This window comes from Triticum dicoccoides, chromosome 4A, assembly GCF_002162155.2.
Source record: "Triticum dicoccoides isolate Atlit2015 ecotype Zavitan chromosome 4A, WEW_v2.0, whole genome shotgun sequence".
Classification (NCBI taxonomy): domain Eukaryota; kingdom Viridiplantae; phylum Streptophyta; class Magnoliopsida; order Poales; family Poaceae; genus Triticum; species Triticum dicoccoides.
The window spans coordinates 598,441,189-598,508,119 of record NC_041386.1 but is presented as its reverse complement, the minus strand read 5'-3'; the positions used below and the strand labels follow the sequence as shown (position 1 = coordinate 598,508,119).

At 46.3% G+C, this 66,931-nt stretch overlaps 2 protein-coding genes, 1 long non-coding RNA gene and 2 pseudogenes across 4 annotated transcripts; 3 read left to right on the top strand and 2 right to left on the bottom strand.

Annotated features, from left to right (window-relative positions):
- Nucleotides 1–12,676: 12,676 nt before the first annotated feature.
- On the bottom strand, nt 12,677–13,192 carry LOC119283745 (serine/threonine-protein phosphatase 7 long form homolog). Its single transcript, XM_037563161.1, has 3 exons — nt 13,138–13,192; nt 12,835–13,055; nt 12,677–12,758 (listed from the first exon to the last, which is right to left on the bottom strand). Exons 1-3 carry the CDS (start codon nt 13,183–13,185, stop codon nt 12,677–12,679), a joined length of 351 nt encoding a protein of 116 aa, XP_037419058.1. The 5' UTR covers nt 13,186–13,192.
- Nucleotides 13,193–18,532: 5,340 nt separating this feature from the next.
- Nucleotides 18,533–22,355, top strand: LOC119287182 (receptor-like protein EIX2). Of its 2 annotated transcripts, XM_037566705.1 has the most exons (2): nt 18,533–21,992; nt 22,061–22,355. In XM_037566705.1, exons 1-2 carry the CDS (start codon nt 19,137–19,139, stop codon nt 22,097–22,099), a joined length of 2,895 nt encoding a protein of 964 aa, XP_037422602.1. In that variant the 5' UTR covers nt 18,533–19,136; the 3' UTR covers nt 22,100–22,355. The 2 variants fall into 2 exon arrangements, with proteins under 2 accessions (XP_037422602.1, XP_037422601.1); XM_037566704.1 differs by having other exon boundaries at nt 18,533–22,355.
- A 1,627-nt stretch (nt 22,356–23,982) lies between these two features.
- On the top strand, nt 23,983–25,956 carry LOC119287181. Its single transcript, XR_005140760.1, has 2 exons — nt 23,983–24,085; nt 25,464–25,956. It is a non-coding gene; the product is annotated as an uncharacterized LOC119287181 (long non-coding RNA).
- Nucleotides 25,957–26,693: 737 nt separating this feature from the next.
- Nucleotides 26,694–35,541, top strand: LOC119287180 (annotated as a pseudogene).
- Nucleotides 33,932–34,070, bottom strand: LOC119290317 (annotated as a pseudogene).
- Nucleotides 35,542–66,931: the final 31,390 nt, after the last annotated feature.

Below are 66,931 nucleotides of genomic sequence, written 5' to 3'. Positions count from 1 at the left end.
CGTGGTGGTGGTCTAGGCCATGGTGGCGGTAGAGGTCATGGTGGCGGTAGAGGCCGTGGTGGTGGTCTAGGCCGTGGTGGTGGTATAGGCAGTGGTGGTGATCTTGGCCTTGGCGGCGGCCGTGGTGGAGGAATGTTCACTTGGCTCAATGGACCATTGCCGTATGTGACTTACTATGATCTTGTTCTTTTGGCTCAATGCTTGTGTTGTCATTTTGCATTGTGTGACTAACTATTATATTGACATTTTCATAGGTATGGAAACAATGAAGGGGGTGGAGGACACGGAGGCGAAAGGTGAGATCCCTTGGTGGTCGGAGGAGGGAGAAGAAGAAGAAGAAGAAGAAGAAGAAGAAGAAGAAGAAGAAGAAGAAGAAAGGAAGAAGAAGGGACAAGGACCATGACCTTTTCTATGAACCAAAACGTGTGCTACTATGTGATATGAGACGTAAATGACTATGTCTTTTTGGCTAAATGTTTGTGTATGACTATCTGATTGGACAACTCTATTGCTATGTGTGTATGAGTATGTGATTTGGACTACTACATGTGATTTGGATATGATTATGTGCCATCTATGTGAATCACAAAACATAAAAATCACTTTGTATATGAAAACAGCAGATAGTGCAGCGCCTAAGGCCGAGGCGCTGCACATTACAGTGCAGCGCCCCTCCCTTAGGCGCTGCAGACTGACTTAACAAATTTTTTGGTGCAAAAGCTCCTGGAACGCTTCTGTTGCTCTCTGGACTGGGATGTCCAGCAGTGCAGCGCCTAAGGGGGAGGCGCTACACTATGGTGTGTAGCGCCTCTCCCTTAGGCGCTGCACTGCTGGACATCCCAGTCCAGAGAGCAACAGAAGCGTAGTGTAGCGCCTCTCCCTTAGGCGCTGCACTGCTGGACATCCCAGTCTAGAGAGCAACAGAAGCGTTTCAGGAGCTTTTGCACCCAAAAATTTGCTAAGTCAGTCTGCAGCGCCTAAGGGAGGGGCGCTGCACTGTAATGTGCAACGCCTCACGCCTGGGCGCTGCACAGTACAGAGCAGCGCCTATCCCTTGGGCGTTGCACACTCACTTAGCATTTTTTTTGGGCAGAAAACATACTGAAAGCTTCTGTTGCTCTCTGGACTGGGATGTCCAGAAGTGCAGCGCCTAAAGAGTAGGCGCTGCACTATGGTGTGTGGCGCCTCTCCCTTAGGCGCTGCACGGCTGGACATCTATTTGCTGCACTCACCCCCTCCCACCCATCCCCACCCCACACACCCCCACCCCCACACAAACCCGAAGCTCAGTGCCTCCCCTCTGCCCTCCTCTCTCCCCTTCTCAAATCCTCCTCAGATCCGGAGTATTTGACCGTGGATTTCGAAGCCAAACCCTCCCTTAAGGTAATCTCCTCCGTTCCCCTCGTTTTCATCCATAGGAATTGTCACATTTGCTCAAATCTTGCTACTTTGGGGAAACCCTAGTTTTGGCTTGGATTTGCAAATATTTGTTGAATGATGTTAAGTTTCTTTGCTAATTTGGGTTGGTTAGGCTTTCATGGTATGCTAGGGTTAGGGGTATGTGTGTTTGATGTTGGTGTTAAGGTTATGCTATGGTTAGGATTGTGTTATTGTTAAGTGGGGGTTAGGGTTAACCAAGAATTATCAGTTTTGTAGGCATGGCTTCATCCGGTTCCATGACGAGGCCACCGTGTGCTAACCAAGAAGACATGCCGAACAAGTGGGAGGACGCATCTTTGGACAAGGTGAAGGAGAAAGATGCCAACATCCCGCCATGTTGGTGTGGAGATGTTTGCAAGGTGAAGGTATCCACCGACCGAAATAAATCATGGACGGAAGGGCGGAGATATTTTGTATGCCCGAACTATGCTTATGATCGTGCACTTCCAACTAACGCCTATGACCAACCACCGGTAAGCTCAAGAAGTAAAATGTTACTATCAAATGTGTGTCAACACTAACAAAAATTTTGAATGCAGTCACCGCCTCCTCTATGCAAGTACTTCACGTGGATAGATCTTGAAGTGCCAGAAGATGACAAAAAGGACCAATACCAAGATTGTCTTAGGCGGCAACGGCGGTTCGAAGAATCGTTTCGAAGAGGCTTGGAGGAAGAGCGTCGTCAGAAGGAGAGGATGGAGCGGAAGAAACGAGACGAGGAGAGGGCACGCCAAGCGAAACTTGCTCGTGAGGAGGAGAGGGCAAGAAAGCTTGCAAAGGCTCGCGAGGCGCAAGAGGAGGACTCGGCCCGTGACAAGAAGGGGAAATGGCCTCGCTCTACTCAGTAGGGACTTCGGTTCGGTGCACTCGTCGTGAACTTGTGAGGGCATGTAAGATGTTGGTGAACTATTTTCTAGGGCAAGCTACCATTTGTCATTTGTAATGAATGTGTCATGAACCATGTCGTAGTTCAAATTGTCTTAAGTTATGAACTTGTCGGCATAAAATTTTTGTTTGTTCAAATTGTTGTGATGATGTAGTCATTGTAAGTATTATGATGTTCCAGTGAAATGAATGTGCCGTCAACTCTGTTTTTGCAGTAAGGTGCAGCGCCTAGGCTTTGGGCGCTGCATAGTACAGTGCAACGCCTGACTGTCAGGCGCTGCAGTGCTGTTAACTGCCAAACTGCAGAAACAGATTCCATTTTGGCAAATACAAATACTGAACAATTCAACTGAACAAAGACAAAATCATTTAGGACAAATACTGAACAAAGACAACTAATAATTTGAACATCACATCTTTTAGGACAACACAAATACCACAATAGTAAGAGTTCACCAACATATAACATAACCAAACAAGTTCATCAACCTAACGAAACGGCTACAAGAGAGCACTTCCATAGTAACAAACACTAATGCCTTCCGCGCGTGTTCCTGGTGCCACGCCTGCAGGCAATCTTCTTCTTCCTGGATGGACGAGCCTCCTCTTCCTGCACTTCCTCCTCCGCCTCCGCCTCCGCCTCATGATCCAAGCTAGCCATCCGCGAGGTCCCTACGACCACCTTTGGGTTGCCTCTGTTGTCAAAGTCGTTGGGCGTGTACTGGCGTCTGGGCTGCCTAGGCTTGAACACATATGGGGACCGAAGTTGAGCGTCCGCCAAAGTCATGTCATCATCAAGCTCATCGCCCTATCACACAATCAAACAATATGGTGAAGACCGACGTCGTAATCAAGTGAGAATCACATCTAAAGGATTAGTCATACCTCTTGGGTGACCGCACCCTCATCATCCTGATAAGCATATGAGGAACTCACATCGTCCCTCTGATGGTGAGATGAGGGGTCTGATGGTGTACCAGACCTAGAGGCAGATGGTTCATCAATTTCGGGATCACGGCAACCGAGAAGATTCGATAACCGCCTTAACTTCCTGGCCTGACGCTGTAACATGAACAAGTGTGGAAGATATGAAACTCCGCAACATAGACTACCTCTCATAGTGAATGCGATTTGTACCTTGAGGAATGCTCGTAGTGGACCATCATCATTGCCTTTTCCAACCGGTGTTTCCTCCAGAATAGACTGGCTCTCATCAGCTGCTTTCTTGATCTCGGTGCGCTGCGGATGAGAAAGAATGAACACGTTAGCCATTCAAACATGTGTAATACGGCCAACGAGAAAGTAAAGAAGAAACACTTTACCACATAGTTAATCACCGGAACAGCAGGGACTCCGTGCCCTACCCTGACATCTCTGTTGTACTTCCCCTTTGATAGATCCTCAAAGTTTTACGGGTTCTTCAAGAATATCCTCATTATATGCCGGCGGGCATATCTCAACTCGAGTATTTTCAAGAAGCCATCGTATGTAGTTATCAAAAGCAAGTGGACTATGCTCACGAAGCTTGGCGCGTGCACTGCTACGAGCTTCCTCCACACAAAGCTGGAAGCGGGTAACTGTTGGGGAACGTTGCAGAAAATTAAAATTTTTCCTACGGTTTCACCAAGATCCATCTATGAGTTCATCTAAGCAACGAGTCTAGGGAGAGAGTTTGCATCTACATACCACTTGTAGATCGCGTGCGGAAGCTTGCAAGGTGATGATGTAGTCGTACTCGACGTGATTCAAATCACCGATGACCCTAGCACCGAACGGACGGCACCTCCGCGTTCAACACACGTACGGAACAGCCACGTCTCCTCCTTCTTGATCCAGCAAGGGAGGGAGGAGAGGTTGAGGGAGATGGCACCAGCAGCAGCACGACGGCGTGGTGTTGGTGGAGCTGCAGTACTCCGGCAGAGCTTCGCTAAGCGCTATGGAGTTGGAGGAGGTGTTGGGGAGGGAGAAGGAGGCAACCAAAGGCCAGGGCTCAAGGTATGAAGTCCCTCCTCTCCCCCCACTATATATAGGGGTGCCAAGGGGGGGTGGCCGGCCCTAGGAGATCCAATCTCCTAGGGGGTGCGGCGGCCTAGGGGGGTTTCCCTCCCCCCCAAGGCACCTAGGAGGTGCCTTCCACTAGTAGGACTCCTCCCCCTTGGAAACCCTAGGCGCATGGGCCTTGTGGGGCTGGTGCCCTTGGCCCATGTAGGCCAAGGCGCACCCCCTACAGCCCATGTGGCCCCCGGGGATGGGTGGCCCCACCCGGTGGGCCCCCGGGACCCCTCCGGTGGTCCCGGTACAATACCGATAACCCCGAAACTTGTCCCGATGCCCGAAACAGGACTTCCCATATATAAATCTTTACCTCCGGACCATTCCGGAACTCCTCGTGACGTCCGGGATCTCATCCGGGACTCCGAACAACATTCGGGTTACTGCATATACATATCCCTACAACCCTAGCGTGACTGAACCTTAAGTGTGTAGACCCTACGGGTTCGGGAGACATGTAGACATGACCGAGACTCTCTTAGTCAATAACCATCAGCGGGATCTGGATACTCATGATGGCTCCCACATGCTCCTCGATGTTGTCATCGGATGAACCACTATGTCGAGGATTCGATCAAAACCCTGTATGCAATTCCCTTTGTCAATCGGTACGTTACTTGCCCGAGACTCGATCGTCGGTATCCCAATACCTTGTTCAGTCTCGTTACCGGCAAGTCACTTTACTCGTACCGTAATGCATGATCCCGTGTCCAACACCTTGGTCACATTGAGCTCATTATGATGATGCATTACCGAGTGGGCCCAGAGATACCTCTCCGTCATACGGAGTGACAAATCCCAGTCTCGATCCGTGTCAACCCAACAGCTACTTTCGGAGATACCTGTAATGCACCTTTATAGTCACCCAGTTACGTTGTGACGTTTGGTACACCCAAGGCATTCTTACGGTATCCGGGAGTTACACGATCTCATGGTCGAAGGAAGTGATACTTGACACTTGCAAAGCTCTAGCAAAACGAACTACTCGATCTTTTATGCTATGCTTAGGATTGGGTCTTGTCCATCACATCATTCTCCTAATGATGTGATCCCGTTATCAACGACATCCAATGTCCATAGTCAGGAAACATGACTATCTGTTGATCACAACGAGCTGGTCAACTAGAGGCTCACCAGGGACATTGTGTGGTCTAAGTATTCACACGTGTATTACGATTTCCGGATAATACAGTTATAGCATGAATACAAGACAATTATCATGAACAATGAAATATAATAATACTTTTATTATTGCCTCTAGGGCATATTTCCAACAGTCTCCCACTTGCACTAGAGTCACTAATCTAGTTACATTGTGATGAATCGAACACCCATAGAGTTCTGGTGTTGATCATGCTTTGCACGCGAGAGAGGTTTAGTCAGCGGATCTGCGACATTCAGATCCGTGTGTACTTTGCAAATCTCTATGTCTCCATCTTGAACATTTTCACGGATGGAGTTGAAACGACGCTTGATGTGCCTGGTCTTCTTGTGAAACCTGGGCTCCTTTGCGAGGGCAATAGCTCCAGTGTTGTCACAGAAGAGCTTGATCGGCCCCGACGCATTGGGTATGACTCCTAGGTCGGTGATGAACTCCTTCACCCAAATCGCTTCATGTGCTGCCTCCGAGGCTGCCATGTACTCCGCTTCACACGTAGATCCCGCCACGACGCTCTGCTTGCAGCTGCACCAGCTTACTGCTCCACCATTCAACATATACACGTATCCGGTTTGTGACTTAGAGTCATCCGGATCTGAGTCGAAGCTAGCGTCGACGTAACCCTTTACGACGAGCTCTTCGTCTCCTCCATAAACGAGAAACATGTCCTTTGTCCTTTTCAGGTACTTCAGGATATTCTTGACCGCTGTCCAGTGTTCCTTGCCGGGATTACTTTGGTATCTTGCTACCAAACTTACGGCAAGGTTTACATCGGGTCTGGTACACAGCATGGCATACATAATAGATCCTATGGCTGAAGCATAGGGGATGACACTCATCTCTTTTTTATCTTTTGCCGTGGTCGGTGACTGAGCTGAGCTCAGTCTCATACCTTGTAACATAGGCAAGAACCCCTTCTTGGACTGATCCATTCTGAATCTCTTCAAAATCTTATCAAGGTATGTACTTTGTGAAAGACCTATGAGGCGTCTCGATCTATCTCTATAGATCTTGATGCCTAATATATAAGCAGCTTCTCCAAGGTCCTTCATTGAAAAACACTTATTCAAGTAGGCCTTAATGCTGTCCAGAAATTCTATATTATTTCCCATCAGGAGTATGTCATCTACATATAATATGAGAAATGCTACAGAGCTCCCACTCACTTTCTTGTAAACGCAGGCTTCTCCATAAGTCTGCATAAACCCAAACGCTTTGATCATCTCATCAAAGCGAATGTTCCAACTCCGAGATGCTTGCACCAGTCCATAAATGGATCGCTGGAGCTTGCATACTTTGTTAGCGTTCTGAGGATCGACAAAACCTTCCGGCTGCATCATATACAGTTCTTCCTTAAGATGCCCGTTAAGGAATGCTGTTTTGACGTCCATTTGCCATATCTCATAATCATAGTATGCGACAATTGCTAACATGATTCGGACGGACTTTAGCTTTGCTACGGGAGAGAATGTCTCGTCGTAGTCAATCCCTTGAACCTGTCGATAACCCTTAGCGACAAGTCGAGCTTTATAGATGGTAACATTACCATCCGCGTCCGTCTTCTTCTTAAAGATCCATTTGTTTTCTATCGCTCGCCGATCATCGGGCAAGTCTGTCAAAGTCCATACTTTGTTTTCATACATGGATTCTATCTCGGATTTCATGGCTTCAAGCCATTTGTTGGAATCCGGGCCCGTCATTGCTTCTTCATAGTTCGAAGGTTCATTGTTGTCTAACAACATGATTTCCAGGACAGGGTTGCCGTACCACTCTGGTGCGGAACGTGTCCTTGTGGACCTACGAAGTTCAGCAGTAACTTGATCCGAAGTACCTTGATCATTATCATGGTTTTCCTCTTCAGTTGGTGTGGGCATCACAGGAATGGTTTCCTGTGCTGCGTCACTATCCCGCTTAAGAGGTAGTACTTCATCGAGTTCTACTTTCCTCCCACTTACTTCTTTCGAGAGAAACTCTTTTTCCAGAAAGCATCCGTTCTTGGCAACAAAGATCTTGCCTTCGGATCTTAAGTAGAAGGTATACCCTATAGTTTCCTTAGGGTATCCTATGAATACGCATCTTTCCGACTTGGGTTCGAGCTTTTCAGGTTGAAGTTTCTTGACATAAGCTTCGCATCCCCAAACTTTTAGAAACGACAGCTTAGGTTTCTTTCCAAACCATAATTCATACGGTGTCATCTCAACGGATTTAGACGGTGCCCTATTTAAAGTGAATGTAGCTGTCTCTAGAGCGTATCCCCAAAATGATAGCGGTAAATCGGTAAGAGACATCATAGACCGCACCATATCCAATAGAGTGCGATTACGACGTTCGGACACACCGTTTCGCTGAGGTGTTCCAGGCGGCGTGAGCTGTGAAACGATTCCACATTTCTTTAAGTGTGTACCAAATTCGTGACTTAAGTATTCTCCTCCACGATCTGATCGTAAGAATTTTATCTTTCGGTCACGTTGATTCTCCACCTCATTCTGAAATTCCTTGAACTTTTCAAAGGTCTCAGACTTGTGTTTCATTAAGTAGACATACCCATATCTACTCAAGTCATCTGTGAGAGTGAGAACATAACGATATCCTCCGCGAGCCTCAACGCTCATTGGACCGCATACATCGGTATGTATGATTTCCAACAAGTTGGTTGCTCGCTCCATTGTTCCGGAGAACGGAGTCTTGGTCATTTTACCTAAGAGGCATGGTTCGCACGTGTCAAACGATTCATAATCAAGAGACTCTAAAAGTCCATCGGCATGGAGCTTCTTCATGCGCTTGACACCAATGTGACCAAGGCGGCAGTGCCACAAGTATGTGGGACTATCGTTATCAACTTTAAATCTTTTGGCATCTACACTATGAACATGTGTAATATTACGCTCGAGATTCATTAAGAATAAACCATTGACCATCGGAGCATGACCATAAAACATATCTCTCATATAAATCGAACAACCATTATTCTCAGACTTAAATGAGTAGCCATCTCGTATTAAATGAGATCCAGATACAATGTTCATGCTCAAACTTGGCACTAAATAACAATTATTAAGGTTCAAAACTAATCCCGTAGGTAAATGCAGAGGCAGCGTGCCGACGGCGATCACATCGACTTTGGAACCATTCCCGACGCGCATCGTCACCTCGTCCTTTGCCAGTCTCCGTTTATTCCGCAGCTCCTGCTGTGAGTTACAAATATGAGCAACGGCACCGGTATCAAATACCCAGGAGTTACTACGATTACTGGTAAGGTACACATCAATCACATGTATATCAAATATACCTTTGGTGTTGCCGGCCTTCTTATCCGCTAAGTATTTGGGGCAGTTCCGCTTCCAGTGACCCTTCCCCTTGCAATAAAAGCACTCAGTCTCAGGCTTGGGTCCATTCTTTGACTTCTTCCCGGTAACTGGCTTACCAGGCGCGGCAACATCTTTGCCGTCCTTCTTGAAGTTCTTCTTACCCTCGCCCTTCTTGAACTTAGTGGTCTTATTGACCATCAACACTTGATGCTCTTTCTTGATTTCAGCCTCTGCTGACTTCAGCATCGAGAACAATTCAGGAATGGTCTTTTCCATTCCTTGCATGTTGTAGTTCATCACAAAGCTCTTGTAGCTTGGTGGGAGCGACTGGAGGATTCTGTCAATGACCGCCTCATCTGGGAGGTTAATGTTCAGCTGGGTCATACGGTTGTGCAACCCAGACATCTTCAGGATGTGCTCACTGACAGAACTGTTCTCCTCCATCTTACAACTGTAGAACTTGTCGGAGACATCATATCTCTCGACCCGGGCATGAGCTTGAAAAACTAGTTTCAGCTCTTCGAACATCTCATATGCTCCGTGATGCTCAAAACGCTTTTGGAGCCCCGGTTCTAAGCTGTAAAGCATGCCGCACTGAACGAGGGAGTAATCATCAGCGCGAGTTTGCCAAGCATTCATAATGTCTTGGTTCTCTGGGACGGGAGCGTCACCTAGCGGTCCTTCTAGGACATATTGTTTCCTGGCAGCTATGAGGATGATCCTCAGGTTCCGGACCCAGTCCGTATAGTTGCTGCCATCATCTTTCAGCTTGGTTTTCTCTAGGAACGCGTTGAAGTTCATGTTGACATTAGCGTTGGCCATTGATCTACAAGACATATTTGCAAAGGTTTTAGACTATGTTCATGATAATAAAGTTCTTAATCAAATTATGAACTCCCACTTAGATTAGACATCCCTTTAGTCATCTAAGTGTCACACGATCCGAGTCGACTAGCCCGTGTCCGATCATCACGTGAGACGGACTAGTCATCGTCGGTGAACATTTTCATGTTGATCGTATCTTCCATACGACTCGTGTTCGACCTTTCGGTCTCCGTGTTCCGAGGCCATGTCTGCACATGCTAGGCTCGTCAAGTTAACCCTAAGTGTTTTCGCTGTGTAAAACTGTCTTACACCCGTTGTATGTGAACGTAAGGATCCATCACACCCGATCATCACGTGGTGCTTAGAAACGACGAACTGTAGCAACGGTGCACAGTTAGGGGAGAACACTTCTTGAAATTTTATAAGGGATCATCTTATTTACTACTGTCGTCCTAAGTAAACAAGATGCAAAATACATAATAAACATCACATGCAATTATATAGTTGTGACATGATATGGCCAATATCATATAGCTCCATTGATCTTCATCTTCGGGGCTCCATGATCATCTTGTCACCGGCTTGACACCATGATCTCCATCATCATGATCTCCATCATCGTGTCTTCATGAAGTTGTCACGCCAACGACTACTTCTACTTCTATGACTAACGTTTAGCAAAAAAGTAAAGTAGTTTACATGACGTTATTCAATGACACGCAGGTCATACAAAAAATAATGACAACTCCTATGGCTCCTGCCGGTTGTCATACTCATCGACATGCAAGTCGTGAATCCTATTACAAAGAACATGATCTCATACATCACAATTCATCATTCATCACAACTTCTGGCCATATCACATCACATGATCAATCGCTGCAAAAACAAGTTAGACGTCCTCTAATTGTTGTTGCATCTTTTACGTGGCTGCAATTGGGTTCTAGCAAGAACGTTTTCTTACCTACGAATCACCACAACGTGATTTTGTCAACTTCTATTTACCCTTCATAAGGGCCCTGTTCATCGATTCCGCTCCAACTAAGGTGGGAGAGACAGACACCCGCCAGCCACCTTATGCAACTTGTGCATGTCAGTCGGTGGAACCGGTCTCACGTAAGTGTACGTGTGTTGGTCCGGGCCGCTTCATCCCACAATACCGTTGAGCAAGAAAGGACTAGTAGAGGCAAGTAAGATGACAAAATCCACGCCCACAACAAAGTTGTGTTCTACTCGTGCAAAGAGAACTACGCATAGACCTAGCTCATGATGCCACTGTTGGGGAACGTTGCAGAAAATTAAAAATTTTCCTACGGTTTCACCAAGATCCATCTATGAGTTCATCTAAGCAACGAGTCTAGGGAGAGAGTTTGCATCTACATACCACTTGTAGATCGCGTGCGGAAGCTTGCAAGGTGATGATGTAGTCGTACTCGACGTGATTCAAATCACCGATGACCCTAGCACCGAACGGACGGCACCTCCGCGTTCAACACACGTACGGAACAGCCACGTCTCCTCCTTCTTGATCCAGCAAGGGAGGGAGGAGAGGTTGAGGGAGATGGCACCAGCAGCAGCACGACGGCGTGGTGTTGGTGGAGCTGCAGTACTCCGGCAGAGCTTCGCTAAGCGCTATGGAGTTGGAGGAGGTGTTGGGGAGGGAGAAGGAGGCAACCAAAGGCCAGGGCTCAAGGTATGAAGTCCCTCCTCTCCCCCCACTATATATAGGGGTGCCAAGGGGGGGTGGCCGGCCCTAGGAGATCCAATCTCCTAGGGGGTGCGGCGGCCTAGGGGGGTTTCCCTCCCCCCCAAGGCACCTAGGAGGTGCCTTCCACTAGTAGGACTCCTCCCCCTTGGAAACCCTAGGCGCATGGGCCTTGTGGGGCTGGTGCCCTTGGCCCATGTAGGCCAAGGCGCACCCCCTACAGCCCATGTGGCCCCCGGGGATGGGTGGCCCCACCCGGTGGGCCCCCGGGACCCCTCCGGTGGTCCCGGTACAATACCGATAACCCCGAAACTTGTCCCGATGCCCGAAACAGGACTTCCCATATATAAATCTTTACCTCCGGACCATTCCGGAACTCCTCGTGACGTCCGGGATCTCATCCGGGACTCCGAACAACATTCGGGTTACTGCATATACATATCCCTACAACCCTAGCGTGACTGAACCTTAAGTGTGTAGACCCTACGGGTTCGGGAGACATGTAGACATGACCGAGACTCTCTTAGTCAATAACCATCAGCGGGATCTGGATACTCATGATGGCTCCCACATGCTCCTCGATGTTGTCATCGGATGAACCACTATGTCGAGGATTCGATCAAAACCCTGTATGCAATTCCCTTTGTCAATCGGTACGTTACTTGCCCGAGACTCGATCGTCGGTATCCCAATACCTTGTTCAGTCTCGTTACCGGCAAGTCACTTTACTCGTACCGTAATGCATGATCCCGTGTCCAACACCTTGGTCACATTGAGCTCATTATGATGATGCATTACCGAGTGGGCCCAGAGATACCTCTCCGTCATACGGAGTGACAAATCCCAGTCTCGATCCGTGTCAACCCAACAGCTACTTTCGGAGATACCTGTAATGCACCTTTATAGTCACCCAGTTACGTTGTGACGTTTGGTACACCCAAGGCATTCTTACGGTATCCGGGAGTTACACGATCTCATGGTCGAAGGAAGTGATACTTGACACTTGCAAAGCTCTAGCAAAACGAACTACTCGATCTTTTATGCTATGCTTAGGATTGGGTCTTGTCCATCACATCATTCTCCTAATGATGTGATCCCGTTATCAACGACATCCAATGTCCATAGTCAGGAAACATGACTATCTGTTGATCACAACGAGCTGGTCAACTAGAGGCTCACCAGGGACATTGTGTGGTCTAAGTATTCACACGTGTATTACGATTTCCGGATAATACAGTTATAGCATGAATACAAGACAATTATCATGAACAATGAAATATAATAATACTTTTATTATTGCCTCTAGGGCATATTTCCAACAGTAACATACGAAGCGTGATGCTTGTCCCAGTCCTTTATCTTCCGCTGCCTTCTCCTGTCCAACCTGCATGGTACAAAACCAAACATTAGCAAAATCAAGGAGTGACGATGCTTAGTCAATACGGTTCATGCTGTCTTACCTATGAAGTGCTTTGTCCGTATCCACCCATTCCGGCGGGTGAGGCTGGAACAGACCAAACTGACGAGACACGCGATGTGGCAAATGAAACTCAACAGCCCAGTTGCATATCAGTGGGCACCGCATACGCCAGAGATCCCTATCCCGCAAGCACATCGGGTTGATGGTAAACTCCGGGGTGTACCCAAGTCTGTCATCGGCGCCATATGGCTGCCATTCCACCTATGAAATAGGGCAACAATGCAAAATTGGTGAATCTTTTTTAGGCAAACATGAGAAATGACTGAAGTAATGACCTCGTTACCTGCTCAGGCGTAATCGTGTCCAACTCGGCAACGTACTTCTGGTACATGAGATTGACATCGTTCGTCATCTCGGAAACCACATCCCACTTGTAAGCCCAAGTGGGGCGCCGTAATTCGTCATCTTCATCTTCATACCAAGGATTAAACCTGACGCTCTTCGGGCGTCCAACAGGCAGACGCTCCCAGCTCCATACAAAAAGTAGAAGCATATTACCACCAATGCCTGCACTATCTGTGATCCTGCAACACGCATCGTCCAGCTGCATATGAAAGAAAAACAATGTTAACTTGACAGCAAGCTTGCATTGCTAATGAAGAAATGAGTTGATCACAAAACAGACCAACTACCTATCGGTACAAGTAGGCAAGAGTCGCTGAACCCCAGCTCCATTTGCTATCGAAGACGGTCAACGCCTTCAGCCACATCCATGGAGCTTTCTTGCCAGTGGAGTCAGGAAACAAAGTCCTCGACACAACATACCACATGTAGACACGAGCATGTGTCTGGATCACGTCATCAGTGGCATCCGGAGGGCACGTCGCAAAGTGAGTTTGAATCCACGTGAAAGCAGCTCCGGATGCTTTCCTTTCCTTCTTCTTCTTCTCTTCTCCCTCCTCTACATCAGCCTCATCCTCGGTAGGAGCCATACTGATAAGAGCAATCATCTGCTTGCGCCACCCATCAGAATCGGTGCTCATACAGAGAGGCATCCCGTCGATAGCAAGACCGGTGATCAACGAGACATCCTCGAGCGTCACGGTCATCTCCCCAGTCCGAAGATGGAAACTATGCATCTCCGGCCTCCACCAATCAGTAAGAGCGGACACCAGTGGAGCGTTCAGATTCGGCGTGGACCGAGTGACCAACTGAATCCACGGGAGTAGTCCTGCCTGCTTGATGTACGGTGTGTACCGCTCATCGTAAGGCATGGCAGGACCAGAGACCCCGTGATACCGAATCTTCAAAGGTTCAAGCTTCTGCAAAAAACAAGTAATGACAAATCTTAGGGCATGTAAATTTCAACTTAAGGCAAAATATTTAGATTACTCGTTATTACCATCTCCTTCTCGCGCATCATGTAGGCCCGGTGTTTCGTGTCGTAGACATCGTCGAGAAGCCAAACCATCCTTACAAAGTTCAAACAATAAACATATATGAGTTCATCTTCATCTCAAATATCGGTATACACTAAACATCTAATATGTGTTCAATTACAAAATCTCAACATCTCCTTCTCACACAATGAATATGTCATATGTGTTCAAATAAACTCAACATCTAATATTTCAAATAAAATCAACATCTAATATATATCTAAAAAACAGATCATATATCTCTACAAAACTCAACATCTCATTGTTATCTATATAAATAGGCATCTCATATATATATAAACAAAACAATCTAGGGTTTCACTAACAAGAACTATATATTGTGAACTAAGCAACAACACTACGGTACTACCACTATGACTACACATCCTAAATCAAGCAAATCAAGGGTTCCATCAAATCTTGGACAAATCTCTAAAATGGCAACAAATTTACGGAGGAAAAGAAAGGGAACGGAGGAGTTTACCTAGTAGGATAGATTGGAGATCGAATCCACGGATCAAATCTTCAGATCTGAGAGGGATGTGGGGGGGATTCGATGGGGGCGCCGCCGCTGCTCTCTGTCCAGAGAGCGGAGAGGGGGAAGAACTGCCTGGCCGGGCTAGGCCGATGCGCTCTAACTCACTGTGCAGCGCCCAAGAGCTAGGCGCTGCACATTACAAGTGTGGCGCCTAAGTCTGAGGTGCTGCAGTGCTGTCTGTGGGGCCGCAACTGAACCAGGGCTGCCACGCTGGCACGAGGTGCGACGCCCAATAGAGGCGTGTTGGGGAACGTAGTAATTTCAAAATTTTCCTACGCACACGCAAGATCATGGTGATGCATAGCAACGAGAGGGGAGAGTGTGATCTACGTACCCTTGTAGATCGACAACGGAAGCGTTTGGTTGATGTAGTCGTACGTCTTCACGGCCCGACCGATCAAGCACCGAAACTACGGCACCTTCGAGTTTTAGCACACGTTCAGCTCGATGACGATCCCCGGACTCCGATCCAGCAAAGTGTCGAGGAAGAGTTCCGTCAGCACGACGGCGTGGTGATGATCTTGATGTACCACTGCAGCAGGGCTTCGCCTAAACTCCGCTACAATATTATCGAGGACTATGGTGGAAGGGGGCACCGCACACGGCTAAGAATATGATCACGTGGATCAACTTGTGTGTTTCTGGGGTGCCCCTGCCTCCGTATATAAAGGACTAAGGGAGGGGGTGCGGCCGGCCATGGAGAGGCGCGCCAGGAGAGTCCTACTCCCTCTGGGAGTAGGATCCCCCCCCCCAATCCTAGTTGAAATAGGATTCGCGGAGGGGGGAAAGGAGAGAGAGGGGCCGGCCCCCTCTCCTTGTCCTATTCGGACCAAGGGAGGGGAGGGGGGCGCGGCCCATGTTGGGCTGCCTCTTCTCTTTTCCACTAAGGCCCACTATGGCCCATATATCTCCCGGGGGGTTCCGGTAACCTCCCGGTACTCCGGTAAAATTCCGATTTCACTCGGAACACTTTCGATATCCAAACATAGGCTTCCAATATATCAATCTTTATGTCTCGACCATTTCGAGACTCCTCGTCATGTCCGTGATCACATCCGGGACTCCGAACAACCTTCGGTACATCAAAATGCATAAACTCATAATATAACTGTCATCGTAACCTTAAGCGTGCGGACCCTACGGGTTCGAGAACAATGTAGACATGACCGAGACATGTCTCCGGTCAATAACCAATAGCGGGACCTGGATGCCCATATTGGCTCCTACATATGCTACGAAGATCTTTATCGGTCAGGCCGCATAACAACATACGTTGTTCCCTTTGTCATCGGTATGTTACTTGCCCGAGATTCGATCGTCGATATTCCAAATACCTAGTTCAATCTCGTTACCGGCAAGTCTCTTTACTCGTTCTGTAATACATCATCCCGCAACTAACTCATTAGTTGCAATGCTTGCAAGGCTTAAGTGATGTGCATTACCGAGAGGGCCCAGAGATACCTCTCCGACAATCGGAGTGACAAATCCTAATCTCGAAATACGCCAACCCAACATGTACCTTCGGAGACACCTGTAGAGCTCCTTTATAATCACCCAGTTACGTTGTGACGTTTGGTAGCACACAAAGTGTTCCTCCGGCAAACGGGAGTTGCATAATCTCATAGTCACAGGAACATGTATAAGTCATGAAGAAAGCAATAGCAACATACTAAACGATCGGGTGCTAAGCTAATGGAATGGGTCATGTCAATCAGATCATTCACTTAATGATGTGATCCCGTTAATCAAATAACAACCACTTGTTCATGGTTAGGAAACATAACCATCTTTGATTAACGAGCTAGTCAAGTAGAGACATACTAGTGACACTTTGTTTGTCTATGTATTCACACATGTATTATGTTTCCGGTTAATACAATTCTAGCATGAATAATAAACATTTATCATGATATAAGGAAATCAATAATAACTTTATTATTGCCTCTAGGGCATATTTCCTTCAAGGCGCTGCATAGTAGTGTGTGGCGCCTAGCTGTCGGGCGCCACACAAAAGGGTCAGCAGAGTGAAATTTTTTCGGAACGAAGTCAGTTTGTGATTTGATTTGGACCTCAGGTCAAATATGTGATTTCCGCCTTACGTCGCAGCTCGGCCATTCCAGGCGATTTCCTGTGACAGGCAACCTGCCGCCTGGGCTTGTGGCGGCAAGGGCTGCCGCCTCCGCGCGTGGTGGCAGATGCCATGTGTCGGTTGGCGCATCTGCCGCCACGAGTTAGGTGGTCTTTTTTGGCAATTAAATTCAGAGATGGTCTCTTTTGTCAATTACACTAGGCAGGTGGTTCTTTTGGGAAAAAAAAATCAAATGACGCTCAGCAGTGGCACTGCTGCTAGTTGCGTTTCTCGTCTGGTATTTGGCGTCGCGGTTGTCGCCTCAGGAGAGCCATACTCGAAGTTCTATGTCGGTCGAACATATCGCCGGACACCTCGGGCTCGAGGCCGCACACTCGCGGCACACACTCGCATGGGTTGACTCGGCCGCCGTCTACATCCATCGGCTCGACGAGGCCAATGACTGCATGCGAAAAGGTTACTCGTCGTTGGCGTCGTCTATGCCCGACCATCCAAGAGCCCAGCGGCGAACTCCATGAGCCCGGCCTCAGTCGGGCTGAAGCTTACAAGGCTGTCTTGGAAGAAGTGAACCGGCGCCGACGTCGCAACTACCTTCGACGGGTTCTTACGATGCCTCCGTCGTCATCACTTCAGCGTCGGCACGAGGTGCCCGGCGCTCATGGCCTGTGAGCGCGGGTCCGCCACTTGCACTTGAACTACGCTAGTACGAGCTTGTCGCGGCGGCGCGTCTCAGGACCGCTCCGGTAGCCCGACGGAGCAGCAGTGACGTGGGTTGTAAACGCACCCATGCATGCCTCCCAGATATTTTATGCCGGTTTGTGCGGCTGCAGCGGCCAGGTATGGCGGAAGACTTGAGCCGGTGCACTGCACGCATGGAATTACCAATATGCCCTAGACCGACAGTTTGCTCAATCCACATCCACCTTGGATCAACTAAATACTACTCATCATACTGAGTAGTATGATGCACCGTACGGCACAGCCAAGAAAATAGCTGATATAAGTGATCTCCGGAACTGCCTGAAGTAACTCATCTTGTGGAAATTACTAGTTTTCTGTTCCTTGAATCAGTCTTTGATAGAAATGGTGGTGTCCTAATCGCATCGCCATCCATTGATTGGTGCATGATCCTTTGAGATCCTCATTTATTCCGCTGCCGTGCATTACATGGTGGTTGTCGTAATCATAAGAACTTCCAGCCACAGCTTCTTGTGTGGATTTCCGAATTCTGATCACCTGGCTCACATGGTTATGATCTGGCACCTTGTGAAGCCCTGTTTAGTAGAGATAAAGGGCCCAGGCTCATCGTCGCGTGTGTTAACCCCAAGTCACCTGTCCACGCGGCCCGGCCGGCCAATGGACGAGCCTCGGCTTGCCTGCTCCGGCCGCCCTTACTGCCTCTTCTCTGGCTGCAGCAGTGGCTCCGGAAGGAGGTGCGCGTAGCTTCTCCTGACTTTTTTCGATTAGCTCATGAATGAGGACCCCCTTGAATAATTTAGGAGGTTGCTTTTTTGGGTTCAGATCCTAAAGAGCAACCTCCTAAATGCTTCTGAAAGCTCATAATGTCTAGTTGTTAACCTTGCAACGAGTGACCCATGAATAATGATGCAGTACAGTCAGATTTAGATCTGAATTGTGACGTGATAGTTTTTATATTACATAGTTGCTGAGTGATGATGCGACAAAGACAAATCGGATTAGGTACAACCTTGTTGATTAGCATGTTTTATATTAGATACCTGCCACTAGCATATTTAATCTTGTTGATTGAGACCTGCTAGTTATTAGAGACAACCAATTGGTGGGAAGTTAGGTACAGAAGATTCCCTGACTTTGATTGGAAATTCTGGATTGAAAATGTTATACATTTTTTTTTTGTATGGGCCCCTCTCTTTTGTGGGAAAAATATTTCTTTTTTGTGGATTTCTGGTCACATGGTTCACTTAAATATCATAAACCACACCGTGTGGAAATTACTCCAGTTATGATCTCAGGATTATTACAAAGGGAAACAGGGGAAGCTCCAGGCAATCTGTCCATTGAGTCGGTCTTTGGTATAAACCAGGCAATCTGTCCATTGAGTCAGTCTTTGGTATAAATGGTGGTCTCTCGCCAGCAAACTTTTGAGATAACCATAAGAAATTCCACGCGTCACTACTTCTGAATAAGACCAAAATATGGGATAGCATATCGTAGACCATATCAGCTACTCTCGCTGGTTATTCCATTGTTGTTCCCATTCGCTAGCTAGCTGTTTCCTCCCTTGTCCAACCAATATGGCTGCTGAGCTTGGGCATCTCGCCCGAGGAGCTGCAGCAATCCTTTGCCTGCTGATTTTCCATGTAGCACCATCTGATTCCCATGCCCAAGTGAGGATATCAGGCGGGAATGGAACCTGCATCAGCAGGGAGCGGGAGGCTCTTATGTCCTTCAAGGCAAGCCTTTTGGACCCTGCTGGCCGTCTCTTGTCATGGCAAGGCGAAGATTGTTGTCAATGGGAGGGAGTCTGGTGCAGCAGCAGAACAAGCCATGTCATAAAGCTTGACCTCCGCAACACCTACATGCCTGACTACGATGACCTTACGGTTCGCTACATCATGGACAACAGCCTCAGCTTGTCGAGAGATGAGATGAGCTCCTCTTTAGCAGCTTTGCGACATCTGAGGTATCTTGATCTAAGTGGGAATGACTTCAACGGTGCTAGCATACCTGTGTTCGTGGGCTCTATGGAGAACCTAAGATATCTCAACCTCTCTTCATCACAGTTCAATGGGAGAGTACCTTTCCAACTCGGTAATCTCTCAAAATTGCAATGTCTTGATATTAGTAGCAAGAATTATTGCCATAAACTGCACGCGGCGGATCTTGCATGGTTGGACAGCCTCCAATTGTTGCGTAAACTTGACATGAGTGGTGTGGACCTCAGTCCTGTGCAGGATTGGGTTTACATGGTTGACATGCTTTCTTCTCTGAGAGTGCTTCGCTTGGTAGATTGTGGCCTTACTAGCACATTGTCTGGTGCATCAAAATCAAACCTCACACATCTCGAAATCCTTGATCTGTCATCCAACCTGTTTAAAACATCACTAGAGAACAACTGGTTTTGGAATCTCACAAACCTTAAGGAGCTTCACCTCTCCCGGTGTGAGATGCATGGACCTATTCCTGAAGAACTGGGAAACATGACGTCCCTTCAAGTCATAGATTTAAGTAAAAATGATCTAGTGGGTTTGATACCAAGCAACTTAGAGAAAATGTGCAATTTGAAAGTGTTGATTTTCGATGATAACAACATTAGTGTGAGCATAGGGGAGTTCATAAATCGATTGCCAAGGTGCTCATGGAGTACAATACATGTATTGTCAATGGATAGGATGAATATGACCGGGAAATTACCAATCTTGGTTGGGAACATGACAGGTCTCAGTGTTTTTAAAGCCAGTCGAAACAAGATAGTTGGTACTGTACCACTAGGATATGGAGCACTTGGTAACTTGACAGTGTTGGATCTCAGCAACAATGAACTCAACGGTGTGCTTAAGAAGGAGCATTTCTCAGGTTTACTACATTTAGAGTCTCTGGACATTTCGCATAACTCCTTGAAAATGGATATTGAACCAAATTGGGCTCCTCCTTTTAGACTGAAGGACATAAACTTAGATTCATGCTTGGTGGGCCCTCATTTTCCAGTCTGGCTTAGATGGCAGACCGACATGTATACTCTTTCTATCAGAAATGCAAATTTGGATGATGTTATTCCTGATTGGTTCTGGGTGACATTTTCCAGAGCTTTAATCTTGGATGTATCTGTAAACATGTTGCATGGTTCATTGCCGGCAAATCTACAACACATGTCAGCCACCAGTATATCTCTCTGGTCCAATAAACTGACAGGTCCGGTTCCATGGCTCCCTATAAATATATCCATCTTTGATCTGTCTTCAAACTCTTTCTCGGGGTCACTGCCATCAGAGATAAAATCTCCATGGCTTGAGGTGTTCTTGCTGGCAAATAATCAAATTACAGGCACCATTCCATCATCCATTTGCCTGTCGACTCGTCTGAGACGGTTGGACATATCACGAAACAATTTAACAGGAGATGCTTTGCAGTGCTGGAAGGAATCAGACAACAATACTTCAGTGTCCAGGGCAAACTCTACAGATCAATTTGGTTCTGTCATGTCTATTCTAGCCTTGAACAACAATGATTTCTCCGGTGAATTTCCTAAATTTCTTCAGAGTGCCTCACAATTGAAGATCCTTGATCTTTCTTACAATAGGTTCTTTGGAACATTGCCAAAGTGGTTACCAGAAAAAATGCCCGACTTGGAAATCTTGAGGTTGAGATCAAACATGTTCAATGACCATATTCCTAACAATCTTACTTTCCTTTTACATCTTCGTTATTTGGACATAGCCCATAACAATATATCGGGAACCATACCATGGTCGCTATCAAACTTGAAGGCAATGAGATACGTATATTATAATGACGATTATGACTATGCTTTTAATAGTCCCGTTTTTGATGAGAGCATGTCAGTAATCACAAAAGGGACAACACGTGATTATACCTTTGAAATCTACAAGCTACTGGTGATTCTTGATCTGTCATGTAACAGTTTAACAGGACATATTCCGGAGGAGATAAGTTTTCTCATCGGGCTTACCAATTTGAACTTATCAAGTAATCAGTTGATCGGTGAAATCCCAAGCAAGATTGGTGATCTGAAGCAGTTGGAATCCCTGGACCTGTCCTACAACAAGTTTTCTCATGAAATCCCATCAGGTTTGTCGGCTCTAACCTCTCTGAGCCACCTCAACCTGTCATACAACAATTTATCAGGCGTGATACCATCCGGGCCACAGCTGCAGGTTCTCAACAACCTGAACTATACCTACATCGGCAACCCCGCTCTCTGTGGCTACCCACTCTCCAAGAACTGCTTTGCTACTTCTACTGATGCAAAGCAAAGTGTCAACCATGAAGATGCAGATCATATCTCATATCTCTACCTTGGGATGGGCATAGGATTTGTGGTCGGTCTTTGGGTGGTGTTTTGCACCATGTTACTGAGGAGAACATGGGCGATTGCCTACTTTCAGATCATTGACAAGCTGTATGACGAGGTTTATGTGCGGGTTGCTATAGCTTGGGCTCGCTTAATGAAGAAGACCCATGACGACGGAGGCGTGAGGTTTATGTGCGGGTTGCTATAGCTTGGGCTCGCTTATAGCTATAGGTTTATGTGACGGAGCATGTGCAGTTGAACTTCTCAAGAACTGTATGTTAGTACTTTGTAATTTGGATAATAAATGGCACTTTGGTGTGTGTACTGCTACTACTATGTAGTACTAGTCCAGGTGCTACCAGCTACTGTGAAGGCACTTTGCTCGGTAAATTACTTACGAGATATCTTATTCTGTGGATCGATTCCACATTGTAATCAGTACTGCTCTCTATTTCTCAAGGACCATGTTTAATGTGATGTAATATTCGAGTATTAATGTGTAATATGATCGATCCATATTTTCTTATCTGAGTGGGAATAAGTTTGGTTTCTTGTGTGCCCATAAGCTCTTTGACTGCGGCCTTTCACAAGAACCACTGATGGACTCGTGACGAGTAATTTACTCACTGTAATTCGTATCTTTGTTGCTCGAACCTCTCATAATAATACAGTAGATGGTTCAGAACCAAACAACCGTTAAACTGAGTGGCACTTTGAGTTCCCTCTGTTTGTTTGGTTTTTAAATGTTTTCTGCTGTTTGTTTGCATACCTGACTACCTTCACCGCTATGCACTTGTGACTTGTTCAGTTCAGTCCCCAGTCTGAGCACTGAATAATTTCAGATTCAGTCGGCGCTAAAGCCAGTATCACTTATTCATGTCTTTCTGTACCTATGTTATAAAGTTCAGCGGTCAAAACTTGTATTGGAGTTTTAGCTTATTAGATGTAGCTCCCCGAATTAGTAATGTGTTCAACCCGAGAAGATTAATGTACCTGAGTTATAAAGCTCAGTGGTCAAAACATTTATTGGAGTTGCATGGCCGGTCTGCTGCCTTGCAGATTCCTCTGAGCTCTCACCTTATTTACTCAAGCTTCTGTGGCTCACGTCCAGTTGATTACAGTAACCAAGTGAGTATTAACAGTTGTTGCTTGGAGCCGCTGTATTTCCATTTTCTGGGACGGCCAGTTACTCATTCCTCTTGTTCTCCTTGAACCTGTAGGTTCATCATGAAGTTGCAGCAAGACATCCCATCCCTGCCCACGGACTTCCTCTCGACGGGGTGCATCATGCCCAAGCAGGGTGCGCTGCAGGGCAACACGTACTATCGATGACTGAATATTACCTGGCCTACTGAACCTGGTGGCATGGAAGGACCCTCTTAACAAGACGGCAATGTATGAGGAAGGCGTTGAAGGATCCTCTGATTGAGACGGTGGTGCCAGATGGCTATGATCCTGAATCTCCTTTCTGCGCTCTACTCTGAGTCCAAATATGAAGCGATAATAATTAAGGGAGATGTCCCTAATGTCAGGACCCAATATGCTTTTTTTTGCGAGGGCTGAAGAACTGTTACCAGTTAACTGTTTCATCTCCGAAAAGTGGAGAGAAGCAACGAGATCAGTTGACATGACAAGAATGGACGGTAGAGATCTATAACCGAAGAGATACACTCGCCGAACAGGGACCATGTTGCCGACGCCTGATCTCCATCCAACGGTCGCCGTTTAATTACTGTTTCCAGCTGCCATTTCTTTCTTGTCCCTGTTGCTATCCAGCTTTCTGTGTTTTCCACTTCTATTTTACTGCAATCTGCACTATAATGTCTGTGTATAAAAGCATTGGGTGGGTTGCCTACTTTGCTGTAATCGGATTAAACCCTTTTCCTACTTTGCCTACTTTGCACAGTTTTTTAGGTGAAAATAGGAAAGAAAAACAGATTAACCACAGTGGTTGGACTGGATGATTGAGTTTTTTTTTAGGGGACTGGATGATTGAGCGAGCCCAACGCTTGGACCGACCCAGGGTCCAATTGTGGGCCCAATTCCTGGACTGGACCGCCACTAGCTCTCACGGTCGACGTTGCCCTCTCCACCGTTGGCCAATCCCGCACTTACTCTGCAGGACGCGTCGCTCCGAGGAGGAGCCTCGGCTCGCCGGCCCGGTCGCGCCCTAGTGCCTCTTCTCCGGCGACGGGCAGCCGCCGGTAGCAGGTGCGCGCTGCGTCTTTTGAGTTTTGACCCATTAATTTTTTTTGTGGGATACCCATTAATTAATTAGCTAGTGGGTTCACAGAACTTCAGAGCCTGAAGAGCAGATTCTGTTCTTGTGAGTGCTAGCCTGCTAGGTGTTGGTTTACCTGCTAAATAATGCTACTCTAGTCCTGAAATTGCTGAGCGATGATGCAATCTAGTGCAAACACAATAATATCAAAATAGAATGGTTAGAGACAACCTGACTGATCTCTGATCTGGACCTTCACCAGGAATTCTGAATTAAATATCTTTTGTGTGCGTGCTTAAAATGCTTACTCCCGTTAGAACTTACATGTCTTCTACTACATATATGCTCGAGTTGATGTCTTGATGGAATAATCCTGAGGCATGGTTACACATGGAGCCGATACAGTTTATCTATAAATGTCTATTGTGCAACAGTTTAGCCACTGCTCAGTGCTCGCTGTTTAGCCGCAAGGTGGCACATCACCTCAAATGATCAATAAGGAACAACACTCTGTCCACAGAATAAAAAAAAAATTCAATTGAGATTGCTTGTGATGTAGCAATAGTTTCTTGGCAAACCTATAACTGAAAGAAAAATAAATCATAAAGTCACAGTGTGGAAATTACTCCATTCCTGGTCCCAGCAAGACAAACAAACATGGGGAGGCTCAGGTCTATCTGTTCATGAGTCAGTCTTTGATATAAGTGATTGTCCCCTGGTCATTGATCGGTGCCTCATTTTTGTATCATGGAGTGGGATATGATGCACTGAGTGCGGTAACTTGTGGTGATACAGCCAGCTTCAATGAACTGGTGGGTTCGGATTAGGAAGAGCAGATCCTGTTTTTCTGAGCGCAAGGTGTGAGTTAACCTGGCAAATGCTAGTACTGACAACTGGTAATGTCGCAATACATTTCAGAGTGCTGAATTGGCAATGCTACTGAAAATTGGTAATGTCTATAACCACCTCTGGTGAAATACTGTTTTAGCGGTAGTTAGGACCCAGGACTCATGTTGTAATAGATTTCAGAGTGCTGAACTATGGAGTGATGGTACTTTTTGAAATAGATAATTTCTGGGTCAAATCGAGAGATATGATGGTCAGAGACAACCTGTTTGATTTGGGCCTTGATAAGAAATTCTGACTTGAAATGGTATATCTTCTGTGTATGTAGAATGCATACTCTGGTTCGAACCTACATGTCTTGTACTAGATCTAAACCGAGACACGGTAACATGGACCCAACAGATCCTTTGCCGAAATTTCCAGTGGAGCGGAGCCCGCAAACTCATAATAGTGTTAAATAGGATAGCAACTATAATTGAGCTCTCATAACCAGTCATATCATGTGTGTCTATTGTTCAACAGTTTAGCCACTGCTCATGGTTTAGCGCAAGGTCACACATCACGTCAAATTTCGGTAATCAGTAGGAAACAACACTCGGTACTATCTACTAGTGTGAGAAGAGAGAAACATGGGGAGGCTCAAGTGGATTATATGCATGCCAAGATCAAGACCAAGACCAAGACTTGGAGCATACAGTGAGTCTTTGATATGAATGATTGCCCCCGATGATTGATTGGTGTCTCATTTCTTATCTCCTCAATTATATGCATGCCAAGACAAAGACAAAGACCAAGACCAAGACTTGGAGCATATATTGTGCTTCTGGGTGAAATCAAGATGGGATACCCTCCACTGTCATTCCCATCCAGTGCCCCCTTCCTTGTCCAACCAATATGGCTGTTGAGCTTCGGCATCTCGCCCAAGCAGCTGCAGCGATACTTTGTCTCCTTATTTCCCATGTAGCAGCATGTGGGACACTGATGCTATAAGTAATCTATACTACATTGGTCTGTATTTGGCTTTCGTATATCCATGCGAGCATCTTCATCCTGCTTTGAGTGATTGCTCGAATTGGGGCCATGTGTGCATGCATTATGATCAAATAGCTAACAGTTAGAGCTGGACACTGTAATACATAGCCTACAGACCCTTGAAATTAACTAATAGCTAGGACTCATTATGCAGAGTGATGCAGTTGCAATCTGACGGTACTGTTTACTGCCATTTGTATGCTTCACCCTGTTCAGTGAGACAACCTGATTCTTGTGGGCCTTATTTATAGAGGAAATTCTGAACTGAGATTGTGTGTATACTCTTTGGGTGGTTCTTTTTTTTTTGTCCGTGTGTGTGTCTGCGTAAGATACATGTTACCATTTAGTTTTGTCAGAAGTTAGTGAGAGCTTCCTTTAGTAGGTCTGAGGTCTAGCTGTTAATCTTGCAATTAGCCAGTAATAGTCAAGCCCTGCAGAATGCTACTGAAAATTAGCAAATTTCTAACTAGCTACTAATCGTGCAATTAGCTAATAGCTAGGTCTCATGATGCAGTTGATTCAGAGTGACACCCGGTACTGTTGCTACCATCAATATGCTTCACCTTGTTGAGCGAGACAACATGATTGTTCTGGGCCTTATTTAGAGAGGAAATTCTGGATTGAGATGGTATACTTTTGGGGTGGTTCTTTCTTTTTGTGCATAAGATACATGTTACCATTCGATTTTAGAGCTAAATTCTGTACGATATCTATGCTCGACTTAATTTTATTTTCTTTTTTTCGAAAAGGAGGAATACCCCCGGCCTCTGCATCTCTTGATGCACACAGCCAAAATGCTCGACTTAATATCTTCCTCACAACAGCAAGGCACTAGCCTATAGATTCTCTGCAAAAATTATTCCGACCAAGGAACTTTCTCCATTTTCTGTCCCTTTGAGGCAGTCTTTCATAGAAATGGTGTTGTCTGATTGATCCCATGGCCGTCCATTGATTGGTGCCTGATTTTTTGAGCTCCTCATTTATTCCTCTGAAGCGCATTGCATGGTTGGCTGTCCCAATCATAATTTCCAGCCACAACTTCTGTATAAGAAAAGTATGTGTGCCAAGACCAAGACGAAGACTTGGCAAATATTGTAGACCATATATACATATATTTCGCTTGTGGGTGAACGCAAGATGAACTACTCTCTCCGATGCATTGCCCTTATCCTGTAGCTAGCTGCTATCTCCGTGGTGGAACAAATATGGCTAGCAAGCTTGGGCATCTCGCCCGAGCAACTGCGACTATTCTTTGCCTGCTGATTTTCGATGTAGCACCATCTGATTTCCGTGCCCAAGCGAGGATATCAGGTGGGACTGGAACCTGCATCAGCAGGGAGCGAGAGGCGCTCCTGTCTTTCAAGGCAGGCCTTCTGGACCCTGCTGGCCGTCTCTCGTCATGGCATGGTCAAGATTGCTGTCAGTGGCATGGTGTCCAGTGTAGCAGCAGAACAGGCCATGTCATCAAGCTCAACCTCCGCAACACCTACACACCTGAGTACTACACGGACACAACTGACAACAGGTACAGCTTGAGTTTGTCCAAAGATGAGTTGAGCTCCTCTTTGGCTGATTTGCAACAGTTGAGGTATCTTGATCTCAGTGGGAATGACTTCAATGGCACAAGCATACCTGTGTTTGTGGGCTCTCTAGAGAACCTAAGGTACCTCAACCTCTCGTTGTCAAGTTTCGTTGGGAGAATACCTTCGCAAGTCGCAACTCGGCAATCTCTCAAAATTGCAATATCTTGATGTTGGTGAGAATTACTATTTTGGTAGAAACTATTCCAAAAAACTGCATGCAGTGGACCTTGCATGGTTGGAGCGTCTCCAATTGTTGCGTAATCTTGACATGAGCGGTGTGGACCTCAGTCCTATGCATGATTGGGTTTACATGGTTAGCATGCTTTCTTCTCTGAGAGTGCTTCGCTTGGTACATTGTGGACTTACTAGCACAGTGGATGCTACTTCAAAATCAAACCTCACACTTCTCGAAGTCCTTGATCTGTCATCCAACTTGTTTAAAACATCACTAGAGCACAATTGGTTTTGGGATCTCACAAGCCTTATGGAGCTTCACCTCTCCCGCTGCGAGTGGCATGGACCTATTCCTAAAGAACTGGGAAACATGACGTCCCTTCAAGTCATAGATTTTAGTGAAAATGATTTCGTGGGTTTGATACCAAGCAACTTACAAAATTTGTGCAGTTTGGAAGTGCTGATTTTCGGTGGTATGAACATTAATACGAGCATAGCGGAGTTCATGGATCGATTGCCAAGGTTTTCATGGAGCACAATACAATTCTTGTCAATTTATAATTCAAAATTGACCGGAAAACTACCAATCTGGATTGGGAACATGACCAGTCTTAGTGTTCTTTATGCCTCTCTTAACATGGTAACTGGTACTGTACCAATGGGAGTTGGAGCACTTGGTAACTTGACAGTGTTGGATCTCAGCGACAATAAACTTGATGGTGTGCTTATGAAGGAGCATTTTTCAAGCTTATTGAAGTTACAATATCTGGATTTGGGAGGCAACTCCTTGAAAATAGAAATCGAACAAAACTGGGTTCCTCCATTTAGACTAAAGTACATAGGCTTACAGTCATGCATAGTGGGCCCCCATTTTCCAGAGTGGCTTAGATGGCAGACCGACATTGGGTCTCTTGATCTCACAAATACAAGTTTGGATGATGTCATTCCCGACTGGTTCTGGGTGATATTTTCCCAAATGTCTGTCTTGGAAGCATCAGGAAACATGTTGCGTGGTTCATTACCGACAAATCTACAAGACATGCCAGCTACGGTAATATATCTTGGGTCCAATAATCTTACAGGTCAAGTTCCTCGGTTCCCTATAAATATAATACATTTGGATCTGTCTTCAAACTCTTTCTCAGGGTCACTGCCATCAATGATAGCTCCAATGCTTCAGCTGTTGTTGCTTGCAGATAATCAAATCACAGGCACCATTCCATCATCAATGTGCCAGCTGATTGGTCTAGGTCGATTGGACCTATCTGGAAACAAATTAACAGGAGATGTTATGCAGTGCTGGAACAAGTCAGAGAACATTTCTTCGGTGTTCAGTGCAAACTCGGCAGATCAATTTGGTTCTAGCATGTATAGCCTAGCCTTGAACAACAATGATCTCTCAGGTGAATTTCCTAAATTTCTTCAGAGGGCCTCACTGTTAGGGTTCCTTGATCTTTCATGCAATAGGTTCTTTGGAACACTGCCAAAGTGGTTACCAGAAAAGATGCCAATATTGCAAATCCTAAGGGTGAGATCAAACATGTTTAGTGGTCATATTCCTAAGAACCTTACTTACCTTGAAAGACTTCATTATTTGGACTTGGCCTGTAACAATATATCAGGAAGCTTACCATGGTCACTATCAAACTTGAAAGCAATGAGAGTCCGCATATCTCAGAATACTTCAGGCTATGATTTTCAGGATAGCATACCAGTATTCACAAAAGGCCAAACACGTGAATATTCTATTGAAATCTACCAACTACTGGTGAATATTGATCTGTCATGTAACAGTATAACCGGGCAGATTCCAGAGGAGATACATTTGCTAATTGGGCTCACCAATCTGAACTTATCAAGTAATCAGCTGACCGGCAAAATCCCAAATCAAATTGGTGATCTAAAGAAATTGGAGTCCCTCGATCTATCCTACAATGAGTTATCTGGTGAAATCTGTAAACGAGCGGAGAACGTCGTACCTCGTTGGAGGCGACGGTTGCGTGTTATATAGGCAGGGGCATCTCCCTGATAAGCATACAAGGTTTGTTGGGATTACATCTTGAGAGACAAGGAAGATCTAGAGAGATAGAGATAAGAAGTTACAACAAGATGGACTCTATCTATCTAGCTAGGCCAGGTTTGGCCGGTGCGCCCTATGGGCCTGTCCTGTTGTACTATGTTTAACACCCTCCCATAATCACAACTTGGACAAGTTGAGATTACGTTTAAATTCCTCAAAACTTCTTGTAGGCAAGGCTTTAGTAAACCCATCAGCAACTTGATCTTGAGAGTGAATAAACCGAACATCCAACTTCTTGGCAGCAACTCTTTCTCTGACAAAGTGAAAGTCTATTTCGATATGTTTTGTCCGTGCATGGAAAACTGGATTGGCAGAAAGATATGTAGCACCAAGATTATCACACCATAAGCATGGAGCTTGTTTACAGCGTATGCCAAGCTCCTTGAGCAGAGACTGAACCCAGATAATTTCAGCAGTAGCATTTGCTAGTGCCTTATATTCTGCTTCTGTACTGGACCTAGATACAGTAGCTTGCTTTTTAGCACACCAAGAAATCAGATTTGGACCAAAGAACACTGCAAAGCCACCAGTTGATCGTCTGTCATCTAGACAGCCTGCCCAATCAGAGTCAGAAAATGCACTGACAAGTGTTGATGATGACTTGCTGAATGTTAGTCCAGTACTCAAGGTATTTTTGACATATCTAAGAATGCGTTTGGCAGCTGTCAAGTGTACTGTAGTGGGTGCATGAAGGAACTGACAAACTTTGTTCACAGCAAAGGAAATATCAGGCCTAGTCAAGGTTAAATATTGTAATGCACCAACCATACTCCTGTACCTGGTGCTATCCTCTTGATTCAAGAGTTCTCCCTCTGACAAGGACAGTTTTTCTGAGCTGGACAAAGGTGTTAATGCTGGCTTGCAACCTTTCAACCCTGATTTTGCTACAAGATCAGTTGCATACTTTTCTTGGGTAAGATAGAGATCATCTCCTACTCTTTTTACTTCAATACCAAGAAAATAATGCAGGTCTCCCAAATCCTTGAGAGCAAATTCAGAATTTAGATCTTTTAATAATCCTGTAACAGCCTCATCTGATGAACTTGTGACTATGATATCATCAACATATATAAGTACAAATATAGAGGTATTTGACTTATTATAAATAAATAATGAGGTGTCAGACTTGGAAGGAGCAAAACCAAGTGCCTGAAGTTTTGAGCTCAACCTGGAATACCATGCTCTAGGGGCTTGTTTTAATCGATACAAAGCCTTATCAAGTTTGCAAATGTGAAGAGGCTTACTTTTATCCTCAAACCCAGGAGGTTGTTTCATGAACACTTCCTCTTCCAGAACACCATGGAGAAACGCGTTCTGTACATCTAGCTGGCGGAGACACCATCCCCTGGACATGGCAATAGACAAAACGAGGCGAATAGTGGCAGCCTTTACAACAGAACTGAATGTATCCTCATAGTCTAAGCCATACCTTTGCTTAAATCCTTTTGCTACTAGCCTAGCTTTGTAACGATCAATGGTTCCATCAGACTTCTTCTTTACTCTGAAAACCCATTTACAGTCGATCACATTTTTACCTTTGCCTTGATGTGCAGAGACTAAGTGCCATGTTTTATTTTTGTGAAGCGCCATGCACTCTTCTTCCATGGCTTTCTTCCACCGTAGATCATCCAAAGCATCTGCAACAGTACGTGGAACAGTGTCTGCACTGTGTGTGTTACAAGCATAACCAAATTTTGCTATATGTTTATAGTCTTTGGGTTGAATTACTCCCCTTTGAAGTCTGGTCCGTGATGGTGACAAAGCGGGCACAGAAGATCCGCCCCCTGGAGCTGCTGCAGATCCCGAAGAAGACCTGCCGGGGGCCTCAGGCGCGTGCGACGAGGCGGGATCTTCTGCGGCCATCGGGCTGGACGTACGGGAGGATGGCGCCACAGAAGATCCGGCGGCAGCGGGGGCAGCTGCGTCCGGCTCATGATGGGGCAATGATGAGTGGGCCCCCGCAGATGCGGCGCGGGACTCCACACCCGGATCCCGCCGAGGCGCACGCCGCGTGTAGTGACGCGGTTCGTCGCCGAACCGACCGGGCGCAGGGCCCACCCGCGCAGGCGCGCCGTGATTGGCTGGGGCGCTGTCGACTTGTCGCGGCGCGGAGCGGCTGCTGCCACCGCTGGCGTGGCGTGGCGTGGGGCTCGAGGAGGATTCGTCCGTCCCGTCATGCGCGGAACCCGCGGCTGAGACGCCCTGATCCCGAGGCGGATCCGCCTCGATGACGCGGCTGCTGCATGCAGGGGGCATAAAATGACGAATTTGGCTGATTTCTTCAGTATATTCTGCGCCGATTTTTTCTGCTTCATCACAAAACTCATCACCAGCATTAGTAGGAGAATTAGTCAATAATTGATCATTAGTAGTAAAAGCATCCCCATTGTCAAGGCCGGTGAGGTGAGATGGGAGAAGAAGGATTTCCTTTTGAAGGAGAGTGCCGGCGTTTGGATGGAGGTGTGCAAAAGGGAAAACAGTCTCGTCAAATACGACATCACGAGAGATGTAGACACGACCTGTGGATACATCAAGGCATTTTACACCTTTATGTTGTGGACTGTAACCAATAAAAACACACTGTTTTGATCGGAATAGAAGTTTGCGGTTGTTGTAGGGACGAAGATTTGGCCAGCACGCACAACCAAACACTCGAAGTGATTTGTAGTCAGGTTTGGTGTGAAGAAGGCGTTCTACCGGAGTTTCATTGTTGATAACTCTACTAGGTAGGATATTGATAAGATGAACTGCGGTGAGAAAGGCTTCATCCCAGAATTTTAGTGGCATAGAGGCAGCTGCAAGAAGAGCTAAACCTACTTCAACGATATGCCTATGCTTACGCTCGGCAGATCCGTTTTGTTGGTGAGCATGAGGACATGATATGTGGTGAGATATGCCAATCTGTTGAAAAAAGGAGTTTAGGTTTCTGTATTCCCCTCCCCAATCAGATTGTATAGCTAGAATTTTGTAGTTGAACTTTCTTTCTACAAGTGCTTGGAAATTGTGAAAAACTTGAAACACATCAGATTTCTTTTTGAGGAGATATATCCATGGGTACTTACTGAAATCATCAATGAAACTCACGTAGTAGGTGTGACGCCCAACTGAGGTAGGCGCGGGACCCCATACATCAGAAAAAATGAGTTCAAGAGGCTTGGTGGAAACACTTGTAGATATAGGATAAGCTAACTGGTGACTTTTAGCACGTTGGCATGAGTCACAAATAGTTTCACAACTACGCTCACCAACAAACGGGAGCTTATTCTTTCTAAGCAATTTCTCAATCAAAGAAAACGATGCATGTCCTAATCTATCGTGCCATCGTGTTGAAGACACTTTGGTGACACCATAGGCTTGTTTATTCAATCTCCTAAGCTCCGGAATCAACGGGTAGAGCCCTCGAACACATCTACCTCGATAGAGAATTTTCCTCGTGACCTGATCCTTGATCAAAAAGAAAAACGGATGAAATTCAAGGAACACATGGTTATCGATGGCAATGCGATGAACGGAAAGGAGATTTTTGGATGCACTAGGAACATGCAAAATTTTTCTGAGACGAATATTTTTGTGGGGAGTTTTTATTACTGAATGACCAATATGACTAATGCTCATACCTTCTCCATTGGCGGTATGGACTTGGTCTTGCCCGCGATACTTCTCGCGCATGGTTACCTTCTCCAACTCCCCTGTGATGTGATCTGTCGCGCCGCTGTCCACGTACCAGTTCGTGTCGACGCCGTAGGAGCCTTCTGCCGCCCCCGCAACCTTCTCATCTTGGGAAGATTCTCCATCTTCCTCGTAACGGTACCAGCAGTCCCGTGCAGTGTGGCCTGGTTTGCCACAAATTTGGCAGCGCGGGATGTCCGGAGTAGCGCGTGGGCGGCCTCCGCGGCGACCCTTGTTGCTGTTGTTGTAGGGCCGACCGCCGCCGTCGTTGCTGCTGCGTGGAGAAGGGTTGCCGTCGCCGCCCGAAGACTTGCCCTTGGAGCGCTGCGACCCACGGTAGCGAGATGAGCCACCGCTGCGTCGGCCGCCTCCACCACGGCCGCGAGACGCCGCGTTGGCAGAGGACTTGAATCCTCCACCGGATCCTGCCGTGCTGTAAAGGGCGAGGCGCTGATCAAAGTTACTCATCTGGGCGTAGAGGTCGTCGATGCTGATGGGCTCGGTGCGGGCGTCGTTGGCGGAGATGAGGGGTTGATACTCCATGTCAAGGCCGGAGGTGATGTAGGAGATAAGCTCATCATCATCGATCGGCTTCCCAGCAGCTGCGAGCTCATCTGCAAGGGACCTCATGTGGGCGAAGTAGGCAGCCACCGACTGCGTTCCCTTCTGCGCCGTGGAGAGCGCAACCCTGATGTTGTTGACGCGCGCCCTGGACTGCGAGGAGAACATGTGGGCAAGGGCTGCCCAGAGCTCGTGCGGCGTGGCTATGGACGTGACCTGCACGAGGACTTCCTTGGTGAGGTTATTGAGCAAGTATCCAAGTACCTGCTGCCCTTCTCTGAACCAGATCGGATAGAGAGGGTTGGGTGTTGTCTCCTCTTTCCCGTCCTTGTCCTTCTTGACGATGAACTGGGCGGGCTCCGGCATCGTTCCGTCGACGTAGCCGAAGTAACCAGCACCTCTTAGCTGCGGAGTCACCTGCGCACGCCACAGAACGTAGTTGGTGCGGGTGAGCTTCTCGGCGACCACCCCCATGGAGGCGATCTGGACAGAGCTTGAGGACGACATGGCTGGTGGTAGGTGTTTTTGCTAGATGTGATGGATAGAGGAGGCTCTGATTACCATGTAAACGAGCGGAGAACGTCGTACCTCGTTGGAGGCGACGGTTGCGTGTTATATAGGCAGGGGCATCTCCCTGATAAGCATACAAGGTTTGTTGGGATTACATCTTGAGAGACAAGGAAGATCTAGAGAGATAGAGATAAGAAGTTACAACAAGATGGACTCTATCTATCTAGCTAGGCCAGGTTTGGCCGGTACGCCCTATGGGCCTGTCCTGTTGTACTATGTTTAACAAAATCCCATCAGTTTTATCAGCTCTAACCTCTCTAAGCCACTTGAATCTGTCATACAACTATTTATCAGGTGCTATCCCATCTGGGCCACAGTTGCAAGCTCTTGACAACCAGATCAACATCTACATCGGCAACCCAGGTCTCTGTGGCTACCCGCTCTCCAAGAACTGCTCTACTAGTACAACTGATGCGGAGAAAAGTGCCAACCATGAAGATGCAGATCATATCTCATATCTCTACCTTGGGATGGGCATAGGATTTGTGGTTGGCCTTTGGGTGGTGTTCTGCACTATGTTACTGAGGAGAACCTGGGTGATTGCCTACTTTCAGATCATTGACAAGCTATATGATGAGGTTTATGTGCGGGTGGCTATAGCTTGGGCTCGCCTGATGAAGAAGACCAACGATGACACAGCATGAAGAGCCCCACGGCTTCATGTTAGCTGAACTGCTCAAAAGCTGTATGTTATGCTTTGTAATTTGGAGAGTAATTTATACTTTTGTGTGTGTGTCTACACTACTATGTACTGGTTTCTGCCTCTGGTGCTATTATTAGCTATCAATAAAGGTGCTTAATGTATTGCAGCACAATATATTTTATGATTTGAATCAAGTGGAAGTATTCCATAAATTTTGTAAGATGGCATGTTCTGTAAATGGCCTAGTCAGATTGTACACCACACAATGATATAACCAGAAATACATGATTTGGATTGTTTATACTTGTTTACTGGTCTATTTTTCTCTTAAGTACGCTTGTACGTCTCCCTCTTATTACCTGAACAGTAGTGGGCTTCTTGGATTGCTTGTGGCCTATGTTCCTGCCTGCTTGCACCTATGATTGAGATGATCTCTTTAACCTGTTTTTTTGCAGGTCTGTACATGATAGATGATCTCTTTAACCCGGTTTTTATTTCTTGGTTCAGTATTTGGCCGATAGTATAACCAGAACATTGGGTGTTCGCTGAAGGTTGCGAGGTTTTGAATGAAAACTGTTTCTCTGGTTGACCTCTGGCTGGGAAGCGACCTGTTGGTACAGCAGTTTACATGGGCAACAGACTGAAAGTACTTGTTGCAATTTCGTTCATAAATGATTTAGTGCCCTGCATGTTTCTGTGAGCTGACGTCTAGTTGATTGCTGTGACCAAGTGTTGAACAAGTGTTCCTTCATCTTTATATTGTCGTCCCTGGCCACAGACTTCCTTTTGATGAACGCTGCTAGCCTGGTGCGTTCGTGTCAGAGACTCTTTAACCCTGAACTTGGAGTGTTCGTGACAGATATATGAGTTGATATTACCATATTTGCTCTGATTTGATTTGCTTGAAAGCACATATTGATGAGGGCTGCTGGTATTATATCTTGTATTAACAGCTTGATTTTATTTTGACCTCTTTCATGCGCAAGTGGGCTTTGTTTTTTTCGAAAAAGCCCAAAGGGGATTCCCCGGCCTCTGCATCAGAACGATGCATACGGCCATCTTATTAAAACAAATAAATATGTTCCAACAAGGTCTTAAAGTCTCCAAAAGAAAATAAAAAATAGCTCACACAGAGCCAAAAGGGCTAGAAAACAAACTAGCCAAAAAAAGACGCCACAACCGGCTGGCAAAAGAGAGATAGGTAAACTAATTGCCTATCCTATTACATGACCGCCATCCAAACCGGTTGAAGATATCCCGAGTTACCATCTTTCAACGGATAGATCCAGTAACCAAACGCTCCCTGGCCTCTGTCGGAGTGAGTAGCGACCATGAACGGGTCAACGCCGTGGCTCTGAAAATAACCTGCAAAAAATGAATGTGTGTTGTCCTGTTAAAAACCAAATGATTTCTGCAATTCCAGAGCGCCCACAATAAGGCGCAGACTTCGACGCGAATATGTCTCGCTAACTCGGGCTCTATCCCGTTAAGCCACGTTTCAAATAACGTGTTGACAGAACTCGGTGGAGTAATATTGAAAGCAATATGGACCGTTTGCCATAAAACTTTAGCTAGCGGGCAATCAAGAAACAGGTGCTTGATCGTCTCATCCCGATCATAGAAACTACACCTAGTAGGTCCTGTCCAATTACGCTTTGTCAAGTTGTCATTTATTAAAATAACTTGTTTATGGATAAACCACATAAACACTTCGATTTTCAAAGGGACTTTGACAGCCCAAACATGTTTGGAGCTAGGAATTGAGCTTGAATTGATAACATCAACATACATTGATTTAACTGTAAATACTCCAGACCTAGTAAGCTTCCAGCGTAATTCATCGGGTTATTGAGAAAGCTGAACCTCCATCAGTCTACTTACTAGATGAAGCCAATCTTCCCAACGATTGCCCACTAGCGTCCTTCTGAACTGAATATTAAGGGGAGTAGATTGAAGTACCGTTGCAACAAAAACCTCACGTCGTTGAACAATACGATACAAAGACGGGTATTGAATGGCTAAGGGTGTCTCTCCGAGCCAAGTATCCTCCCAGAATCGCGTACTAGCACCGTTACCAATAATAAACTTTGTCCTATTAAACAGGGATAGTTTGACTTTCATAAGCCCTTTCTAAAAAGGTGAGTCAGTCGGCTTTGCTATCACCTGAAACAAAGTTTTGGTTTGAAGATACTTGCTACGGAGAATTTGCGCCCAAGTGGCGCCAGTCCCACTAGATAACTTCCACAGCCACTTGCTGAGAATACATCTGTTCTTAACTTCAAGATTCTCAATACCAAGACCCCCTTGGTCTTTTGGTCTACAAATGATATCCCATTTGGCTAAAAGGTATTTTCTTTTTAGTCCATCACCCTGTCAAAAGAATCGTCTGAAGGAAATATGCCCTAGAGGCAATAATAAAGTTATTATTTATTTCCTTATATCATGATAAATGTTTATTATTCATGCTAGAATTGTATTAACCGGAAACATAATACATGTGTGAATACATAGACAAACAGAGTGTCACTAGTATGCCTCTACTTGACTAGCTCGTTAATCAAAGATGGTTATGTTTCCTAACCATGAACAACGAGTTGTTATTTGATTAACGAGGTCACATCATTAGTTGAATGATCTGATTGACATGACCCATTCCATTAGCTTAGCACCCGATCGTTTAGTATGTTGCTATTGCTTTCTTCATGACTTATACATGTTCCTATAACTATGAGATTATGCAACTCCCATTTGCCGGAGGAACACTTTGGGTGCTATCAAACGTCACAACGTAACTGGGTGATTATAAAGGAGCATTACAGGTGTCTCCAAAGGTACATGTTGGGTTGGCGTATTTCGAGATTGGGATTTGTCACTCCGATTGTCGGAGAGGTATCTCTGGGCCCTCTCGGTAATGCACATCACATAAGCCTTGCAAGCATTACAACTAATATGTTAGTTGTGAGATGATGTATTACAGAACGAGTAAAGAGACTTGCCGGTAACGAGATTAAACTAGGTATTGGATACCGACGATCGAATCTCGGGCAAGTAACATACCGATGACAAAGGGAACAACGTATGTTGTTATGCGGTCTGACCGATAAAGATCTTTGTAGAATATGTAGGAGCCAATATGGGCATCCAGGTCCCACTATTGGTTATTGACCGGAGACGTGTCTCGGTCATGTCTACATTGTTCTCGAACCCGTAGGGTCCGCACGCTTAAGGTTACGATGACAGTTATATTATGAGTTTATGCATTTTAATGTACCGAAGGTTGTTCGGAGTCCCGGATGTGATCATGGACATGACGAGGAGTCTCGAAATGGTCGAGAAGTAAAGATTGATATATTGGAAGCCTATGTTTGGATATCGGAAGTGTTCCGGGTGAAATCGGGATTTTACCGGAGTACCGGGAAGGTTACTGGAACCCCCCGGGAGCTAAATGGGCCATGATGGGCCTTAGTGGAAAAGAGAAGAGGCAACCCTACATGGGCTGTGCGCCTCCCCCTTCCCCTAGTCCTATTAGGACTAGGAGATGTGGCCGGCCCCCCCTCTCTCTTTTCCCCCTCCGCGAATCCTATTCCAACTAGAATTGGGGGGGGGGGGGGAATCCTACTCCCAGAGGGAGTAGGACTCTCCTGGTGCACCCCTTGTGGCCGGCCAGCCTCCCCCCTTTGGTCCTTTATATACTGAGGTAGAGGCACCCTAGAACACACAAGTTGATCCACGTGATCTATTCCTTAGCCGTGTGCGGTGCCCCCTGCCACCATATTCCTCGATAATACTGTAGCGGAGTTTAGGCGAAGCCCCGTTGCTGTAGTGCATCAAGATCGTCACCACGCCGTCGTGCTGACGGAACTCTTCCCCGACAGTTTGCTGGATCGGAGTCCGAGGATCATCATCGAGCTGAACGTGTGCTCGAACTCGGAGGTGTCGTAGTTTCGGTGCTTGATCGATTGGATCGTGAAGACGTACGACTACTTCCTCTACGTCGTGTCAGCGCTTCCGCAGTCGGTCTGCGTTGGGTACATAGACAACACTCTCCCCTCTCGTTGCTATGCATCACATGATCTTGCGTGTGCGTAGGAAATTTTTTGAAATTACTACGAAACCCAACAGTGGCATCCGAGCCTAGGTTATTTATGTTGATGTTATATGCACGAGTAGAACACAAGTGAGTTGTGGGCGATATAAGTCATACTGCCTACTAGCTTGTCATACTTTGGTTCGGCGGCATTGTTGGACGAGACGACCCGGACCAACATTACGCGTACGCTTACGCGAGACCGGTTCCCCCGATGTGCTTTGCACATAGGTGGCTTGCGGGCGACTGTCTCTCCAACTTTAGTTGAACCAAGTGTGGCTACGCCCGGTCCTTGCGAAGGTTAAAACGGAGTCTATTTGACAAACTATCGTTTTGGTTTTGATGCGTAGGTGAGATTGGTTCTTGCTTAAGCCCGTAGCAGCCACGTAAAACTTGCAACAACAAAGTAGAGGACGTCTAACTTGTTTTTGCAGGGCATGTTGTGATGTGATATGGTCAAGGCATGATGCTGAATTTTATTGTATGAGATGATCATGTTTTGTAACCGAGTTATCGGCAACTGGCAGGAGCCATATGGTTGTCACTTTATTGTATGCAATGCAATCGCGATGTAATGCTTTACTTTATTACTAAACGGTAGTGATAGTCGTGGAAGCATAAGATTGGCAAGACGACAACGATGCTACGATGGAGATCAAGGTGTCGCGCCGGTGACGATGGTGATCATGACGGTACTTCAGAGATGGAGATCACAAGCACAAGATGATGATGGCCATATCATATCACTTATATTGATTGCATGTGATGTTTATCTTTTTATGCATCTTATCTTGCTTTGATTGACGGTAGCATTATAAGATGATCTCTCACTAAATTATCAAGAAGTGGTCTCCCTGAGTATGCACCGTTGCCAAAGTTCGTCGTGCCCAGACACCACGTGATGATCGGGTGTGATAAGCTCTATGTCCATCTACAACGGGTGCAAGCCAGTTTTGCACACGCAGAATACTCAGGTTAAACTTGACGAGCCTAGCATATGCAGATATGGCCTCGGAACACGGAGACCGAAAGGTCGAGCGTGAATCATATAGTAGATATGATCAACATAACGATGTTCATCATTGAAAACTACTCCATTTCACGTGATGATCGGTTATGGTTTAGTTGATTTGGATCACGTGATCACTTAGAGGATTAGAGGGATGTCTATCTAAGTGGGAGTTCTTTAAGTAATTTGATTAATTGAACTTAAATTTATCATGAACTTAGTCCTGGTAGTATTAGCATATCTATGTTGTAGATCAATAGCTCGCGTTGTTGCTATCATATGTTTATTTTGATATGTTCCTAGAGAAAATTGTGTTGAAAGATGTTAGTAGCAATGATGCGGATTAGATCCGTGATCTGAGGTTTATCCTCATTGCTGCACAGAAGAATTATGTCCTTGATGCACCGCTAGGTGACAGACCTATTGCAGGAGCAGATGCAGACGTTATGAACGTTTGGCTAGCTCAATATGATGACTACTTGATAGTTTAAGTGCACCATGCTTAACGGCTTAGAATCGGGACTTCAAAGATGCTTTGAACGTCATGGACCATATGAGATGTTCCAGGAGTTGAAGTTAATATTTCAAGCAAATACCCGAGTTGAGAGATATGAAATCTCCAACAAGTTCTATAGCTAAAAGATGGAGGAGAATCGCTCAACTAGTGAGCATGTGCTCAGATTGTCTGGGTACTACAATCGCTTGAATCAAGTGGGAGTTAATCTTCCAGATAAGATAGTGATTGACAGAATTCTCTAGTCACCATCACCAAGTTAGTAGAACTTCGTGATGAACTATAATATGCAAGGGGTAACGGAAACAACTCCCAAGCTCTTCGTGATGCTAAAATCAACGAAGGTAGAAATCAAGAAAAACATCAAGTGTTGATGGTTGACAAGATCACTAGTTTCAAGAAAAGGGCAGAGGGAAGAAGGGGAACTTCAAGAAAAACAGCAAGCAAGTTGCTGCTCAAGTGAAGAAGCCCAAGTCTGGTCCTAAGCATGAGACTAAGTGCTTCTACTGCAAAGGGACTGGTCACTGGAAGCGGAACTACCCCAAGTGATTAGCGGATAAAAAGGATGGCAAAGTGAACATAAGTATATTTGATATACATGTTATTGATGTGTACTTTACTAGTGTTTATAGCAAACCCTCAGTATTTGATACTAGTTCAGTTGCTATGATTAGTAACTCGAAACGGGAGTTGCAGAATAAACAGAGACTAGTTAAGGGTGAAGTGACGATGTGTGTTGGAAGTGGTTCCAAGATTGATATGATCATCATCGCACACTCCCTATAATTTCGAGACTAGTGTTGAACCTAAATAAGTGTTATTTGGTGTTTGCGTTGAGCATGAATATGATTTGATCATATTTATTGTAATATGGTTATTCATTTAAGTAAGAGAATAAATTGTTGTTCTGTTTATATGAATAAAACCTTATATGGTTACACACCCAATGAAAATAGTCTGTTGGATTTCGATCGTAGTGATACACATAATCATAATATTGAAACCAAAAGATGTAAAGTTAATGATGATAGTGCAACTTATTTGTAGCACTGCCGTTTAGGTCATATTGGTGTAAAGCGCATGAAGAAACTCCATGCTGATGGGCTTTTGGAATCACTTGATTATGAATCAGTTGATGCTTGCGAACCATGCCTCATGGGCAAGATGACTAAGACTCTGTTCTTCGGAACAATGGAGCGAGCAACGGATTTGTTGGAAATCATACATACTGACGTATATGGTCCGATGAATATTGAGGCTCGCGACAAGTATCATTATTTTCTGATCTTCACAGATGATTTGAGCAGATATGAGTATATCTACTTGATGAAACATAAGTCTGAAACATTTGAAAAGTTCAAAGAATTTCAGAGTGAAATGAAAAATCATCGTAACAAGAAAATAAAGTTTCTACGATCTGATCGTAGAGAAGAGTATTTGAGTTACGAGTTTGGCCTTCAGTTAAAAACAATGTGAAATAGTTTCACTACTCATGCCACCTGGAACACCACAATGTAATGGTGTGTCTGAACGTCATAACCGTACTTTATTGGATATAGTGCAATCTATGATGTCTCTTACCAATCTACCACTATCGTTTTGGGGTTATACATTAAAGACAGCTACATTCACGTTAAAAGGGCACCATCAAAATCCGTTGAGACGACGCCTTATGAACTGTGGTTTGGCAAGAAACCAAAGTTGTCGTTTCTGAAAGTTTGGGGCTGCGATGCTTATGTGAAAAAGCTTCAACCTGATAAGCTCGAACCCAAATCGGAGAAATGTATCTTCATAGGATATCCAAAGGAAACTCTTGGACACACCTTCTATCACAGATCCGAAGGCAAGACTTTTGTTGCTAAATTCGGAAACTTTCTGGAGAAGGAGTTTCTCTCGAAAGAAGTGAGTGGGAGGAAAGTAGAAAACTTGATTAGGTAATTGTACCTTCTCCCTTATTGGAAAGTAGTTCATCACAGAAATCTGTTCTTGTGACTACTACACTAATTAGTGAAGAAGCTAATGATGATGATCATGTAACTTCAGATCAATTTACTACCGAATCTCGTAGGTAAACCAGAGTGAGATCCGGACCAGAGTGGTACGGTAATCCTGTTCTGAAAGTCATGTTACTAGACCATGACGAACTTGCGAACTATGAGAAAGCGATGATGAGCCCAGATTCCGCAAAATGGTTTGAGGCCATGAAATCTGAGATATGATCCATGTATGAGAACAAAGTATAGACTTTGATGGATTTGCTCGATGATCGGCAAGCCATAGAAAATAAATGGATCTTCAAGAGGAAGACGGACGCTGATAGTAGTGTTACTATCTACATAGCTAGAATTGTCGCAAAAGGTTTTTGACAAGTTCAAGGTGTTGACTACGATGAGAGTTTCTCACTCGTATCTATGCTTAAGTCTGTTCAAATCATGTTAGCAATTGCCACAATTTATGAAATCTGGCAAATGGATAAACAAAACTGCATTCCTTAATGGATTTATTAAATAAGAGTTGTATATGATGCAACCAGAAGGTTTTGTCAATCCGAAAGGTGCTAACAAAATGTGCAAACTCCAGTGATCCATCTGTGGACTGGTGCAAGCATCTCGGAGTTGGAATATGCGCTTTGATGAGTTGATCAAAGCATATAGTTTTATACAGACTTGCGGTGAAGCCTGTATTTACAAGAAAGTGAGTGGGAGCACTACAACATTTCTGATAAGTATATGTGAATGACATATTGTTGATCGGAAATAATGTAGAATTATTCTGTAAAGCATAAAGGAGTATTTGAAAGGAGTTTTTTCAAAGAAAGACTTCAATGAAGCTGCTTACATATTGAGCTTCAAGATCTATAAAAATAGATCAAGACGCTTGATAAGTTTTTTCAATGAGTACATACCTTGACAAGATTTTTGAAGTAGTTCAAAATAGAGCAGTCAAAGAAAGAGTTCTTGCCTGTATTACAAGGTGTGAAGTTGAGTAAGACTCAAAGCCCGACCACGGCAGAAAATAGAAAGAGAATGAAAGTCATTCCCTATGCCTTGGCCATAGGTTCTATAAAGTATGTCATGCTGTATACCAGATCTATTATATACCCTGCACTGATTTAGCAAGGGAGTACGATAGTGATCTAGGAGTAGATCACTGGACAGCGGTCAGAATTATCCTTAGTAAAATAAGAATATGTTTCTCGATTATGGACGTGACAAAAAGGCTCGTCGTAAAAAGTTACGTCAATGCAAGTTTTGACACAGGTCTGGATGACTCTAAGTCTCGATCTAGATACATATTGAAAGTGGGAGCAATTAGCTAGAGTAGCTCTATGCAGAGCATTGTAGACATAGAATTCGCAAAATACTTACGGATCTGTATGTGACAGACCCGTTGACTAATATTATCTCACAAGCAAAACATGATCACACCTTAGTACTCTTTGGGTGTTAATCACATAAAACAATGTGAACCAGATTATTGACTCTAGTAAACCCTTTGGGTGTGGTCACATATCAATGTGGACTATGGGTGTTAATCACATGGTGATGTGAACTATTGCTGTTAAATCACATGGCGATGTGAACTAGATTATTGACTCTAGTGCAAGTGGGAGACTGAAGGAAATATGCCCTAGAGGTAATAATAAAGTTATTATTTATTTCCTTATATCATGATAAATGTTTATTATTCATGCTAGAATTGTATTAACCGGAAACATAATACATGTGTGAATACATAGACAAACAGAGTGTCACTAGTATGCCTCTACTTGACTAGCTCGTTAATCAAAGATGGTTATGTTTCCTAACCATGAACAATGAGTTGTTATTTGATTAACGAGGTCACATCATTAGTTGAATGATCTGATTGACATGACCCATTCCATTAGCTTAGCACCCGATCGTTTAGTATGTTGCTATTGCTTTCTTCATGACTTATACATGTTCCTATAACTATGAGATTATGCAACTCTCGTTTGCCGGAGGAACACTTTGGGTGCTACCAAACGTCACAACGTAACTGGGTGATTATAAAGGAGCATTACAGGTGTCTCCAAAGGTACATATTGGGTTGGCGTATTTCGAGATTAGGATTTGTCACTCCGATTGTCGGAGAGGTATCTCTGGGCCCTCTCGGTAATGCACATCACATAAGCCTTGCAAGCATTACAACTAATATGTTAGTTGTGAGATGATGTATTACAGAACGAGTAAAGAGACTTGCCGGTAACGAGATTGAACTAGGTATTGGATACCGACGATCGAATCTCGGGCAAGTAACATACCGATGACAAAGGGAACAACGTATGTTGTTATGCGGTCTGACCGATAAAGATCTTCATAGAATATGTAGGAGCCAATATGGGCATCCAGGTTCCGCTATTGGTTATTGACCGGAGACGTGTCTCGGTCATGTCTACATTGTTCTCGAACCCGTAGGGTCCGCACGCTTAAGGTTACGATGACAGTTATATTATGAGTTTATGCATTTTGATGTACCGAAGGTTGTTCGGAGTCCCGGATGTGATCACGGACATGAAGAGGAGTCTCGAAATGGTCGAGACGTAAAGATTGATATATTGAAAGCCTATGTTTGGATATCGGAAGTGTTCCGGGTGAAATCGAGATTTTACCGGAGTACCGAGAAGGTTACCGGAACCCCCCGGGAGCTAAATGGGCCATGATGGGCCTTAGTGGAAAAGAGAAGAGGCAGCGCTACATGGGCTGTGCGCCTCCCTCTTCCCTAGTCCTATTAGGACTAGGAGAGGTGTCCGGCCCCCTCTCTCTCTTTTCCCCCTCCGCGAATCCTATTCCAACTAGGATTGGGGGGGGGGGGGGAATCCTACTCCCAGAGGGAGTAGGACTCTCCTGGCGCACCCCTTGTGGCCGGCCAGCCTCCCCCCTTTGGTCCTTTATATACTGAGGTAGAGGCACCCTAGAACACACAAGTTGATCCACGTGATCTATTCCTTAGCCGTGTGCGGTGCCCCCTGCCACCATATTCCTCGATAATACTGTAGCGGAGTTTAGGCGAAGCCCTGCTGCTGTAGTGCATCAAGATCGTCACCATGCCGTCATGTTGACGGAACTCTTCCCCGACACTTTGCTGGATCGGAGTCCGGGGATCGTCATCGAGCTGAACGTTTGCTCGAACTTGGAGGTGCTGTAGTTTTGGTGCTTGATCGGTTGGATCGTGAAGACGTACGATTACTTCCTCTACGTCGTGTCAGCGCTTCCGCAGTCGGTCTGCGTTGGGTACGTAGACGACACTCTCCCCTCTCGTTGCTATGCATCACATGATCTTGCGTGTGCGTAGGAATTTTTTTGAAATTACTACGAAACCCAACATCGTCGGCGATAAAAGTCCAGTCTTTTCCTAACTCCAACTGGGACTTCGAAGAACGACAAAAGAAACATAGGCATACTCGTGAGAACCGAATTTATCAGAATTAATTGGCCTCCATATGACATGAGCTTGCCCTTCCAGCAGCTCAGTTTCTTTTTGTTGGAAATATGCCTTAGAGGCAATAATAAAATGATTATTATATTTCCTTGGTCATGATAATTGTCTATTATTCATGCGTTAATTGTATTATCCGGAAATCGTAATACATGTGTGAATACATAGACCACAATGTGTCCCTAGCAAGCCTCTAGTTGACTAGCTCGTTGATCAACAGATAGTCATGGTTTCCTGGCTATGAACATGAGGATGTCATTGATAACGGGATCACATCATTAGGAGAATGATGTGATGGACAAGACCCAATCCTAAACATAGCACAAGATCGTATAGCTCGTTGCTAGATGAACTCATAGATGGATCTTGGTGAAACCGTAGAAATTTTTTTGTTTTCTGCAACGTTCCCCAACACTTTTCAAATCAGTCTTCGATGCACTTCCATTCTCTGTTTGTCAGCTTACGATGGGGGATTGATATTCCTAAGTAAGTGAAAGGTAAAGCCCCCAAATCGCACCCAAACAATTGCCTATATGCCTCTTGTTCGTCTTTGGCTGTACCAAAGCAGAACAACTCGCTTTTGTGAAAGTTAATCTTTAACCCGGTGAGTTGTTCAAATAAGCATAACACCAACTTCATATTTCTTGCTTTGGCCAAGTCATGCTCCATAAAGATGATTGTATCATCGGCGTACTGAAGGATGGACACACCTCCGTCAACGAGATGAGGTACCATGCCACCCACTTGACCAGCCTACTTAGCCCTTCCTATCATAATTGCCAACATATCAACTACAATGTTGAATAGGATAGGGGACATCAGATCTCCTTGTCTCAGGCCCTTATGTGTCTGAAAATAATGACCTATCTCGTCATTCACTTTAATTCCAACACTCCCTTTTTGCGTATATGATTCAACCTGGCGGCGCCAGGCTTCATCAAAACCTTTCATACGCAATGCCTGTTGTAGGAATGGCCATTTTACTTTATCATACGCTTTCTCAAAATCCACCTTAAAAACGACTCCATCCAATTTTTTGGAGTGAATTTCATGGAGCGTTTCATGAAGGATTACCATCCCTTCTAGGATGTTTCTGTCCGGCATGAAAGCAATTTGGGAATGCTGCACCACAGAATGCGCAATCTGTGTGAGCCGATTAGTCCCAACCTTGATGAAAATTTTGAAACTAACATTGAGAAGGCAGATCGGTCTGAACTGCTCGATTCTCACAGCATCCGTTTTCTTAGGAAGCAATGTTATTGTTCCAAAATTTAAGTGAAATAACTGAAGCTGTCCAGAGAAAAGATCATGGAACATTGGTAGCAAATCCCCCTTAATAATGTGCCAATACTTTTTGTAAAACTCCACCGAGAATCCATCGGGCCCGGGAGCCTTATTTTTTTCATCTGCGCTATAGCATCAAACACCTCCTTCTCAGAGAACGGGGCAACCAGAATATCATTATCTTTAGCAATTAGTTGACGCACATCCTCAATCCTGGACTCATCGACGGACACACAACTGTCCTCCGGAGGTCCAAATAACTGCTTATAATACTCGATGATGTAAAGTTTCAGGTTGTCCTGTCCTACAATGGTCCCTTCATCTTGTTTAAGCTGAAAGATCCTCTTCTTTCTGTGCTTTCCATTAGCAATCAAGTGAAAGAATTGAGTGTTTGCGTCCCCCTGGACCACTTTGCGGACCTTAGCCCGCAACGCCCACTTCAATTCTTCTTCGCGGAGAAGTTCTTTCAACCTCATCTCCGCATCCAGCTCTGCCAACGCTCAACAGAAGTCGCACCTCCTGCATCCTTAGCCCATTCCTTGGCAATCAAATCCAGAAAACTTTCTCGTTCAAACCATGTCAGCTCGAAAGAAAAGGTGTTTTTGTTTCCCACGTGGTTTGGCTCTCCTGAGTCCACGAATAAAGGTGTGTGATCCGATATTCCGCGCGAGAGAGCCTGAACCGTTACGAGAGGGAACTTCTGTTCCCACTCGACACTCGCAAGAACTCGATCAAGCTTCTCATACGTCGGATTTGGCAAAGCATTAGCCCAGGTAAATTTTCTACCGAAAAGCTCTATCTCTCTCAGATGCAAACTTTTAATAATGGTATTGAACATAAACGACCATCTGCCATCAAAATTATCATTATTATTTTCCTCTCTCCGCCTAATGATGTTGAAGTCACCCCCAACTAAAATTGGGAGCTGCTCGGATCCGCAGATTCGGACAAGGACCGCCAAAAACTCCGGTTTAAGCTCGGGTTGCGCGGCACCATAAACCGCCACCAGAGCCCAGTTAAACCCATCAGCTTTGGACCTGACCCGAAACTTAACCGCGAAGTCACCTATCACTACACTTCGGACTTCCAGTGAATCGCATCTCACTCCAAGCAAGATCCCACCCGATCTTCCTCGCGGAGGAAGGCAATGCCAATCAAAATCGACACCGATAAAGTGTTGAGAAAATGCGGCGCAAAATTATCCCTACCAGTTTCCGATAGAGCAATAAAATCTAATCTATGCTCAAGAGACGCCTTAGCAAGAAACCTTCTTTTCGCCAAGTCCTTCAGACCTCTACTATTCCAAAAGATTCCTCTCATATTTTATCATGAAATTTTTTGGTAGTCCGAATCCTATGTTGCTCTGTTACTTTGTAGTTTGCCAAATCGTTGCTGTTGTGGACGTGCTTTGCCTTTTTTTTTGGCGCATTACCGAGCTAGAAGGTTGACGTTCCAGCGTCCAAACTGATTGTTTCTGCGGTAACACCTGAGTTGATGAGGCTATCGCTCACTGAATGGCGCTTGCAAGTGTGACCTGCCGAACGCGGCGGCACTGGTCGGTGTTGTTCGGTCCTCGGGCTACGACAAGGATGTGTAAATAAGCTGGCGCCGTTCGAGGAGGCGGTGTCTCTCCAGGCAGGCTATGATCCGTCCATACTCTGCCTCATCTACAGTCTACTCTGAGTCTGAATGTGAAGCAATAATAATTAGATGCAAAGGCCAGGGGAAAGCCCTTCTTTTTGGAAATAATTAAGGATAGGTGGCTGATTGATTTATTGTTCACTTGCAAGCTACTGTAGAACATTGAAATGAAGTTGTACCGGTGGTAACCAGCAATCGAGAGCCAGCAATCGAGAGCGGCTGTAACAAACTACTGGATAGACTATAGGCATTATGTAGCCAGCGTTAAGATGGTAGCAAGGAATTGCTTGTGTGAAACTTAAGCACTTGTTAACACTAGAGCCGACCAGCTTTTACAGTACTACGTGCAAGAATCATTTTTTTGCTTTTTGAGATGAGATACATGAAGATGGAGTAGTATCATTCTTCCTTGCCATCCTCAGTAGTGCATCACGGAGACGGCCGGCGTAGGTTTCGTCATCGGTGGAGGACCCAGAGGAGTAGGAGGGAAGCACGGCAAGGCGATGAGATTTGGCCGCGGTGGTGACTTGCCCAGCTGCAAGCCGCTCCAATGTCTCCCTCAATGCCTTGGCATTCTTTTGGAGGTGGCTGCAAGCGTCTCCTTGCATGTCAAGGAGCGTGGAAAGATGTCGCGGACCAGAGGACCAGCCGCTCCTCGTCGGACAGGGAGAGCATTGCAAGTATTCCATAAATTTTATAAGATGCCATGTTCTGTAAATAGCCTATTCTAGTACTTAATGCAATTCCGTTCACAGATGATTTCTGTGTGCTCACGTCCAGTTTATTGCTGTCACCAAGTGGGTAGTAATATATAGTGTTGAAAAAAGTATTCTTTGTTCCCCCTTCCCTAGCCACGGGCTTCCTTTCGACGAACGCAGCCAGCCTGGCACGCAAACAAAAACAGAGCAGTCTTCTCGCTCGCTTACGCACCAAGAAAAGCAGAGCGCCGTCAGTTAACTCTTTAACATTGAACTTATGAGTGTTCGTGTCAGATATGTGAGTTGATATTATCATATTTGCTATGGTTTGATTTGCTTGAAAGCAGGTATTGATGAGGGCTGCTGGTTTATATTTTATCTGGAGCTTTTGGTGGCTGATTTGATTTGATTTGCTCTTGTATTAATAGCTTGATTTTATTTTGACCTCTTTTATGCGCAAGTGGAGAGAAATGCAGCAACAACTTGGCTGCAAAGAGCAATACGTCTCCATTAGAGAGAAACCTTGATGAAAAAAATTACAACCATGTCCTAGGGGAACTCTTCGGCTTTTCCCTCATGCCTGAGGTGATGATGTGCCGCCACTGCCGCTCCGTTGTCCCAGCCAGTCTCACATTATTGCTAAGACCAGAAAGACACCAGCCTATGGTCCACAAGAACTAGCGTCCTAGAGAACAGGATTTTTTCTTTTTTTGCCAGAGTCCTAGAGAACAGGTTGTTACTGGGGTAGCCTTGAGCCCTTTGATCCAGGTCCGATGTCGCCACTCCGAGTAACAACACCAGTCCGCTAACCACTCCTATAACTGCATAAGACCTCCGGGCTTCGCTCCGACACCAGAGGAAAATAATCAAAATTAAAACCAAAAAAAATCTAAAACAAAATGTGTATAAAAAACAGTAGAAAAAACAAAAAGAAAAAGAAAAAAAAGCATCCAGCAGGCGAGCCGTGACTACTGGGCCGACCGAATATGTGCGCTCCTGCAGGCGAGCCGTGGCAGCGCTCGAAGCAGGTGGCATATAGCCACGGCCCACCTAGAGGATGCGGCCACCATATCTCGCATTAAAGCGAGGCCATAAAAAGACTCGTGTCAAGGATTTCGTGGTTGTGGTCGTTATTGGACCAGCCCATTTTTGCAGTCATCGTCAAGATAGCCAACTCTACTAGCCACCGCGGCCACGTATAATTCTTGACGAGTAATGGATTGGGCTAGTCTTTCTCGTAGCTATTCTGAATTCTCTCATTTCTTAAATTAAATTTCCCCATAAAAAAGAAATAATAAAGGTCATTTCTTCTAAAAAATTAGAATAGTGAGACGTATCAAAACGCAATTTGCGTTCCGAATTGCTAGCTCTTCTCTTTCAGTGATGTATACTTCGGAGTGCTTGTTTTGGAGCTATTTATGGGATCTCATCCAGGCGATTTGCTCTCATCCCTCTCGTTGGCCACCAAGAACAATTTTGTGTGCATGCAGGATCTGCTGGACTCCAGGCTTGCCCTCCCGGATGCTGAATCCGCCATAGAAATATACTGCATGCTCAGTGTCGCAGTTCGGTGCCTGGAGCCGCTTCCACCCCGCAGACCAACGGCGCGACGTGCCAGCGACGAGCTATCTACGATTAAAGCTTGTGAAGATCATGTTGATTATTGGCACACCGGCATGACCTTTCCTGTGATGTAGTGCATGTGGCTATGGATAATTAATTTGTATCATGTGGTTTCTTCTCTGCTACCTACCTACCTACTTGGTTAAAGAGTGTTGTTTCCTCTGTAACTGATACGAAAGGTAACATATTATGGTGTATATGGAACTAGCAAACATGTACTATTGTAAAAAAAATCAAAGATGTACTATTATATCATTGTGCGAAGAGACAATACACTACTGCAAAACTAGTCTGAACTAACGGATCCATAAGTAATTTGGTCATGGATAAATCTGTCATGTCGAACGACGACGATTATTTTCCTCCTTTGGGGAGTAGCATATATACCTGCTAACCTGCTACTAGCATATATGTGTTCCCTGCCCTTTGCCCAGAATTACTACTGAAAACCTAAAGAAAGGAGATTGGGGGCTTACATAAAGGAGTTGGGCCTTCCTGTCATGTGTGTCGCCATCGCCCCCTCATGCTCGGCGGGTCATCTCTCCCTCACGCTCCTGGCCAGCGCGCACCATGGTCGCGACGTGGTCGACGAGTTTGACCGAGTCACATGCACTGTCCCATCGATGCGCACCAGCAAACTGGCCAGACGCCAGGGTTTATGGTGAACATCCATTCTCTCTTCTGCCGCCGGTGAGAATGGGCTAGGCTTTGTCCGGCTTACTGGATTTTGTCTTTTTGGGGGGCTATCCCGAATTTTTAAACACTTTTCTCTGCTTTAAAAGGATTTATCGTTATGTTGTGTGTGCTTTAAAGCCATATAGATGCTCAATATGAACAATAATATTTAAGTTGAAGGGGAAATTTGGTCCGGGATTATTTTATTTACGTGGTATTAGTTTTGATGTTACTCCCTCTGTAATAAACTAAAACTAATACTAGTACGTGCAATGCACGTCTTATAATCATGGAGTGATTTGGTAAAAGAGAAGGGTCATATACATGCTAATACATGCAAGGTAAAAACATACTAGTAATATAAGAATGCAGAATATACTTTTTTTGTTTCAGAAATATACCGAATGTAAGTTTTTCCTTTTGAGAAACTTGCCGAGTTTAAGTATTGCTTTTTTTAGCAAAGAGTGTAAGTAAGTATTGCTGAGGTAGCAAATAGTATGGAAGCCCAGCCTCATGACACGGAGAAGAATTTGCAAATTCTGCTTTAGACTCAGCACGTCCTCCACTCAATCTGCAACATGGCCCAAGATGTATCACGTATTTGGCCTTTTTTTCTGGGAAGGGGGAGGCGATGGTCCCAGAACACCATGGAGGTTATTACGTTCTACTCCCTCTGTTCCTAAATGTAAAATCTTTTAGAGATTTTTATAACATGAACTACATACGAAGCAAAATGAGTGTACCTACACTCTAAAATATGTCCATATGCATCCATATGTAGCATGGGATGCATTAGTAAAATAAAAAAACGAAATTACATGTTGTAGCAATATTCTTTAGCCATGCTTAGTTAACAAGAAATACGTTCGCTGAAGCTGCATACCGTAATAACTTTGAAGCCCTCCTTAAGCGTGACGGAGAAGCATCTACCGTTTTCCAAGTGAAGCATCCTGTCGCATATACCCCCGTCGTTGGTGCAGTCATCGCACTCGGGGATCCTCTTGTCGTCACACATTTCCTAGTTTCTCTGGTTGAAAACAAAATATGAAAAGTTAAAACGACACTACAAAATATGAACATATTTTTTCACCCAGCTTCTTTCGTGTTCATATATATTTCGTCACAAATATGAATATGAAAGCACAAAGCCACATATCCCCTTCGTGTTCATATCACTACCTTAAAAAAATATGATCGATTCTAATATCAATCGGTCAAACACATCAAGAAATCGAACCATATGATGAACACAAAGAGATTAAACCATATGAACACGAAGAGATCGAACTATTTTGTCACAAATAGATCGAACTATATGGACACGAAGAGATCGAACTATTTTGTCATGAAGAGATCGAACTATTTTGTCACAAATATGAAGAGAGATTGATGTGTGTGCTCACCTCCGTTTTCGAATCCGGCGACCAAGAAGAGTGCTTGTTCTTGCCTTGACGGTGTGGCGAGCACTCAAGCTGGACAGGATGCGGGTGGAGTTAGGTCGGGTCGTACGAGAAGGTAGGGGGAAAAAACATGACTAGTTGAATTTACACTTCCGGGTTAGCATATGCGAGTGGCGACGACAGCTTGTTTGAAAATATGTTAAACAAGGAAAAAATAGGACACCATGTAACAGCGACCTTGGAGTAAAATGTGGCAGCACATGTAAAATGGGATAAACACCATCGCGAATTTACAAAAAGAGGGTTGGACTGCTTGCCGGAGTCGGACTCGGACTCGGACTCACCCAGGCCGGCCGCTTATATACACAGCAGCCCACACGACACCAAAGAGCCGGAGATCGATCGAGGAACCACCATCCATCCAATCCAACTCGAAGAAGCGCGCGAGATCGATCTCCATCGGCGTCCGTGGCGGCGGAGCCCTACCCCTACGACGAGCTGATCATGGAGCCGGCGGAGCCGTGGCCCTACTCCTACGACGAGCTGGTCGTCATGGGGCCGCAGCCCGACGAGCCGTTCCCTTTCTCCGATGACGGCTGGTGGAGGCAGTTGGAGGAGGACGGCGGCCAGCCGTGGTCGCAGTGGCAAGAAGAAGAGTTCCGGGAGCTGTTCCCCATCCCGCTCCCCGACGACGACGACTCTGCTGCTGCTGCGGGTCAACCCGCTCCTCCGGCCCCGGCGTGGTGGCTTCCTCCGCCGCCGGCCGCGTCCGACGCCCACCAGCTCCCGCAACCGCCGCCGCCGGAGGAGCAGGGCCATGCCGTCTTTGGTGCTCCTCCGCCACAGGCGTGGGTTCCTCTGCCGCCGGCTGCGGCCGACGCCCACCAGCTCCCGCAACTGCTGCCGCCGGAGGAGGCCGGTTATGATGTCTTCGACGACCAGTGGATGATGCAAGAGGGCGGCGACGGCGAACCGTATCATTTCCCGCAGCCGCTGTCGCCGGTGGAGGCGGGTTATGACGTCTTCGACGGGCAGTGGATGCAAGAGAGCGGCGACGACGGCGAGCCGTGGTCCCAGCTGTACTTGGCCCCGCCGCCGCCGGACGACCAGTGGATGCAGCAGCTGCTCGACTACGACTACGGGTACCAACATGATCACTATCCGATCGACCGCCGTCCAGTCTAATTACAGTTATCTTCTCTAGCATCGTAATGTAATACTCCAAGCTCTTATTGTTACGAAATCAGTTGAGCATTATGAATTAACGATGATCCAACAACACTTGGTCGTTGTTTGGGGATGATTTTTTGGTTCTTGCCAGTGGATATTGCAAGATGATGATTGATGTACTATCTGATTTGCTGTTTCTTGACCGAACCTGTAGGAATTTCGTCCCACAGCGACTTTCTTTTAATAAATTTTCAAGGTTTAGAAAAGTACATTTCAGAATTGGTTTAGAAAAGTAGTACAACACAAAGGCACAAACTTAGCAACAAAGTGTTTATCTGAAGGATTGTGCCCATGAACTGAAATACTTCCTTGTGTTAGCTCTGAGAGCTAGTGATCCACTGAAGCTCCTTGAAAATAAAAAATCTGACAAGCATAAAGATTCGGCTCCATATTTTCGAACATGTGATCATCACATGTATTCCAATTTCTAAAATCGCTCACAACCTCTAAGCACCATGCGACCTGAATGTGTTGCCTTAGGTCAGCTGGTTGACATGCTCTTGAATGTACCCTGAATTGGACCCCAAGATGCGGAAATCCAATTTGGCTCCCGGCAGCACGTGCTCTTGCGCGCGAAAATGATTTTCGAAAATCCCTACAATTTTTTTACGTATTCATAGTCACATTCAAATGCTACCTGCAAAGTTTTAGGCAAAAGGGTTAAACATTTTGGCCTGTGCCAAAAATAAATAAATAATCGGACACCAAATGTTAACCCAAAATGTCACCCTAAATTTGTTTTTTTTTCACCGACAAACACTACTGCTCCTTCTCGCATGAAAAGTACCAAGCATGCTTGCGACACTAACACTGACATCCACACAAAAAATCAGAATTTTTGGAAACAATTCACAATATATTTTTTCGGTTACTGTAAACAATATGACCATAAATAGGTCAGGAGGCCTGGGCAAAATGATCCGTAGCCTAGCAATTAGCAAATGTATGTACACGTACGTGCTTCCAAAGTTGAGCAGTACTAACGTGTCTTGTTTCAGACAAAATGATACTCCCTTCGTTCCAAAATATAGTGTGTCTGCGCTTTCCGAGATTCAATTTTGACCATAAATTTAACCAACGAGACTAACTGCGGCGGGAGCAAAAATTATATAATTGAAAATTTGTTTTGAATACGGATTCACTGGTATAATTTTTGCTTCTGCCGCAATCGGTCTCGCTGATTAAATTTATGCTTAAAGTTGAAGCGCAGGAACCGATAACGCACTATATTTTGAAACGGAGGGAGTAGGAAATAATCAACACGAACTGTAGCTTGCATGGTGACTGACACGTGGGCATGCTCCACGCTGGAGTGTCCTCTAAGACCACACAAAACATTTTAACATCACAGCATTCTGATTTTTTGTGATAAGCGTCGGTGAATGCTTCATCTGCGTGCCATATATCGTGATGGAATGACATTCGTGCAAGTCTGGATAAAAAACAGAATCAAATTTTCAACAAGACTTTTTTTAATCATTTTTTTCTAGACCTCCACAAATGTTAGTCCATCACCAAAATTTACACATAGTTAAAATATTAATCAATGTTTGTTGCCAAAAATTTAAGAATTGTTTGAAATTTCCAATCACTTTTTTTAGATTTTACTATTCACCGGGGTACATGTGGGCTCGGGAACAAGCGCGCTTTTCACTTCTTCACCCATTGACCCGTGATACCATAGAGTTCCATCCATGACTTCCCGTATATGCCACATCCAACACGTTCTTGATCTTCATGACAACTTCCTCAATTCTTTTATAATCTTGTTCTTTCAGCAAGATGCTCGAGTAACCTAACTCTACCAAAGTCGGCAAAGCGTGCAATTTTTTAAAACACAGGAAAACAACCATGCTCGCTACGATACATTCATTGTGACATCTTCCCCACGGGAAGCGCGTCCACGTAGCACGGGCGGTAAGGGAATGCGCACTCGACGCCATTTCGCCGGCCGACTTCCTTGACGAGCCCCTTGCCCAGGTGTTGCATCCTCGAGGTGCTGAGATGGTATGCCATCGCCCTGCCATTCATGTGGAGGAGGAGCACGTCCTTGTGCGGATGCATTCCGATGATCCTGCAGTACCACCAGTACTCCAACAGCTCGGGTCGGTCGGTGACACCTTCGTCCAGGTCAATGAAGTTATCCTCATCCGAGTCCCACAAGTACTCGGACCCACTTTTGGCTTGCTCTTCTTCATCTTCATCTTCCTCTTTGCTCTGGCCACCGAGGGGTTCAAAGAGACTGACTTTTGCTTCACTACTTTCTACCAACTCCCATTGCGCCATCGGTTTTATAACTTGTGATGAGAGCTTTATTTGGTGACCAAAAAGACTAAGGTTGTCCTCGTGTGTCAGTGTCCATCCTAACTGCCCATCAACAGGTTCCGTCAGTTTCCACACCTGGAGTTGGAACATGTCAAGCGTCACATAGTGGATCCCTTTCTCATAGCTCGCTAAGACCGACTGAGGGAGTCCTGGATTAGGGGGTGTCCGGATAGCCGTACTATAACATTTGGTCGGACTCTTGGACTATGAAGATACAAGATTGAAGACTTCGTCCCATGTCCGGATGGGACTTTCCTTGGCGTGGAAGGCAAGCTTGGCGATACGGATATGTAGATCTCCTACCATTGTAACCGACTCTGTGTAACCCTAGCCCTCTCCGGTGTCTATATAAACCGGAGGGTTTTAGTCCGTAGGACGAACAACAATCATACCATAGGCTAGCTTCTAGGGTTTAGCCTCTCTGATCTCGTGGTAGATCTACTCTTGTACTACCCATATCATCAATATTAATCAAGCAGGAGTAGGGTTTTACCTCCATCGAGAGGGCCCGAACCTGGGTAAAAATATCGTGTCCCTTGTCTCATGTTACCATCCGCCTAGACGCACAGTTCGGGACCCCCTACCCGAGATCCGCCGGTTTTGACACCGACATTGGTGCTTTCATTGAGAGTTCCTCTGTGTCGTCATCTTTAGGCCCGATGGCTCCTCCGATCATCAACGGTGATGCGGTCCAGGGTGAGACTTTTCTCCCCGGACAGATCTTCGTATTCGGCGGCTTTGCACTGCGGGCCAATTCGCTTGGCCATCTGGAGCAGATTGAAAGCTACGCCCCTGACCATCAGGTCAGATTTGGAAGTTTGAACTACACGGCGGACGTCCGCGGAGACTTGATCTTCGACGGATCCGAGCCGCAATAGAGCGCGCTGCACTGTCTCGATGGGCATGATTTAGCTCTGCCACCAAACAGTGCCCTGGAGGCCGCACACGTATCCGCTCTGATCCTTAGCTCGGAGCCAATCACGTCGATCGAGGACGGGGGGCTAGACCCCGCCTCGGGGGCTGCAATCTCGACGGCGATCGAGCCGAACACCAGCCTTATCCTTTGCGAAACCCGTGACTCCAAGGTGCCGGACGCCCCTCCGGACTCCGAGCCCTCCGCGCCCCTGCCGATCGAATCCGAGTGGGCGCCGATCATGGAATTCACCGCCGCGGATATCTTTCAGCACTCGCCCTTCGGTGACATTCTGAATTCACTCAGGTCTCTCTCTTTGTCAGGAGACTCCTGGTCGGACTATGACCGACAGGATAGGGATGCGGACGACGAAGAAATTCGATGCCCACCCACCACCCACTTCGTAGCCACTGTCGATAATTTAAACGACGTGCTCGACTTCGACTCCGAAGACATTGACGGTATGGACGACGATGTAGGAGACGAACATGAACCAGCGCCTATAGGGCACTGGACAGCCACCTCATCTCATGATGTATACATGGTGGACACACCTAAAGGAAGCGACGACGAGGAACACAGGGATGCAATGAGGGATCGTTTCCTCGAAAAGCAGTCAAAGCGGCGACGTAAGCGCCGCTCCAAGCCCCACCTCGACAGAGACAGCAGCCATACAGACCCAGCCATAGAGCAGGGCGGGCCGGTGGATGATGAACATACCTTCGAGCAACCACCCGAACAGGGCAACTTGGATAAACAAACCGAACAACCCATCCCCGGCGAAAATAACAGTCCGGACGACCTCACGCCGGACAAGTTGTTGGAGCAACAGAACCTCCACAAAAGGCTCGTCACCACTGTGCGTAGCCTGAAAAAGCAGAAGCGGAAGCTCAAAACAGCGGAAGATGCACTCAGAATTAGATGGAGCAAAGTACTCAACACCGCAGACAAGTACGGCGGCAGTCGCCACACAAAAAGCTACCCGAAGCGAAAGTACTGCCTGAATTTGACGAGGAGGCCTTAGAGCCCCCGCAATCAAAAAATAAGGAAGCCACCCGGTCGGATAGACGACCCCATGGCCAACATAGAGCGGCAATCGGCGCCGCACACAAGCCGGCACGCGATCCACCCAAGGATTCGCATCAAAAAGATGGCCCAGCCAGATCTATCTACGGGCCAAGAAAGCAAGCTCTAGTAAGCAATGCAACACAACAAATATCCGAACATCACGGAACACCCAAATACAGGGGTGTCGCACACCCCCTATATTTCACCGATGATGTGTTGGACCATGAATTTCCAGCAGGATCCAAGCCCGTAAACATAGAGGTGTACGACGGAACAACAGACCCTGGAGTCTGGATTGAGGATTATATCCTCCACATACACATGGCCAGAGGAGATGGCCTCCACGCCATAAAATACTTACCCCTCAAGCTCAAGGGGCCAGCCCGGCATTGGCTTAAAGGCCTCCCCGAAAACACCATTGGAAGTTGGGAAGAGCTCGAGAATGCTTTTCGGGCAAATTTTCAAGGGACCTATGTCCGCCCCCGGATGCAGACGATCTAAGTCATATAACTCAACAGCCCGGAGAGTCAGCTCGGAAATTCTGGAACAGATTTCTTACCAAAAAGAATCAGATAGTCGACTGTCCCGACGCCGAAGCCTTAGCAGCTTTCAGACATAGCGTTCGAGATGAATGGCTCGCCAGACACCTCGGCCAAGAAAAGCCAAGAACAATGGCCGCATTAACAAGCCTCATGACCCGCTTTTGCGCGGGAGAGGACAGCTGGTTGGCAAGATGCAGCACCAGCGATCCAAGTACATCCGAAGTCAGGGATGGAAATGGGAAACCGCGACGCGGCAAGGACCAGCGCCGGAATAAGGGAAACAGCCCAAAGAGCACGGCAGTCAACGCCGGATTCAAAAGCTTGCAGCAGAATCAGAAAAAGCTGCCCCTCATGGATAACAGGGACGAGCTATCCAACCTAAACAAAATCTTGGACAAGATATGTCAAATACACAGTACTCCCGGGAAGCCTGCAAACCATACCCACAGAGATTGTTGGGTCTTCAAGCAATCCGGCAAACTCAACGCCAAACACAAGGGGCTCGACACACCAAGTGAGGATGATGACGAACCCCACAAGCAGAGCATCGGGAAACAAAAGAATTTCCCACAAGAAGTCAAAACAGTAAACTTACTCCACGTGACAAAAGGGAAAAACAGAGTGGCGCCTATAGAGGTACGCGCCATATGGCCTACCCAAAAGGATCCTGGCCACTGGTCGTTAAAGCCGATCACCTTCGACCATCAGGATTACTCTAGAAGTATCCGGAACGTAGGATGGACCGCCTTGGTATTAGATCCAATAATCGACGGACTCCACTTTACACATGTCCTGATGGACGGCGGCAGTGGTCTAAACCTGTTATATCAGGACACAATCCGCAACATGGGGATAGACCCAACAAAAACTTGCCTTAGCAACTCTTCCTTTCAAGGAGTAACGCCAGCTCCGGATGCCCATTGCATGGGTTCTCTCCGGCTAGAAGTTATGTTCGGCTCCCCCGACAACTTCCGTCATGAAAAGCTAACCTTCCATATCGCCCCATTTTTAAGCAGCTATCAAGCACTACTAGGACGCGAAGCTTTCGCCCGCTTTAACGCAGTACCGCATTACGCATCTCTTACGCTTAAGATGCCCGGTCCACGAGGCATCATCTCACTAAAGGGAAACATTGAGTGTTCCTCCCGCGCGGAAGACTGTGCGGCTGCCTTAACAGCCCCACACTAAAACGGCTTCACCAGCCAAAGCACTTAAATGGGTCGTTAAGACCACGGACACGGCTAGACGAGTCCGGCATAAACACACAATTGATAAAGGCTTCATAGCCGTATACCCCTGTACTAGGGGCTCCGCGCATATAAAACAAGAGACAATAAAGCTCAATTATTACCCATTTTGAATTATACTTTTTTATTTATTATAACATATGTTTCGCACGATCTTTTTCAACTAAGTTCCTCTCTTTTACAGATGAACGCTGTGCTACGCCCGTCCAGAATACGGCACAACGGAGACACAGGTGCAGACGTGCAGCAGGGACCCGTTCCAAGGATTCTTTTTAGATTAAGACCCTGCGTAAATCTTTTTACTGTCTCTTGTTGATACACATCCCCTGGTTTCTTGAAATAACCGAGGAGGAGGCTGGCGTTTTGGCATGTGGCCACGTCAGAATTTCTGCGCGTACCTGGACACAAGGGGCTTATTACCAAGGGCGTTGTTCCGCCCGTTCTCATAAAGATCGAATACCTTAGGGAGTGTTCGGCGTCGCGAGTTTGGCCTTATATGCATCAGCTTCAAATCATGTCTTTGGTCAAATGTTGGGTTTGTCCGGCTCCTGTGTTTTGCTGCCTTACGTTCCGCTTTATCGGCTAAGGCGGCACCAGAAGAACTACTGCGATTGTGCCCCGGTTTGGCCAGGCGAGCACCTCAGTAGAGAAAGCCGAAAACTGACTGTTATGATATAGCGTGAGACTGGTCAACCACTCGATGACCTACCGGAATCTTTAGGATTCCTCCGCATCAACGAAGGGCCGTTTCCCGGCCAGGCACATACGCGCCCCGAGTTCGGGCGAGCGCAGGCGCCACCAGGGGCTATATAGTAGCCTCACTGTCAAACTCCTATGGCTAAGTGAAAGTGATAAAGCATCACAGTCCGATTGCCTAGTTCGCCGTGCTATCGCCTCCTTTGTAGGACCAAGACGTTGGATCAAGTGTGAAAATGCGCCTTCTGCGAACACCCCCGCATTATTTGTATGGGTGATGAAGCCAACGACTGCCATCTTTCAGATTATATATACATATATCTTAACGGCCGCACAGGAGGCATTATAGTACTTGCAGACCCAAGTATAAAAAGCTTCTACAATTTATCACAATATTGTTTTACAGTGATACATGTTATTCGAACATAATATCCTTCGAGCACTGCGTCTCTATTAAACGAGCTCCCTGCAGAACTTCCTGAAAATAGTGCTCGGCAGGCACTCGGCTTTCGTCTGAGTCTCGGGATGCAACAGCGGTGGCCTCCATCTCCGCCCAGTATGTCTTGACACGGGCAAGAGCCATCTCCGCACCCTCTATGCATGCTGACCTCTTCATTGCATTGATATGCGGCACCGCACCAAGGAACTGCTGCATCAAGCTAAAATAACTTTTCGGCTCTGGCCTTTTCGGCCACAAATGACTCATGACATACTTCATGGCGAGTCCGGATAACCTATTCAGCTCGGCCCATTCGGCCAAACGATCGGCTAATGAAAGTGGACGCTCTGGATCGTGGAACTGCGACCAGAAGAGCTTTTCCACTTCGCGATCTTCTTGACCTCGGAAGTGCTCGGCCGCATCCACGGCACTCGCTGCCAAATCCAGATAAGTGTCTGCCGTACTCCACATCCCGTCCAACGGAGCATGTTTAGGATCCCCGAACTTCCTCCGCAGCATAAAGGGCTTTCCAGCCATGATATCTCCGGCCTGACGTAGCTCCTCCTTCATTGCTCTCATCGCAGAACGAGCATCCTTGGCCTCTGTAGTGGCCTTCTCCAGGTCTGTCTGTTCCGCCCGATCTTCTTTTTCAAGAAGCTTGCAACGGTCAGCAGCGCTCTTCAGCTTCACGGCCATCTCGGCCATTTCTTTCTTGCTTCGGCAGTGAGCAGCCTCTTTGGCTTTCAGCTCTTCAATTGCCTTTTCGGCAGCGGCATCACTTTTTCTGGCTTGCTCCTTGGCTCGGGCAAGTTCCGCCCGAAGGTTCTCCATGGCAACGGCACCATCTGCATTAAGTGCACATGTTGTAAGATACTTGCATCAAGCTCCTCTTACCAGGTGTCTCCAGAGAAATTACATACCTTGTGCCTCATCAAGCCGCTTGTTGACAAGCGCGATGTCGGCATCTGCCACGTCAAGTTGCCGCCTTAGCTCGGCAAATTCATCAGCCCGACTGGCCTCCGGACACTTCGCCACCTATGTATGAAGGTGGAACATTAGACCTGGGATTATGATCCTCTGCGCGCCGTCACTTTTGACAATGCACAGAGTCTCAGGGGCTACTATCTACACAGGGCGCATCTTATTTATGCGCAACTATCAAAAGGGTACATTAATTCATGTACCTCAAAACCTGTCAGTAAACTCCTGATGGCCTCGTGCAATCCGCTCTCCGCGGATGAAATCCTTTCAATCACCGTACCCATCAATGCACGGTGCTCCTCTGAGATAGATGCTCGCCCTAGCAGATCCTTCAGTTCCTCCGACCATGCACCGGACAGTGCCGGACTCGTCTGATGGCCTTTTTCGAAGGCTGGACGCGGAGAGCTTTGGGGGCCATATGACTACCTTCTGACCCTGCCGGATTCGGAGAAACCCTCCGCGATGATACCTCAGGGTCGCCCGCCTCGCTAGGCGTTACGGCAGGGGGAGGCGTTCCGCTCTCCATCATCTCCGGAAGAAGATCCCCCGAAGACGAGCTCTGTTGAGAAGGACTGAGGTCCGAGCTACAAGGTACATTTTCGGTTACTTTTCTCAAATATAAAGCAAGGATTTCTCTCATTTCTTAAAAAGAAAACCCCTCTCTACTTCGGCTCGATGGAGGGCTGATCCCCTTGAGGGCATAATTCGGCCGAGGTATGCCCCAGCACAGGACCCTCTGGCGAAGATTTCTTCCCCCGCTTTGAGGCCATGGTCTCCGGGTCTTCAGAGGCGGTCCTCTTCTTCCCCTAAGGAGAGGAATTTTCGATTCCTCCCTTCCGAACAGCCTCCTTCGAGGAGGCAGTAGCTTCCTTGTCCCCTCCCTCGCTTTCCTCCGAAGGCGCAACCGCCAGCATCCTGGTTAACACGGGATCCGGCGCAATCTCGGGGAGGGGGGCCGGACACCTGATTAGCTTTGCTTTCGCAATCCACTCCTGTTTTAAAGACAGCTCTGTTAAGGGCAATGTTATGATAGAAATATGGATGGAGTGTCCGGGCACAGGGCTACTTACTTGAGTATCCGGACGATTGCAGCTCAGGCCTGCGTCCTTGGTCGAATCCAGACACATTGCTTGTGATCCGAAGAACAATTTGTACATCTCCATGGGCGTCGCGCCCATAAAATGTTGGAGAGCTCATGGTCCCTCCGGATTGAACTCCCATAAGCGGAGGGGGCGACGTTTGCAGGGCAGGGTTCGGCGAATCAACATGACATGTGCCACCACGATCAAACTGATGTCTCTTTCCAGGAGATCACGGATGCGGCCCTGCAACAAGGGCACGTCCTTTGTCGGCCCCCAGTCCAGCCCCTTATTGACCCATGATGCTAGTCGGGGTGGGGGACCCGAGCGGAAAGCAGGCGGTGCCACCCACTTGGTGCCCCTGGGGGCTGTGATATAAAACCACTCCCGTTGCCATAGGCTGGGCTCCTCTTGGAACGAGCCCTCGGGCTATGGAGCATCAGCATTCTTGCTTATGACAGCACCTCCGCACTCCGCGTGCTGTCCCTCGATCATCTTCGGCTCTATTTTGAAGGTTTTGAGCCATAGTCCGAAGTGAGGTGTAATACGGAGGAAGGCCTCACACACGACGATGAATGATGAAATGTGGAGGATGGACTCCGGAGCTAAGTCGTGAAATTCCAGCCCATGATAGTACATGAGCCCCCTCACGAAGGGATCCATCGGAAAGCCTAGCCCTCGGAGGAAGTGAGATACGAACACCACGCTCTCGCTGGGCTTGGGAGTGGGAATAACCTGCCCTTGAGCAGGCAGCCTATGCGAGATTTAGCCGGTCAGATACCTGGCATCTCTTAGCCTTAGCACGTCTTCCTCCGTAACGGAGGAAGGCATCCATCAACCTTAAAGGTCGGAGCCGGACATCGTCGAAGGTCCGAAGCGCCTAGATCTGAAGTCTTGGGTGTTGGAACTCGAGGTAAGAGGCGGATTCGATTGAGATTGAAAGAAAGGAGTAAAGCCTTGGTCTCTTTGTAAGAGGTTGAATAACAAGAGCCCTCCCCGTGATCGTTTGGGACTCGCTCTTGATCGAGGAAATTTACCAACGGGCACGACTGGGTTACCCACGTCTGTATTGATGAGAATCCCGTAAATGAAGGGGACACGATCTCTGCTTCAACAAGACGTGCCAAGGAAACCGCCTCGCAAAACGCGCTGAGGTGGGACAATAAAACGATTCGAATAAAGGCTTAGCCGTGGTGTGATGTCACGCTACGGAGTATGTCAGCAGATTAGATTTGTGTAAATACTATTCTCTCTATGGCAATATGTGGAACTTATTTTGCAGAGCCGGACACTATCCTTGTGCTCAAAATCTTCTATGAAATACTTGAAGGAGGAACCCGCCTTGCAATGCCGAAGATAATCTGCGCGCCGGACTCGTCGTCATTGAAGCCTGGTTCAGGGGCTACTGAGGGAGTCCTGGATTAGGGGGTGTCCGGATAGCCGGACTATAACCTTTGGCCGGACTCTTGGACTATGAAGATACAAGATTGAAGACTTCGTCCCGTGTCCGGATGGGACTTTCCTTGTCGTGGAAGACAAGCTTGGCGATACGGATATGTAGATCTCCTACCATTGTAACCGACTCTGTGTAACCCTATCCCTCTCCGGTGTCTATATAAAACGGAGGGTTTTAGTCCGTAGGACGAACAACAATCATACCATAGGCTAGCTTCTAGGGTTTAGCCTATCTGATCTCGTGGTAGATCTACTCTTGTACTACCCATATCATCAATATTAATCAAGCAGGAGTAGGGTTTTACCTCCATCGAGAGGGCCCGAACCTAGGTAAAAACATCGTGTCCCTTGTCTCCTGTTACCATCCGCCTAGACGCACAGTTCGGGACCTTCTATCTGAGATCCGTCGGTTTTGACACCGACACCGACCTAGTAGGAAGGGTGCCTCTATGCTCTTCCTCGTCACAAGGTATTCCCGGCAGCTGGACCATATCATAGGTTACCTGTGAGTTTCTTAGGATCATAAGAATGTTATTGCCGCAATGCACATAGAGAGACCCTCGCCAATACACAGCTGAATTCCATATTTGGTTATAGTTTTCATATACTGGCAACATATCGTAGAGATGCTGAGAAGTGCAACAGCTTCCGGGCACAAACTCTGGGCTCTCCCACCTGTTAGTCCGTGACGAGAACACCATTAAAGACAATACCTCATCTTTATGCTGATCCTCGACAACTAGCTCATGTGTTTGTTCAACCTCGCATTGCTCTTCTTTTCCCTCTTCTTCATATGGTTGGTCTTCTTCAAACAAGCCGCATAACAACTCTTGTGATTCGACGCGGGATCGGACCGCCTCCTTCACAGGTCGCAGCTGTGTCATCGTCCGTGGAAATAGGAACACCTCGTGGTGCCGTGACACGGCCGGGTCAAATGCGAGGAAGATACTCCAGAAATACAAAGTGGGCAAGGCGGGCAAGCGGGCGCATCGCAGTGTCGTGGGGTTGCACACGTAGTAGAGGCGGGGGCCGTCCTGACGGAGGAGCAGGAGGCCGTTGCAGTGGTCCAACACGGAGGCCCAGTCGTGCTTGAAGGGAGGACGCCGAAACACAAGCTCGTCATCAACGGTGGTATGTGGCGGCTTTCCCGTGCGGGCGAAGAAAGAGGACCTGTCGGCGGTCCCGTGTTTGACGCCGGTGTTGATGCCGGGGACGGTTGTGCAGTTGTTGGTGAAGATGCCGAAGAAGGCGCGCGGCGGGAAGATGCGGTTGAAGCGGGCAAGGAGGAGGGCCCTGTTGTCGACGGCAGCAC

Coding starts and splice junctions, on each gene's coding strand:
- LOC119287182 (XM_037566704.1), top strand. CDS start 19,137: ATGGCTGCTGAGCTTGGGCATCTCGCCCGAGGAGCTGCAGCAATCCTT.
- LOC119283745 (XM_037563161.1), bottom strand. CDS start 13,185: ATGTACCAGAAGTACGTTGCCGAGTTGGACACGATTACGCCTGAGCAG. Junction 13,056..13,137: donor ACACGATTACGCCTGAGCAG/GTAACGAGGTCA, acceptor CCTATTTCATAG/GTGGAATGGCAGCCATATGG. Junction 12,759..12,834: donor ACGGACAAAGCACTTCATAG/GTAAGACAGCAT, acceptor TGTACCATGCAG/GTTGGACAGGAGAAGGCAGC.